This window comes from Papaver somniferum, unplaced genomic scaffold (genome assembly GCF_003573695.1).
Source record: "Papaver somniferum cultivar HN1 unplaced genomic scaffold, ASM357369v1 unplaced-scaffold_99, whole genome shotgun sequence".
Lineage (NCBI taxonomy): Eukaryota > Viridiplantae > Streptophyta > Magnoliopsida > Ranunculales > Papaveraceae > Papaver > Papaver somniferum.
This window is the reverse complement of record NW_020653081.1, coordinates 9588897-9660985: the sequence shown is the minus strand read 5'-3', so window position 1 is coordinate 9660985 and position 72089 is coordinate 9588897.

The following is a 72089-nucleotide window of genomic DNA, read 5'->3' as shown; positions in this document are numbered from 1 at the left end:
GTTTTGATCACTAACATTGACAAACATGCTTGAGATAGCAACGCATGCGAGTTCGACCGAGAAATGCTCTAACAGTAGCTGTTTCTTTTTTGTTTTGTGCGACTGAAGCCATGTCTCACCGAGTAACATTCCTGCGTTGATAAATTCATATTTTTGATTGAACGAATAAAATCTCCCGGAAGAACCCTAAAACCCCTTTTGTGAAGAACCAATTCTTTCATCCCCATAACAATCCAGCGGAAAGAGAGCCAGAATACGATAATACTAATAGGCGTGTTATCTTCTTCTTGTTTAGCCACTTTCATAGAAACACCTCTCATGTTTTTGGCAACAGTAACTCAAAACGTGGGAAAACAGTAGCAACAATTAAGGATTTGACCAACCTTTTATTGTATTTTGCCTTGCAAATTATCCAGTGCTTCTGTGGCATGTCGCCTGGGTGCGTAGAAATGTAAGCTGCCACAAGATGGATAACACGTCATGAGAGAAATAGATAAAAACTATCAGGTGAAAGTCGTGGCTAGAGATTCTTGCAGGAAAGTGTGCGCCGTTGCTTGATGATCTTGTTTCTTGCATTATTCTTTTCTTCAGTATTTTTTTTTTAATAAGATATATTTGTGGGGGTTTGATTTTTATAGTTCTCAATCGACGGGTAATGACTCTGTGAGAGTTTGGGTTCACTTGGTATTTTTCCTTTAAGATGGTTCAGGAAAACCTTTTTAAGGAAAGATGTTCTTTAATTGAAATTTAGAACTCTAATCATGAATGAAAGCAGTGCAATAATTTTTAGAGAAGTTACAAACATTGCATGAAAGGGGAAATTGCTGAAGGAAATACTGAAAGGAGAACGCTGGAGGAGAAGGTAGCACAACGTCTTAGGTATTGAAGGGCTTGAGCCATCGCGAGTGAATCGTCACACCTTCCAATTTGTCGGTATTGATGAGTTTGCAGTAACCACCCAAGATAACATCTGCCATCATATATGGCTCGTCTTCCTTTTCTTTGGGTGAATCAGGTTGAGCGGCTATCTTCATTGTTACATCTCCAACTTGAAACGAGGTCGTCTTGACTACCATATCTCCAATTTGAAACGGGTTTGGGCGTTGTGCAACCACTTGATTTTTGAGCTCGTCATCTTTGACTGCGGAAACTTTTAAATTTTTGACAAAGCATTTGAAAGGCCCGGCGTCCCATTCACATCTCTTAATGACGCCCGGGTTGATAACTGGACCGAGTCCCCATGCCTGGTTGAGAGGAGAAGTGGCTGGGTGTAGAAAGGGTTGTTTAACCAGACTTACTTGTGTTCGGAATTTGCGGATGAACGCCGACGAGATTTCTCCAGATAATTGAGTTGCATTGGTAGTTGTTGATACAGCAACATGTAATCTTCAAAGTTGGACGGTTTGTTGGAAATTCTTTCGGTATCGACATCGGCAAAGGGGACACTCCTAATTTCGCCTCGTTGCCGTGTACCCATGAGCGCCCCAGAATCATGTCGTAATTTGAGAGTTCTTTGACAATGTGAAATTTTCCACGTGTTAGAGCGTCCCCCATCTTAATTTTGAGGTTGATGTATCCATATGCGTCTATTGCTTCTCCTTCCAAGTTTTGGAACATGATTAGGGAACGGGTAGCCTCCTGCTTCGAAATTCCTGCAGCTCTCAGAGTTTTGATGGTAACGATGTTGAAGTTAAAGGCCGCGTCGATCAACGTGTTTTCAAGCTCGGCATCCCTCAGATAAACCATGGTCAGCAGTCCCCAGTTGTATTTTCCAGCACCGCTTCCCGAGAGAGTTTGGGGTTCTGGCGTGGTTTCTTAATAGGAAAAAGTCTCTTGCCCGACACAACTCGGTTAAGGGTCGTAAATATATCTTGACGCCGCGCCTTGGAGAAATAGAGAATCTCATATACATTTTCCATGATGGATTCCACGGTTTTATGAACAGAATCCCCAGAGAGCATGCATTTCCTGACTGGAAGAGGATCTTTGTGAACTCCCTCATTGCCCAGTTGAAGTTCATCGTCCTCCACCTTTTCTTTGAAAATACGCTTTAACCTATTGCAGTCACTGGTCGTGTGATGGAAAAGCCTGTGGTAGAGGCAATACTTAGGATTTGCCATTTCCTCTTCAGTTGGTAGGCGCCTGATAGGAGGCAGCTTGATGGCATCATCTCGGATCCATTCTTCCAAGAGTTCAATTACCTCTTCGATTAGGAACGGTAAATCTAAGGCCTTTTCTTCGGCATCTTGATGCTGCGCAAGATCCTTAGCTGCGGTCCTTCGTGGTGGAGTCGCCTGATGTGCTGGCATTGTGCGCTTGGGTTGCTGTTCTGCCGCTGGAGCCTTCCTTTTTCCTCTTTCACTTACCATGCTAACAGAGGGGCCAGTTTTATATTGCTTGTTGATGAGGCGTCTGTTTCCTCGAGTTTCGCGTGCGTCTTCAACCTTAGCTAATCTGGTTCTTTCCAACAATGCTGCCGCTGTTGTGGCCGACCGTTTAGCAGCCTCATGAAGTTCGAAGAACGTCTGGAATCGCAGATTCTCCAGTAAGGCACGGTAGATGGGAACCATACCATTGATGCAAGAATCCACTAATTGATGTTCGGTCACATTTGGGTTGTGACAATCCAGCGCTTGAATCATGAATATTTTAACATAATCATTTGGATGTTCATTGTTCCGTTGAAACATCCTTCCTAAATCTGAGAAGGTAATTTTCTCAGACACAAAGAAGTACTTCTTGTAGAAAGCCGTAACCATGTCACCCCAGTTGGATATGATGTTTGGTGCAATGTTGTTGTACCAGGTGTATGCTCTCCCAGTAAGTGACTTCGAAAACTCCCTCAAACGAAGAACATGGTTGTATTCGTGCTCGCCCAAGGATTTCAAAAATCGAGAGACATGTTCACGCTCATTACCGGTGCCGTCATACAACGAGAATTGAGGAGAATAGTATCCTCTCGGAAGAAGAATTCTTTGTACTTCAGGAGGATACGGGCGTTGATACTGATTTGTCCGCATAATCGCTTTTGTATCGGTTTCGAAGAAGTCGTCCCAAATCTTCTCGTGTGACAAAATTGGATGGTTGATTCCTCTCCGCTGGATCTCTTGAACGAGTCTCTTTATCTACAAAGGTGCGTCCTGCTGAGTTATCGGCGCCAGGAGTATTGAAGGTGTTCCTCATTGGCTCTGGTTGGCGCGATGCCTATGGTATCCGCTCCGTTAGTGTCTTGAGGAAAATAAGCACCTCTTTCTATGTCGAAGCCACGTCCGTCTGAGATATAGAGAGAACTTTCTGCCTTTCCATCAAATTAGCAATGGTAATATGGGGTCGGTTTCCTCTGGATCCCCCAGTTTCTCGTCCTGATGGAGGAGTAGCAACGGCTCCGGTGACGGTTGGAGGTGTCACACTTGAATAAATGTTGGGGGTGGCGGCAGCGGCTCTGTCTCTAGAGAGTGGAGGTGTAACATCTGAAGGAACATTCTCCACGCCGCTGGTGTTGACAGGTAATGTATTAATGCCACTGGAAGGAACGTTAATACCGAGAGTGATTTCGGCGCTAGTTTTTTCAGGGCTTGTTTCCGATCCGAACCTAAGTTTTACCATCTTGAGATCGGAATTGAAAAATGAAATCAAAAATTAGAAATTGATATTGCAACCGAGAGATTAATTTCCCACTGTGGTCGCAAATTGTTTGTGGGTGAAAACTGTTTCTGCCAATTTTGGTAATTTTGGGTGTATGGATGAGAAACGAATTTAAACTCCAAACAATGTACTGCACGGGAGTACTTTTAATTCGAGAGATCAATAAGTACAATCCTGGCCTAAACCAAGAAATGGCAGTTCCAGGCTTGCTTCGGTCACAAAGTGAAGGAGAAGGGTTGGTCTTAGAGAGGGAAGCGAAGAAAATGTTGAGACCAAGTTGTGATTGTTTATGACTTGTATCTGAAAGTAGAACTGGCTAGCAGAATGTAAAGCTACCAGGTGATTTCTAGATACTGTATTGTTACCGACCAAAACTTGTTGTTTGGTGAAAATAGGTGAAGCCTATTTATACAAGCCATATTGAAGCGTACCCTGGTCTCGTAGGAAATGGAAACGATTGAGTGGTGAAGAATAGGGTAACGTATAACTGTCAGAAGTTATCCTTCCATGATGAAGGAAGTGAATTCGAGTAACTGTCAGACATTACGCTTCCATGATGAAGGAAATGAATTGTTTACACCCTTACTTTTGCCACCACTAATTGTCCCACTTCATGACACTTTCTTGTAAGGGGCGTATTGCACGCCGCACGCTGTAAACCGCCAAACCAATACCCTAATGAGCATCCCTCAGTTTATGACATGTTTGATGTCTCGAGTGTTTTCGTGGAAAACATGTAGTACTTTGCTACGTGTGGTAAGTCAAATTCAAGAGACTTACCGCAGGAAAATAGCATGTAAGGCTATTAGGATCGTTTTGTCTAGTCGCCTAAAAACTTGTCACAAGTTTTTCAGTTCAGTGGCGAACTTCGGTGGCTGAGACAGCATCTCATGAAGGAGGGTAGTCGTTGATTATGGCTACCTTGTATTGGCGCTTGATAATGGCGCAGTGGTAATGTGGTGTGGTTGGCATGGCTCGTGCATGCCAGTGGCACGTTAATGCAAGTGGAACCTGGCGTAGCCATGGCCACTAGATTTAGGAAGTTGGTGGCCTGAATCTTGCCACAAGTTTGTCAGTTCGGTGGCGAACTTCGGTGGCTGAGATCGCATCTCATGAAGGAAGGTAGCCGTTGATTATGGCTACCTTGTATTGGCGCCTGATAATGGCGCAGTGACAATGTGGCGTGGCTGGCATGGCTCGTGCATGTTAGTGGCACGTTAATGCAAGTGGCGCCTGGTGTATCCATGGCCACTAGATTTAGGCGGATGGTCGCCTGAAATTTGCCACAAGTCTGTCAGTTCGGTGGCGAACTTGAATGGCTATGATTTCATCTCATGAGGAAGGATGGCCATTGATTATGGCCGCATCTTGTTGTATAGCGGAGTGGCGCCATTGGCATAGTGGAGCCTAGTGGGGCCATGGTATAGCGGCATGCTAGAGGCATGCCGGTGGCATAACGACATGTCGGTGGCGTAGCCGTGGCATAGCGGCATGCTAGTAGCTGTGGCATAGCGGCATGCCGATGGCGTAGCCGTGGCATAAAGACATTCTAGTAGCCGTGGAATACCGGTGGCGTAGCTGTGGCATAGCGGAATGCTAGTATCCGTCGCATATCGGCATGCTAGTAGCCGTGGCATAGCGGCATGACGGTGGCGTTGTAGCATGGCCAAAGCTAAAATTTGGCTCCGTGGCTAAAGTTAAGGCTTGGCGGCATGGCCAAGGCTAGGGTTTGGCGCCGTGGCCAATACTAAGGTTTGGCGCCGTGGTGTTGGACCCACATGTGGCGTGGAGACATTGGCCATGTTGCCACATAATTCCCAATACTCTGGGAAACGTTATTTGGCCTTGGTTGGCGTAGCAACTTTGCCCAAATTAGGTTTTGGCATGTCGAAGCCCTAATTAGTGTGTGCGACATGCGGCCGCGGCATGACGATACTTTTGTGCAAATGGCGCCATAGCTATGCCAAAGGAGTTATGGTGAGGCCATGGTGTGGAAACGCCCACGGGAGTAGGGATTGCCGTGGGTGGCTATTAATGGAAGGTTTCCACGAAGTGGTATATTGGCATGTTACCGCGGTAGAGTGACATGTTGGCATGCCGATCCATATGTTATCGTGGCAGGGCACGTTTGGCTTGCCAGTTGGTATGGTGACGCGGTAGGGTGCGTTTGGCCTTTAATGTAAAGCGATTTGATTGGCCAAGAAAAGGGGTCTTCCAAACATAAGGCGCGGCTACACTTCTGGCGAGAGTGTGGCAGATTTTGAGCGACCTGATTGGTCGATGGGAAGTGGGACCGGCAAGTATGGACCCAGCCATAACTTATGTGTGTATGCTAATTTGAGGCGACACGATTGGTCGAGGGAATAAGGCCGGTTTAGGAAGGGGCGTGGCCAATGGAAAGTGGCGCCAAGTTGGCCTAAGGCATGGCCACGCCTCCCTTTGCTGCTGCGGCTCCCTGTTTTTTTATTCTGGGCAAAGGTTTTGCACCTCCTAGTCCATGGCGGATTAATTTCCTAGGTTTAATTTTGACAAGCAAGGTCTGGTATATTGTGCAAGGCGCAAAAGTAATTGATTGAATTATATGTGTTGACACGGAGTTCTTTAAGTTCATTGCCAGAGAGCAGTATGATTTCTGATTGAATGCCTTATGCAAAGACCTTATATTTGATATTTGGAAATTCGTGCTACTCTGCTGTGAGTGAACACAAATTGTCATTCCATATCAACATTAAGGGTTCAGCCAGGGAACATTGCATAAAAAGCATTCAAAGGAACTTATATTAAGTGAACATAGGCGAGGCGCCGAAATTTACAGAGCATCTAGGATGGTTGCTACATTTGCCAGTCTGGATAAATTTCATGTAAATATATTGAACGGATCAATGAATATGCTAGCGGAGAGGTTAACACTCATGGCTCCGTTTCCTTGCAGAGTGACGTCACATCATATGCAAGGTTTTACAATTTTAACCCTAAGCTAAAAAACCACCATCAACAACAACGTCAAGACATATTTGCATCCCTCAACCGTGTTGTATCAGGCAAGCGGCTGTTTCCATCCAGGGTATCCGCTCCCAAACCCCAACCTCTCCGGGAAAGCACGATTGATAGATGCAACTGGGGACTCCTAGCCACTGCTCACTTGAAGGACGTTGAGTTTGACAGCATGCTGATTGACGCGGCCTCCGACTTCAACATTTTAACCGTCAAGACTCTGAGAGTTGCAAGGGAAAATCAAACAGAAGAAGCGTATTATTTTCCATGAGGAGAAAAAACGACTTTCCGACCAGCACTATTTGTGTGTCGTCTTCCCATCTGTCAAATCATATTATTTGAGGGTGAAAACAGTTTCTGATGATTTTGGAAATTTCGAGTGTGTGGGTGAGAAACGAGTCTAAACCCTAAACAATGTACTGCAAGGGAGTACTTTGATTCGAGAGATCAATATTTACAAATCCGGCCTAAACCAAGAAGTGGTCGTTCCAGGTTTGCTTCGGTCACAAAGTAAAGGAGAAGGGTTGGTCTAGGGAGGGAAGCGAAGAGAGTGTTGAGACCAGAATAGTTGATTCGGGAAGAGTAATTGTTTGACAACTTGTATCACAAAATGGAAATCTAACAGATGGGAAAGCTAACAAGTGATTTCTGAGTGTTGTATTCTCCTGACCAAAACCTTGTCTTTGGATGAAATAGGTGAGACCTATTTATACAAGTTGCAACAAAACGTACCATGGTCTCGTAAGAAGTGGAAACGGTTGAGTAAATGGAAGAAAATGGTAACGGGTAACGCCTGGAATTGATGTTTTCATAATGAAGGAAACGTTTCACTATTACTTTTTGTATTTACTAACCGCCTCACCCTTATGACACTTTCCTGTAACGGGCGTAGTGTACGCCGCACGCTATAAACCACCAGACCAATACCCTGATGAGCATCCCCCAGTTTGTGTCATGTTTTGATTCTCGAGTGTTTTCGTGGAAAACTTGTAGCATGTTGCTACGTGTGGAGTGGATAAAGGATTTGGAGTTTGTAGACAAGTTGGTGTCGTGACCAAAGAATAGGCATCGTAACCAGGTTGGTGCCTTGACCAGAGAGTTCGCATCGCAACCAAGACATTGCCATGAGTCGTTTGGTAGCAGGTTTGTACGGATGAGATATGCATCTCAGGAGGAAGGGGCCGTAGATTGTTGCAACCCTTCGTTTGGAAACCAGCGGCATGGTTGCAGCGCTTGCATGCTCTTGGCACGGCCAAATTAGGGTTTTGAGGTCGTGGCCAAGAATTGACACCGCGGCCAAGAGATTGCCACAAATCGTTTGGTGGAAAGTTTGTATGGATGAGATTCGTATCTCAGGAGGAAGGGTAGACGTTAATTGTTGCAACCCTTAGTTTGCAGCAAGTGGCATGGTTTAGGCGTGGCCGAGCTAGGATTTTGGCGTAGTTTAGGCGCGTCCAAAATTAGGGCTTGGCTTTGGGCCAAAAGTTGCCATGTGTTCGGTGGTAAGCTTGTACGCCTGAGATTTGGATCTCAGGAGGAAGGGTGGCCGTTGATTGTTGCAACCCTTCTTTTGCAACCTGTGGCATGGATTAGGCGCCGCCGAGCTAGGATTTTGGCGTAGTTTAGGCGTGGCCAAAACTAGGGTTTTGGCATAGTTTAGGTGCGTCCAAAATTAGGGCTTGGCATTGGGACAAAAGTTGCCATGCGTTCAGTGGCAAGCTTGTACGGCTGAGATTTGCATCTCAAAAGGAAGGGTGGCCGTTGATTGTTGCAACCCTTCTTTTGGCAGTCAGCGGTATGTGGTAGGGCCGACATGGCTTTGGCATATTTTAGGCGCCGCCAAAATTAGGGTTTTGGAAAAACCGTGATGTTTGGCCTTGGGCCATAAGTTTTCATGCATTAGGTGGCGAACTTGGACGGCTGAGATATGCATCTCAGATGGAAGGGTAGCCGTTGATTGTTGAAACCCTTCGTTTGGCAGCCAGCGGCATGTGGCAGGGCCGACATGGCTTTGGCATATTTTAGGCGAGGCCAAAATTAGGGTTTTGGCAAAACCGTGATGTTTGGCCTTGGGAAGGAAGTTGCCATGCGTTAGATGGCGAACTTGGACGGCTGAGATCTGCATCTCAGATGGAAGGGTAGCCGTTGATTGTTGCAACCCTTCATTTGGCAGCCATCGGCATGTGGTAGGGCCGGCATGGCTTTGGCATATTTTAGGCGCGGCCAAAATTAGGGTTTTGGAAAAACCGTGATGTTTGGCCTTGGGTAAGAAGTTGTCATGCGTTAGGTGTCGAACTTGGATGGCTGAGATCTGCATCTCAGATGAAAGGGTAGCCGTTGATTGTTGCAACCCTTCATTTGGCAGCCAGCAGCATGTGGTAGGGCAGGCATGGCTTTGGCATATTTTAGGCGCGACCAAAATTAGGGTTTTGGCAAAAAACGTGATGTTTAGCCTTGGCCGGAAGTTTCCATGCGTTAGGTGGCGAACTTGGACAGTTGAGATCTGTATCTCATATGGAAGGGTAGTCGTTGATTGTTGCAACCCTTCGTTTGGCAGCCATCGTCATGTGGTAGGGCCGGCATGGCTTTGGCATATTTTATGCACGGCCAAAATTAGGGTTTTGGCAAAAACCGTTATGTTTGGCCTTGGGCCGGAAGTTTCCATGCGTTGGGTGGCGAACTTCGACGCCTGAAAACTGCATCTCAGATGGAAGGGTGACCGTTGATTGTTGCAACTCTTCGTTTGGCAGCCAGCGGCATGTGGTAGGGCCGGCATGGCTTTGGCATATTTCAGGCGCGGCCAAAATTAGGGTTTTGGCAAAAATGTGATGTTTGGACTTGGGCCGGAAGTTGCCATGCATTAGGTGGCGAACTTGGATGGCTGAGATCTATATCTCAGATGGAAGGGTAGTCGTTGATTGTTGCAACCCTTTGTTTGGTAGCCAACGACATGTGGTAGGCCGGCATGGCTTTGGCATATTTTAGGCGCGGCCAAAATTAGGGTTTTGGCAAAAACCGTGATGTTTGGCCTTGGGCCGGAATTCTCCATGCGTTGGGTGGCGAACTTGGACGGCTGAAATCTGCATCTCAGATGGAAGGGTAGCCGTTGATTGTTGCAACCCTTCGTTTGGCATCTAGCGGAATGTGGTAGGGCCGGCATGGCTTTGGCATATTTTAGGCGCGACCAGAATTAGGGTATTGACAAAACCCGTGATGTTTGGCCTTGGGCCGGAAGTTTCCATGCGTTAGGTGGCGAACTTGGTCGGCTGAGATCTGCATCTCATATGGAAGGGTAGTCGTTGATTGCTGCAACCCTTTGTTTGGAAGCCAGCGACATGTGGTAGGGCCGGGATAGCTTTGGCACGGAGATGTGGCCGGCATGGTATGCCATTGGCACTGTGGTGCGGCTGGCATGGTTGCCATTCCTTGGCGCGTAGATGTGGCTGGCATGGTATGCCATTGGCATCATGGTGCGTCTGGCATGGTTGGCATGCCCTTGGCGCGGAGATGTGGCTGTCATGGTTGGCATGCCTTGGCGCGTAGATGTGGATGGCATGGTATGCCATTAGCACTGTGGTGCGGCTGGCATGGTGGGCATTCCTTGGCGCGGAGATGTGTCTGGCATGGTATGCCATTGGTATGGTGGGCATGCCTTGGCGCGGAGATGTGGCTGGCATGGTATGCCATTGGCATCGTGGTGCGGCTGGCATGGTTGGCATGCCTTGGTGCGGAGATGTGGCTGGAATGGTATGCCATTGGCACTGTGGTGCCGCTGGAATGGTTGGCATGCCTTGGCGCGGAGATGTGGCTGGCATGGTATGCCTTTGACACAGTGGTGCGGCTCGCATGGTTGGCATGCCTTAGCGCGAAGATGTGGCTGGCATGGCATGCCTTTGGCACAGTGACGTAGGAATTAGGGTTTGACATGTCGAAACCCAAATTAGCATAAAAAAGGTACCCAGGTAAATTTCTCACAGACGTATTGAAGGGATCAATAAATGCGCTTAGTGGAGACATTATTACTCAAGTTATGTTTCTTTTCAGAGTGTGTCACTGTTTGACTAAGGTTTTACGATTTTAACCCTAAGCTAAAAACCACCATCAACATTAAGTCCCCTTCTTAGCTCAGAACAGGGGCATTGTTGTGCGGTAAGCATAAGATGGTGACAGACAAGGACAGAATCGAAACGTCAAGTCATGAAAGATGGTCAGGAAGATCCGTCTAACCTTTTTCTGGAAGTAAGGAGAATCCGTGATTCTGGTATTTGGCGGCTTTGCATAAATTATGCTCGTGGTGCTGCGGGTTAGGTCGCGGAGTGGTAGAGGCGATAGCTGGTTGAGATGCAGACTGTTGGCATCGGCCTGGAATGGTTGTGCGTCATCTGGGCTAGGCTTGAGAACGCAGAACGGAGACGTTAGCGTATATTTGGCGCGAAGTGGCTAGCTGGGATTGGAATGGAGCCGTTAGCATTGGATTGGCTTGGAACGGAGCCGTTAGCATTGGTCGGCTTGCAACGGAGCCGCTAGTATTGGTGCGGCTTGGAATGGAGCCGCTAGCATAGACTTGGCGTGAAATGGAGCCGCTAGCATTGGTTGGCTTGGAATGTAGCCGTTAGCATTGGTCAGCTTGGGATGCGGAGCTATCGGTGCAATCGGCTATGGGCGGAGAAGTTGCGATGGAAGGGTGCAAGTTGCTGGCGCTAGAAAGACGTAAGCTGTTGGTGCTGGAAAAGGATGCAAGTTGTCGGCGCTGGAAGGACGCAAGCTGTTAGCGCTGGAAAAGATGCAAGATGCTGGCGCTGGAAGGACGCAAGCTGTTAGCGCTGGAAGAGATGCAAGCTACCGGCGCTTGAACTTCGGCCACCAAACGGTGGTGATAGCGCTGGAACTTCGGCTACCAAACGGTGGTGACGGCGGCTAGCAAATTTGTCTAAATTAGGGTTTGGTATGCTGAAACCCTAATTAGCGCCCTTTATTAGAATCGTTGTATAATTCTCGTACGTACTCGGATTTCGACGGTCTGACCCTCCATTTTAATCGGAAAATAATTTCTTATCTTCCAGCGTGGGAATATTTAGGTTTTGAACTCGTTTAGGAAGTAAAAACGACCCGACAGTGAAACTCAGGAAGAATCCAAGAGGGGTGTTGCGGGCCCGAAGTAGCATAGTGGCGCCCAGTTATCTATTATCGTTCATCTAGCAAGAAGGAAACTTTATTCTGTGCAAATTATAAAAACTCAATCCGCATGAAAAGAGGTATTGACCCTCTTCTGTTTTCTATTGCTCATCCGGATCCGTGCTTTCTTCTGCAGTGTCTCTCCAGTAGATTCCAAAATTTTACCAAATTCAATTGCATTCTTGGGACGGATGGATGTGGTTGCGTTGTCGGTCCATCCTTGATAATAGGTTGTTCCGTGCATGGACCTTCTGATCGCGATGATAATATGTTGTGGATGCTTGTATGGTCGAATTCTTCCGGAGCCACTGGAGGAAATAGATGAGTTGGGAGATGTTTCGTTGCCGATGTGCTGCTATCAAGTCTTCAAGGACTTGTTTCCAAGCGACATCCTTCGAACCATCTTCCGAATCTTGGACTGTCGTGTGTAATGGGATGTGGTGAGCAGTCCCTAGTTATACTTCTGTCATATCCGATGGCTTGGTCGAATATGTGAATGTAGCTTTGTGGCGTGCTTTTGGAGTCTTCGATGCACATGTACGGCTTCATGTTGAGAAATTACCGTGGCTCGTAAAACTTCGACAGTGATGATGTTGAAATCAAAAATAACTTGGTTGAGGGGAGTGAAAGCGTCCCATGCTGGTAGCCCCCATGTGTAGCCTTCTTTCATTGCATATCCTTGAATTCCTGTCCACGGTATTTGATACAAGCTTATTATACTCTTCTTGATGTGACGCTGGGATGCCCAGAATGTCACATGGACGAAATATTCTGGATAGAGAAGAGGTAGAAATGAGAGAGTTATGTTGTTTATCGTGGCTCTCTCTGTTTCTTCAAGAAAATATTTCAGCCGCATCTCCGTATCTCATGAGTCTTTGACGGTCATCGGGATGGACTGCGATGAGCAGTCCCCAGTCGCACTTTTCTTTAGTTTCTGAAGTTGTTTCCTCTGAGCAGGATTGGGATCCACCGCGGCCTCGTAAATTGTTGCAGGTGTCATCTAGACAGATAGGTGATGATATTCTGACGCTACACCCTTGCAAAGTAAATGACCTCGTCGTGACTATGACCTTTTGGTTGACCGTATCTTCTGAGCTTTGATAGTGAAGGGATTTCGTGTAGATCTTCAGTCCCCAAGTGTGGTTTACATGTTTCCACCTTTGTACTGATTGTTGCTATGGTGAAGCTATGGCTGGTATTTACAAACAAGCGACAACAGTTCTTGACAGCAGATGTGATCAGAAGAGACTACATTGTCCTGGGAACAAAGTAGGTTGGCTGGAATTATATGGGCGTCCCTGGAAGTAAAGGGATTGGTTGGATGCGTAAGCGATCAAACTTTCCATAACCACGAGCTTTGGAGGGATGGATCAAAAGGTGGCCACGACTACGAAAATTGGCTGGATGCTATCATGATCCTTGACAGGGGGAGTGGCGGCCACGAGCACGATCCTTGGCAGGAAGGAGGCGCTGAAGCAGCTTCGGCTCTTGGAGAGGACGTTGAAACTTATAGAGAAAAACGCTGAAGCTTCGGCTTCGGATCCTGGAGAGAACGTTGAAGCGGAGTCGCCGCTGGAGGACGTTGAAGTGGAACGAGAGAGAACGTTGAAGCGTAGCCATTGCTGGATGACGTTGACGCGTGGCCGCTGCTGGAGTACGTTGGAGTGGAGCCGCTGCTTGAGGACGTTGAAACGGAGCAACTTCTGGAGAGAACGTTGAAGCGGCTCCTTATCTTCGATTGACGACATGTGCAATGTGACTGGCCACACCGTATCCGAGGATGTAATTTCAAGCCGGAAGTTCCATCGTGACATGTGCGCAGACTACAAGTTCAACGCTCCCTAGTTTGTTGAGGGTTTTACCAAGATCCAAAAGTTGCAGGACGAGGAAATCGAAGGCCCTTCCGCGGGTGATCAAACAACAGGAGACGGAAATTGAAAGGTTGTCCAAAAAGTTGAAGCTGAAACGGGCGGCTCTCCAAAGCACCAAGGAGGCTTTCTCTAAGAAGAGCAAGCCATTGCTGAATGTCTTCCCTTGAATGTACTTCTGTCTTCTGAACTTCTTTTGCTTAGTTTTTTTTTTTTTGAAAGGCAAACAAAACGCATAGTTTATGGTTTAGTTTTCTGAATTTTTGGGTTGATAGATAATTGTTGCCTATGAGGTTTTTGGATTATTCTTTGGGATGAATTATTTTAGAATAATGTTGTTTTGATTATGACTGTAAGTAGCACAGAAATTCCAGGAGAGTCATGGAACCGTGAATGTTGTATGACAGTGGAAAGTATAGGATGAAATTTGGGAATAACATGGTGTTTGGTTTCAATGCGGAAACCTAAAGTAGTCGGTTATGTATTTTGCCTGACAAGACTTACTTGCTTTTAGGGTCCCCGCCAACAAAATGGATCCCAGGGCATAAGTCCGCGTTTTATTGGCGATGTCGTGTTGCTCGCGAGAAGTCCCCAGTCATTCCCCGTCGTGTGATAATTGATGACTGAGCCGTTTGGTGACGGAGCCTTTGATCCTCGAGCGGATCGTTTGATTCTACCATCTTAGAAGTCCCAGGTCACTCCTTGTCGTGTGATAACTGGTAACTGGGACGCCTGGTACCTGAGTCGTTGATCCCTGAGCGGATCGTTTGCTTCTAACACCTTGATATCTGGGTTGAAGAATGAAATCGATAATTGGAAATTAATATCGTAACCGAGAGATTAATCTTCCACTGTGGTCGCCAATTATTTGAGGGTGAAAACAGTTTCTGCTGATTTTGGTAATTTCGAGTGTGTGGGTGAGAAACGAGTCTAAACCCTAAAAAATGTACTGCAAGGGAGTACTTTGATTCGAGAGATCAATCTGTAGAAATATGGCCTAACCAAGAAATGGTCGTTCCAGACTTGCTTCGGTCACAAAGTGAAGGATAAGGGTTGGTCTAGGGAGGGAAGCGATGAGAGTGAGACCAGAATAGTTGATTCGGGAAGAGTAGTTGTTTGACGACTTGTATCAGAAAGTGGAAAGCTATCAGATGGGAAAGCTAACAAGTGATTTCTGAGTGTTGTATTCTCCTGACCAAAACCTTGTCTTTGGTGGAAATAGGTGAGACCTATTTATACAAGTCGCAACGAAACGTACCCTGGTCTCGTAAGAAGTGGAAACGGTTGAGTAAATGGAAGAAAATGGTAACGGGTAACGCCTGGAATTGATGTTTCCATAATGAAGGAAACGTTTCACCATTACCTATTGTATTTACTAACCACCTCACCCTTATGACACTTTACTGTAACGGGCGTAAGAAGTGGCTTTGAATATTTATGATATAGTAATCAACGGCGCTGGAATATTTATGATATAGTAATCGTAAGAAGTGTTGTTTCGTCAGCGTAGTAATCAGCGCTGGAAGTGGCGTAGTAATCAACGGCCCTGGTCTCGTAAGAAGTGGGTTTGAAAAGGACAGACGCCTGGCAGTCTTGAAACAACACTTCAGTTTTATCGTTCTTTTCTGGACGCCTTCTGTGGGTCGCAGATTCACTGATTTTATTCTTTTCACTCTTTTAATCAACTTTTTGGCTATAAACATGTATTTTGAGCAAGTGATTAATATGAGGATCTAAATCCTAACACTGGTATGACGGAGGAAGCCCTATTTCACGCATGTGGTAATTCTAATAATTCTTTTATGACTATTTGCATTGATTTTTAATCGATTTATGATTTTTATTGAATGGGTGTGATTTCGTTTGATGGTGTATGCTTGGTCTATGTATTTTTTAATACATCATGCTTTTGATTTACAATCATTACTTTTCAAAAATCTACTTTTTGGCAAAGAATAAGAGTCCATATTTTTAATATTTGATCTATAATTGATTGGAATTATTATTTGAATCATATGAATGGAATTTGGTGGAATCCTGAGTCTCAGTGTCTCTCGATATTCGTGACAACCTTGTGAATATATTTTTAGTATTTTTATTCTTATTTCTTACAACAAACCTTTACACAATCCGAGTTGAACGAACTTTACTACCACTTTCAAAACTACATCAATTTTTAGCGCCGCCAACGCGGATTTGTATTAGGTTTTAGGTTTTAGATTTATTTTATTTCTTTTAGAATTTTTGTTCTCTTTTACGCCTTTGGTATTTTTCGATTCTTTTCAGATTTGGAGCGAAGCTACAAGGGAAGAAAAAGTGTTATAAAAGGAAAGCATCGCCAAAGAAGGAAAGAAAAGAGGAATCCGAAAGGAATGAAGAAGAAGATTTTGTATATAGTTATTTTGTTTTATTTTTAGAAAATGTAAATAGGGTATTATTTTTGTAATTTTTCTTTTCCTTTTTGAACATTTTTATTTTTGGACTTTTTGGACATTATTTTTAAACCCTACGGAAGGGTTAAGATTAAATATAAACTGTTTGCAGAGAAGGACGACAGTTACGATACTGTCTCGGCCCCTCGGGTTCGTACACTGACATCGGAGTCGGTGGCCTGAGTCGACTTCAACGGTTCATCGCCCGTATGGTACGGGAGGTAAGACTCTATCCACCCACGAATCCCCTGTCAGTGGGTTTTATTTTGTGTGACAACTCACACCCCTACAATAGAATGTCGAACTGGTATCACAATAGCCAATACAACGAATATCCGACTGAGTTTCAAGATGGACGTTACAATTTTACCATAGTGTGAATAGTGATTGGGAACATCAACCTTTTCAAGGTTACGGCTCATACCATGGTGAGCCCAATTACTATACACACACACACCGGTCATACGAGCAAGAAAATAAGGATTAGTATAGTACTAGTTCCTCGTCTTTGGACAATATAATGAATATGTTGAAAACTAGTCCCTATTATGATCCTTCTGAACCTGTTCTTCCTCTAGAAGAGTCTCTCAAACAATTAACTGAGAATACAAATAGGTTTGTGTTAGAAATGAATAAACAAAATGCACCTTCTATACACGATACCATAAGGAACTCATGTGAGTCGACTCAGAAAATGTTGTTAGAGGACCAGAACAGAACTGCTCAAGATAGTCTTAATTTCCAATATAGTGTTTCCAATAGTACCCTTGAAAATGAGGATAGTTATTTGCATAATCAAGATGTCGAGGTTAGAATTGGTAACACTACTTTTTTAGATGAGGTTCAACCATTTTCATGCTATTATGATGATTATGACGAGGATAGTGTTGAGGAAGAATTTGAAATATGTAGGCATAGTGATCAGGAATTTGTTACTCAAAATGAACTTTATGATGATAGTGTTATTTCTGGTTCAGATCCCGATAATTTTAATGATTATTCACCTATTCAAAAGGACGGGGATTTGACTAGAGATACCCTCGTTTTAGACGATGTAGTATTTCCTTTTGATTACGAAGCCGATAATGGTTTGGAGGAACGAGTTTTTTCTGAGAATATTGTTTTAGAGTATAGCGATTTAGAAACATTAGTCTTAGACAAAGAAAGTGAACTCGTAGAGATGAGTGAGGATGAACCATACTTAGAAGAATCAATTGACCATTTTCAGGAATCTAATGACCTTGAAATTAGGGACGTTGTGACTAGTCTTTCTAGAGACACTGAAAACTCTAAGTTTGGGGGTGATTATCATTCTCCATGTGCTTTAACTATTAGAAAGGTCTCTCACTTGGGACTTGACATATGTGCCTCAACCATTTTACAAGATTATCTTCATACACGTTTTCCTGAACCTAGTGATGTCCATAAGGAAGTTCAGTTGTTAGAAACCCATCCTCTGGTTGATATGGTTTACCCAGGCTATGATATCCAGATTGACTTTGTTTTCCCACCAAATATTTTTCAACCAATTGTGGGAACGTATAAATTTCAGATGTGTCAATTATTTAGTTTTGAGACTAAACCTAATTACTTTAAGAGATTAGGGTCGATACATTTGCTTAAGATTGACCACCAGTTTTATCATGGTCGATTGTGTGAGTCAAAACTGATTGACTTTAAGGATCCTCAATTATTCAGGTTATTATTATGTGCTTTTAAATTTTTACTTGAGTTTCTTCAGAATCTAATACCTGAACCGGATCTTAGCTTTGAGGAATTCCAACCCATGAAAATATTTTATTTGGACCCAGTTATAGAACCTGAACCTGAACCACAGCTAGATGTAGTTGTCTTAAACAGGAAACTAGACAAGGGTGCGCTTTATTTGTTAATTTTCTTGGCAGGTTGCAGATTCCTTTTATTTGTGATAGCTCTATTTGGTTTTGATGACCCACAGAAATTTCGGCTATTACTTTATGATTTTATGAGGTGACTAATCCTTTCTTAGTCTGGCTGAAGACTTTAAACTTAGCACTTCTTGGGAGGTAACCCAACATTCATGCGACACGGTAATATCTTTCCTTATCTCTTTTGCTTCAAATGGTAACAGTTTCTCCTTGTTCATGCTTTTAATTTCATCTTTAGAACATTGAGGACAATGTTAGATTTAAGTTTGGGGGTATGGGAGAAACTTTTTAGTTGCAGTATGAATAAATAAACTCCAGAACCTAGAAATTTATGCCTATTGAGGATTGCACTAACTAATCTAAGTGGATGGAAGCATTTTGGTTGTAGGAGTTGAGGAACCAATCTGATTAGATGAAAACATCTAAAGAGTTTATTCATAAAAGCACAGAGCTCAGGTGTTAGAAATAACATGATAGTTTCACCATATCTCGTTGAGTCCTTTTCACTTCTATTTTTATTTTATTTTGTTTTTAAACTATGTTTCTCTAAGTGATAGGTGGGCCCCACGATTCAAGTTGTTACCAATGCTAGGGTGAATTAGAGTGATTGAGATACCATGAAAGAAAAAAAAAGTTGAAAAAGAAAAAAAAAAAAAAGATGAAAAAAAAAATGGTAGTTACCAAAAAGTTGAAAAAAATAAAAAAATTGAGACCAGACCATTTGACCAAAAGGAATAAATTCAATAAAGTCGACCACTGGTACCCTTGTATATGCCAGTTGTGTTGACCTAGAGTTAGGTTATCGACCACTGGTTCCCTTGTATATGCCAGTGTGTTGATATTAGTCAGACTAGTACCTCAATCCATTAAGATAGGTTCATTTTGGCGGAGGCCTTCAGACAGATATGGGAAAAGCCGTTCACTTAATAAACATCAAAACCATCTATGTTTTTCTATATATCCATCTTCTTAATCTTTCCATGTGATTAGTTTGACTCCGAATATCATGTCCATAGTGCAACTATCTGAGTAGAGATCTGTCACTTATATATGAATTTTAGTATGCTTGAGTGCAAACTCGTGTACATCAATTGGAATTTCGCATCAGGGTACTTCCTCTTGTAGTCAATAAGTATGCCAACCAAGGAGATTCTTTAGTGCCTTCCAAGGTTCGTTGTAGATATCTAGGGTCTGGAGTATTAAGGTTTTGTGGGTATATCTCTAGTAAGCCCTCCCGAGACTATAACTCGGCCACTAGGGACACCTAGGGGTTTAAAGGCTTATTGCATACGCTAAATGCAATCGACGATGCCTGCGACAGTGGGTTAGGATTTTATTTTCTATTTAATTTGCTCGAGGACTAGCAAATAATAAGTTTGGGGGTATTTGATAGGCACATTTTTGTGTCTTATATAATCTCAATTGTATATAGTATTAGTGCTCGATTTTATATTTATTATGGCTTTTTATGTCCCTGTAGGTATTTTGGAGAAATAAGCTTTTGCGGCGAAATTGGCTCGAAAAGCGGTTTTTGTGCTCGTGGGAGAAAATTACTATACAGACTCTCATTTTGGATAAGGGGTAACCTAATTACTAAGGGGTGACCTATTTCCAGGCAGCTGCTAAAGGGAGAACAACACAGGATAGGGGGACACCCACCTTCTTCACGTTTCAAATTAGAAATATTGGCGGGAAAAGTGACTTCACGTCTGCAGATTAGAAATATTGGCGGGTATTGACAAAACCCGTGATGTTTGGCCTTGGGACGGAAGTTTCCATGCATTAGGTGGCGAACTTGGACGGCTGAGATCTGCATCTCAGATGGAAGGGTAGTTGTTGATTGTTGCAACCCTTCGTTTGGCTGCCAGTGGCATGTGGTAGTGTCGGGATAGCTTTGGCGCGAAGATGTGGCTTTCATGGTATGTCATTGGCACTGTGGTGCGGCTGGCATGGTGGGCATTCCTTGGCGCGGATATGTGACTGGCATGGCATGCCATTGGCACTGTGGTGCGGCTGACATGGTTTTCATTCCTTGGCGCGTGGATGTGGCTGGCATGGTATGTCATTGGCACTGTGGTGCGGCTGGCATGGTGGGCATGCCTTGACGCGGAGATGTGTCTGGCATGGTATGCGATTGGCATGGTAGGCATGCCTTGGCGCGGAGATGTGGCTGGCATGGTATGCCATTGGCACCGTGGTGCGGCTGGCATGGTTGGCATGCCTTGGCGCGGAGATGTGGCTGGCATGGTATGCCATTGGCACTGTGGTGCCGCTGGAATGGTTGGCATGCCTTGGCGCGGAGATGTGGCTGGCATGGTATGCCTTTGGCACAGTGGTGCGGCTCGCATGGTTGGCATGCCTTGGAGCGAAGATGTGGCTGGCATGGCATTCCTTTGGCACAGTGACGTGGGAATTAGGGTTTGGCATGTCGAAACCCTAATTAGCATAAAAAAAGGTACCCAAGTAAATTTCTCACAGACGTATTGAAGGGATCAATAAATGCGCTTAGTGGAGACATTATTACTCAAGTTATGTTTCTTTTCAGAGTGTGTCACTGTTTGACTAAGGTTTTACGATTTTAACCCTAAGCTAAAGACCACCATCAACATTAAGTCCCCTTCTTAGCTCAGAACATGGGCATTGTTGCGCGGTAAGCATAAGATGGTGACAGACAAGGACAGAATCGAAACGTCAAGTCATGAAAGATGGTCAGGAAGATCCGTCTAACCTTTTTCTGGAAGTAAGGAGAATCCGTGATTCTGGTATTTGGCGGCTTTGCATAAATTGTGCTCGTGGTGCTGCGGGTTAGGTCGCGGAGTGGTAGAGGCGATAGCTGGTTGAGATGCAGACTGTTGGCATCGGCCTGGAATGGTTGTGCGTCATCTGGGCTAGGCTTGAGAACGCAGAACGGAGCCGTTAGCGTATATTTGGCGCGAAGTGGCTAGCTGGGCTTGGAATGAGACGTTAGCATTGGATTGGCTTGGAACGGAGCCGTTAGCATTGGTCGGATTGCAACGGAGCCGCTAGCATAGACTTGGCGTGAAATGGAGCCGTTAGCATTGGTTGGCTTGGAATGTAGCCGTTAGCATTGGTCAGCTTGGGATGCGGAGCTATCGGTGCAATCGGCTATGGGCGGAGAAGTTGCGCTGGAAGGGTGCAAGTTGCTGGCGCTAGAAAGACGTAAGCTGTTGGCGCTGGAAAAGGGTGCAAGTTGTCGGCGTTGGAAGGACGCAAGCTGTTAGCGCTGGAAAAGATGCAAGATGTCGGCGCTGGAAGGACGCAAGCTGTTAGCGATGGAAGAGATGCAAGCTACCGGCGCTTGAACTTCGGCCACCAAATGGTGGTGATAGCGCTGGAACTTCGGCTACCAAACGGTGGTGACAGCGGCTAGCAACTTTGTCTAAATTAGGGTTTGGTATGCTGAAACCCTAATTAGCGCCCTTTATTAGAATCGTTGTATAATTCTCGTACGTAATCGGATTTCGACGGTCTGACCCTCCATTTTAATCGGAAAATAATTTCTTATCTTCCAGCGCGGGAATATTTAGGTTTTGAGCTCGTTTAGGAAGTAAAAACGACCCGACAGTGAAACTCAGGAAGAATCCAAGAGGGGTGTTGCGGGCCCGAAGTAGCATAGTGGCGCCCTGTTATCTATTATCGTTCATATAGCAAGAAGGAAACTTTATTCTGTGCAAATTATAAAAACTCCATCCGCATGAAAAGAGGTATTGATCCTCTTCTGTTTTCTATTGCTCATCCGTATCCGTGCTTTCTTCTGCAGTGTCTCTCCAGTGGATTCCAAAATTTTACCAAATTCCATTGCATTCTTGGGACGGATGGATGTGGTTGCGTTGTCGGTCCATCCTTGATTTTAGGTTGTTCCGTGCCTGGACCTTCTGATCGCGATGATAATATGTTGTGGATGCTTGTATGGTCGAATTCTTCCGGAGCCACTGGAGGAAATAGATGAGTTGGGAGATGTTTCGTTGCCGATGTGCTGCTATCAAGTCTTCAAGGACTTGTTTCCAAGCGACATCCTTCGAACCATCTTCCGAATCTTGGACTGTCGTGTGTAATGGGATGTGGTGAGCAGTCCCTAGTTATACTTCTGTCAGATCCGATGGCTTGGCCGAATATGTGAATGTACCTTTGCGGCGTGCTTTTGGAGTCTTCGATGCACATGTACGGCTTCATGTTGAGAAATTACCGTGGCTCGTAAAACTTCGACAGTGATGATGTTGAAATCAAAAATAACTTGGTTGAGGGGAGTGAAAGCGTCCCATGCTGGTAGCCCCCATGTGTAGCCTTCTTTCATTGCATAGCCTTGAATTCCTGTCCACGGTATTTGATACAAGCTTATTATACTCTTCTGGATGTGACGCTGGGATGCCCAGAATGTCACATGGACGAAATATTCTGGATAGAGAAGAGGTAGAAATGAGAGAGTTATGTTGTTTATCGTGGCTCTCTCTGTTTCTTCAAGAAAATATTTCAGCCGCATCTCCGTATCTCATGAGTCTTTGACGGTCATCGGGATGGACTGCGATGAGCAATCCCCAGTCGCACTTTTCTTTAGTTTCTGAAGTTGTTTCCTCTGAGCAGGCTTGGGATCCACCGCGGCCTCGTAAATTGTTGCAGGTGTCTTCTAGACAGAGAGGTGATGATATTCTGACGCTACACCCTTGCAAAGTAAATGACCTCGTCGTGACTATGACCTTTTGGTTGACCGTATCTTCTGAGCTTTGATAGTGAAGGGATTTCGTGTAGATCTTCAGTCCCCAAGTGTGGTTTACATGTTTCCACCTTTGTAGTGATTGTTGCTATGGTGAAGCTATGGCTGGTATTTACAAATGAGCGACAACAGTTCTTGACAGCAGATGTGATCAGAAGAGACTACATTGTCGTGGGAAAAAAGTAGGTTGGCTGGAATTATATGGGCGTCCCTGGAAGTAAAGGGATTGGTTGGATGTGTAAGCGATCAAACTTTCCATAACCACGAGCTTTGGCGGGATGGATCAAAAGGTGGCCACGACTACGAAAATTGGCTGGATGCTATCATGATCCTTGACAGGGGGAGTGGCGGCCACGAGCATGATCCTTGGCAGGAAGGAGGCGCTGAAGCGGCTTCGGCTCTTGGAGAGGACGTTGAAACTTATGGAGAAAAATGCTGAAGCTTCGGCTTCGGATCCTGGAGAGAACGTTGAAGCGGAGTCGCCGCTGGAGGACATTGAAGTGGAACGAGAGAGAACGTTGAAGCGTAGCCATTCCTGGATGACGTTGACGCGTGGCCGCTGCTGGAGTACGTTGAAGCGGAGCCGCTGCTTGAGGACGTTGAAACGGAGCAACTTCTGGAGAGAACGTTGAAGCGGCTCCTTATCTTCGATTGACGACATGTGCAATGTGACTGGCCACACCGTATCCAAGGATGTAATTTCAAGCCGGAAGTTCCATCGTGACATGTGCGCAGACTACAAGTTCAATGCTCCCTAGTTTGTTAAGGGTTTTACCAAGATCCAAAAGTTGCAGGACGAGGAAATCGAAGGCCCTTCCGCGGGTGATCAAACAACAGGAAACGGAAATTGAAAGGTTGTCCAAAAAGTTGAAGCTGAAACGGGCGGCTCTCCAAAGCACCAAGGAGGCTTTCTCTAAGAAGAGCAAGCCATTGCTGAATGTCTTCCCTTGAATGTACTTCTGTCTTCTGAACTTCTTTTGCTTAGTTTTTTTTTTTTTTTTTTGAAAGGCAAACAAAACGCATAGTTTATGGTTTAGTTTTCTGAATTTTTGGGTTGATAGATAATTGTTTCCTATGAGGTTTTTGGATTATTCTTTGGGATGAATTATTTTAGAATAATGCTGTTTTGATTATGAATGTAAGTAGCACAGAAATTCCAGGAGAGTCATGGAACCGTGAATGTTGTATGACAGTGGAAAGTATAGGATGAAATTTGGGAATAACATGGTGTTTGGTTTCAATGCGGAAACCTAAAGTAGTCGGTTATGTATTTTGCCTGACAAGACTTACTTGCTTTTAGGGTCCCCGCCAACAAAATGGATCCCAGGGCATAAGTCCGCGTTTTATTGGCGATGTCGTGTTGCTCGCGAGAAGTCCCTAGTCATTCCCCGTCGTGTGATAATTGATAACTGAGCCGTTTGGTGACGGAGCCTTTGATCCTCGAGCGGATCGTTTGATTCTACCATCTTAGAAGTCCCAGGTCACTCCTTGTCGTGTGATAACTGGTAACTGGGACGCCTGGTACCTGAGTCGTTGATCCCTGAGCGGATCGTTTGCTTCTAACACCTTGATATCTGGGTTGAAGAATGAAATCGATAATTGGAAATTAATATCGTAACCGAGAGATTAATCTTCCACTGTGGTCGCCAATTATTTGAGGGTGAAAACAGTTTCTGCTGATTTTGGTAATTTCGAGTGTGTGGGTGAGAAACGAGTCTAAACCCTAAAAAATGTACTGCAAGGGAGTACTTTGATTCGAGAGATCAATCTGTAGAAATATGGCCTAACCAAGAAATGGTCGTTCCAGACTTGCTTCGGTCACAAAGTGAAGGATAAGGGTTGGTCTAGGGAGGGAAGCGATGAGAGTGAGACCAGAATAGTTGATTCGGGAAGAGTAGTTGTTTGACGACTTGTATCAGAAAGTGGAAAGCTATCAGATGGGAAAGCTAACAAGTGATTTCTGAGTGTTGTATTCTCCTGACCAAAACCTTGTCTTTGGTGGAAATAGGTGAGACCTATTTATACAAGTCGCAACGAAACGTACCCTGGTCTCGTAAGAAGTGGAAACGGTTGAGTAAATGGAAGAAAATGGTAACGGGTAACGCCTGGAATTGATGTTTCCATAATGAAGGAAACGTTTCATCATTACCTCTTGTATTTACTAACCACCTCACCCTTATGACACTTTCCTGTAACGGGCGTAGTAATCAACGACGCTAATTACTATATCATAAATATTTAAAGCCACTTCCATAAAACTGAAGTGTTGTTTCAAGACTGGAATATTTATGATATAGTAATCAACGGCGCTGGAATATTTATGATATAGTAATCGTCGTCCTTCCCTGCACACAGTTTATATAAAAATTTATTTTTATTTTAATAATAATACCCTTCCGTAGGATTAAAAAAACAAAGTCCAATTGTTTAAAGTCCAAAGTCCAAAATAAATTAAAAAAAAATACAGTTTTCCTCACACACTCTAAAAAAATTAAAAATTAAAAATTAAAAATTAAAAATTAAAAATTAAATCCTAAAATTGTCCTTTTTTTTCTTCTCTTTTCGCTTTTCGCTTTAAGATTTTTCCTCTCCAAGTCCTTAGTTTTCACTTTGAACCTGCAAAATAAAGACAAAAAGAAACGTAAAAAGGAACAAACAATTCTAAAAAAAATAATAAACTTAAAAAAAATAAATCAATCTATATACAAGTCCGCATCGGCGGCGCCATTTTGTTGTAGTTTTGAAAGTGGTGGTAAAAGTTCGTTGCTCGTACTTGTAAAGATAATGGATTTTTAGATTGAAAAATATACAAAAATATTAACAATGGGTGCGAGAGGTAACCAAGACACTAGATTCCACTATTACGCAAAATTGATTGATAAATATTTCAAAACACTATTCTATTCTTAAGTCCTCTTTTATCTTTAATTCACTATCAATCATACAAATTCTCAAATTTTATTTGTAAACTTTAAGCATAGATTATCAAGAGATTTAACCAAGTATAACCTATCAAACTGAATAAAAAATAATTAAGACAATCATTCAAATAATTTGAAACTCTGCAAAAGCAGCGATTAGGTGAATTATATAATTAAATGAAATAGTTACCCATTTATGTTGCGTGAATAGCTTCCTCCATTTCCCTGGTTACGAGGGAATTAGTCGCTCATCATATTGGAAAACCTCTCAAAGAATTTCATTGATGCTCAAAAGTGTTTTACAATGAAGAGAAAGATAAGTAAATAGTATAAAAAAGGATTCTGCGACCCACAGAAGGCGTCCAGAATCAACGACACAGATATAGTGCTGTTGGTACAACGACTCAGTCGCGGAAAGGAGTGGAAAAGTGTTGCAATAAAGCGACAGTTTTTAACGACTTTCCTTCCTCGTCCAATGTTCTTCGTGTTCTTCAGTTCCAGCAGCAGCAGGAACTTCTTCACAGCGTCTGGTTCTTTGATTTTTACGTCTCTAACTCTCTCCCAACTCTCGACAGCCTCTTCCCAATGACCGATACTTGTATTTATAGTGTTTTGGAGCAAGAAATCCGACCATTGATTGCGTATATTTTCTCTTTAATTCGATTATTTTTTGCTGCCCAAAAATGAGAATACTTACCATTTATAGAATTTCCACACGTTAACTCGCTCCCAAAACGCTCCAAATTAGTTTCTTCATGCCTCAGAAGCTTTCCCGCACCTCCACATCACTCCATGCACAGCAGAAACACACTTGAGCTCGCTTACAGTGCGTGTTGCTCTGTTTTGGTTTGGTGAATCGAACCAGGATTTTTAGCCAAAATTGACCGATTCTGTCACCCATACTGTGTTCCTCAACCTATATCACATCTCTATACCAAAATTCAGCCATTGAATCGACCTACCACTACTTCATTTCTTCGATCGAAAATTCTCCTGTGCTGTGAACATTTTCCCCGCCAAAATCGATATTCAAATGAAGAAGAGGGGTGTCCCCCTATCCTGTCTTGGTGTCCCCTTAGTAATTTGGGCTGAAATAGTAATTCTTGGGTTGAAATAGTAATTTTTCTGGTTTCCTCCGGGACATTTCTGGGACGTTTCCGGGACATTTCTGGGGTGCCTTTAGTACTTTTCTCCGGGGTGTAAATCATCACTTTTTGAGCAACTCTTTCCATACAAGGGTATTTTCTCCAAAAACACCTAAACAAACATAAAAACACCATAATGAGAACAAATGGGTACTAATAAAATACATAAAAGAGATCAAAATAGACGCATAAATGCGTCTATCAAATACCCCAAACTTATTATTTGCTAGTCCCCGAGCAAATTTTATTCTTGAAAAGAGACCGAGTTAATCTCGGGTGGGTTTATCAGAGGTGTACCCACAAAAACCAATACTCCAGACCCTAGCTATGTACGAAAAATCTTGGAAAGCACTAAAGAACCTCCTTGGTTGGCATACTTATTAATTACAGGAGGAAGTACCCTGACGCGAAATTCCAATTGTTGTATACGAGTTTGCACTCAAGCATACTAAAATTCATATAAGTGACAGAGCTCTACTAAGATATTTTCACGATGGACATCATACTCGGAGTCAGACTAATCACATGAAAAGATTAAGAAGATGGAAAAAGAAAAATGTAGATGGTTGAAAAGCAAACGGTGTTTCCCATATCTGTCTGAAGGCCTCTGCCAAGATGAACCTAACCTAAATGACTGAGATACCGGTCTGACTAATATTAACACACTGGCATATACAAGGGAACCAGTGGTCAATAACTTAAATCTATATCAACAAACTGGCAAATACAAGGGAACCAGCAGTTGACTACACATAACAATAACCATTTTTTTTTTAACTTAACGGCATGAATAGATCTTTTTGATCCAAGCGCATGCTTCTTGTCAGCAGATTACATGATAGTTCCCACGGGTCCTGCATTCCACGCTTGCTTAGGCGACGGAAACAGGGAGAACACACGCATATTCCTATCCAAGTGTTAATACTTATTCCGATTGGTCTAACTGGTCCGGTCTAATTTTTTTTTTTTTTTTTTGAAAAGGTAACTCAGTCACTCTATTTCACCCTAGCAAAGGTAACAACTTGAATCGTGTGCCCCACCAAATCACTTGAAATAAAAGAAAAATAAAAATAGAAAGTGACAAGGACTCGACGAAATATGGCGAAACTATCATGTTATTTCTAACACCTGAGCTCTGTGCTTTTATGAATAGACTCTATAGATGTTTCCATCTAGTCAGATTGGTTCCTCAGCTCCTAAAACAAAAATGTTTCCATCCACTTATATTGGTTAGTGCTATCCTTAATATGCGTAAATTTCTAGGCTCTGGAGTTTATTTATTGCAACTTAAAACTAACAAAAAGTTTCTTCCCCACCCCCAAACTTAAATCTAACATTGTCCTCAATGTTCTAAAGATAAAATTAAAAGCATGAACAAGGAGAAACTATTACCACTTGAAGAAAAAGAGTTAAGGAAAGATATTACCATGTTGCATGAGATTGGGTTACCTCCCAAGAAGTGCTAAGTTTAAAGTCTTCAGCCAGACTTAGAAAAGGATTGGTCAACTCGAACCATAAAGTAACAGTCGAAATAACTGAGGGTCTTCAAAACCAAAAAGAGCTGACCATAGGAAACTGCAGTGAACCAAGAAAATGGACAAGAAAAGTATGCCCTTACCTAGTTTCCTGAAAATTATCGCTAATTGCAGTTCAGGTGCGTTTCTTCATAGGTTGGATCCAAATTATTAGGTCCTAGAGTCTGGAAAAACTCAAATAAGAACTTGGAATCACAAAGTAATAACCTAAATAATTGCGGATCCTTTAAGTCAATCAGATATGACTTACAAAATTGACCACAATGAGAATAGTGGTCATTCTTAAGCAAATGTGTCGATTCTAATTTCCTAAGGCATTTAGGTTTAGTCTCACAACTTAATATTCGACACATTTGGAATATAAACGTTCCCACAGTTGGAAGAAAACTATTTGGTGGGAAAACAAAGTCAATCTGGGGATCATAGCCTGGGCAAACCACATCAACCATAGGATGGGTTTCTAACGACTGAACTTCTTCCTGGATATCATTAGGTTCGGGAAAACGAATATGAAGGTAATCTTGTAAAATTGTCGAGGCAGAGATATCAAGTCCTAAGTGAAGGGACTTTCTGAGAGTTAAAGGTAAGGCACTATGAAGGTGATAATCACCCCCCAAACTTAGAGTTTTTAGTGTCTCTAGATAGACTAGTAACAATCTCCCTAATTTCTGGATCATTAGATTCTTGAAAATGGTCAATTGATTCTTCTAATTTATTATCAGGTAGTGCATCTTTACTCATCTCTACGGGTCTATCTTCTTCTTCTTCCAAGACTATTGTTTCTAAGTCGCTAGACTCTAAAACAGTAATTTCGAAATGAACCTGTTCCTCTAAACCACTATCGGCTACGTAATCAAAAGGAAAAACTACATCATCTAAAACGGTGGTATCCCTAATCAAATCCTCGTCCTTTTGAATAGGTGAATAATCATAAAAATTATTTGGATTTGAACTAGAAATAATATAATCATTATAAAGCTCAATTGGATTAATAGATTCCTGATCACTATGCCTACATATTTCAGATTCTTCATTACTACTATCCTCATCATCATAATAGTACAAAGATGATTGAACCTTATCTAAATAAGTAGTGTCTTTTATTCTAACCTCGTCCTCTAGATTGGGAAAATATTCACTATTGATATCAAGGGTAGAATTGGAAACACTATTTTGGAAATTTAGATTATTTCGAGCAGCATTAGCTAACTGTTCATTTTCTGCCTCTAAACGTGCTTGAATTTCACTGAGCGTAACACTTATATGTTCACAAGTCTCATTGAATATCTTAGACCGTTTTGTACTCTCTTCTCTTGAACTAACTGCACGTTCATACTCTCTTCGAATTTGTTGGTAGGTTTCTTCTAGAGATTGAACAGGTTTAGAAATGTCATAATCAGGACTAGTTTTTAAGTACTTTTCCAAAAACGCATGACTAGTACTATAATATTCATGATTTTCTTGCTCGTAAGACCAATTCGTGTGTGGATAGTAATTGGGCTCACTATGATATGAACCATACCTTGAAAAGGTTGGCGTTCCCAACTACTATTCCCACCATGGTCATAAAACTGATGATGTCCATATTCAAATTCAGGTCGATACTCATTGTATTGGCTTCTATCATACCAGTTCGACATTCTTAATTGCAAGGAAATTCTACACAACCACAAACAAGGCCGACTCGACTCCACCAAAACAAACCTAAAGATTTCTAGCAAAAAAAAAGCATGATGGCTCCACTTAGATTGTTTCTAGACCATCTTCTATATTTCGAAAGGGAATTCGTTGCAATTTGAGCAAACCCCTCTGGAATCAATCTGAGTCAAAGTAAGTTGAATTGAGGCGAGGGAAGCTCAGTGGAGCTTTGATACCCAAGGCCTCACCGCTATCACAAGGTGGCGCAGTCACGCATTCAACTCACAGAAACCATCATGAACTTTGGAGCGTGCTTAAAGAGCAACCAATATTTTTCGAACGAGTTTCCTATTAAGCTCGTTACCCTATCGGTCTCGTTCTATTCCAAATTTTAAGCTTGGGTTCGCGTTAGGTTTCGTTTTCCTAAGGCGGGCAAGAAGGGAGCGGTGATGAAATCCGAACCCTTATCTTGTTTAGGCCAGGCCTTTCCCTTTACTAGGAAAATAAAGACAGTCCGGTTCGTCCTCAAACAATTATCACCTTAAGGAAGACAATAACCCGCTTGCAGGAGATTCGCGGGTGTTTCGATTGGACTTACCTCCCGTACCAGACGGGCGATGAACCGTTGTCGTCGACTCGGGCCACGACTCCTATGCCGTGTGCGAACCCGAGGGGCCGAGACGATATAGTAATCGTCGTCCTTCCCTGCACACAGTTTATATAATAATTTATTTTTATTTTAATAATAGTACCCTTCCGTAGGGTTAAAAAAACAAAGTTCAATTGTTTAAAGTCCAAAGTCCAAAATAAATAAAAAAAATAAATATAGTTTTCCTCACACACTCTAAAAAAATTACAAATTAAAAATTAAATCCTAAAATTGTCCTTTTTTTTCTTCTCTTTTCGCTTTTCGCTTTAAGATTTTTCCTCTCCAAGTCCTTAGTTTTCACTTTGAACCTGCAAAATAAAGACAAAAAGAAACGTAAAAAGGAACAAACAATTCTAAAAAAAATAATAAACCTAAAAAAAATAAATCAATCTATATACAAGTCCGCGTCGGCGGCGCCATTTTGTTGTAGTTTTGAAAGTGGTAATAAAAGTTCGTTGCTCGGACTGGTAAAGATAATGGACTTTTAGATTTAAAAATATACAAAAATATTAACAATGGGTGCGAGAGGTAACAAAGACACTAGATTCCACTATTACCCAAAATTGATTGATAAATATTTCAAAACTCTATTATATTCTTAAGTCCTCTTTTATCTTTAATTCACTATCAATCATACAAATTCTCAAATTTTATTTGTAAACTTTAAGCATATATTATCAAGAGATTTAACCAAGTATAACCTATCAAACTGAATAAAAAATAATTAAGACAATCATTCAAATAATTTAAAACTCTGCAAAAGCAGCGATTAGGTGAATTATATAATTAAATGAAATAGTTACCCATTTATGTTGCGTGAATAGCTTCCTTCATTGCCCTGGTTACGAGGGAATTAGTCGCTCATCATATTGGAAAACCTCTCAAAGAATTTCATTGATGCTCAAAAGTGTTTTACAATGAAGAGAAAGATAAGTAAATAGTATAAAACATGATTCTGCGACCCACAGAAGGCGTCCAGAATCAACGACACAGATATAGTGCTGTTGGTACAACGACTCAGTCGCGGAAAGGAGTGGAAAAGTGTCGCAATAAAGCGACAGTTTTTAACGACTTTCCTGCCTCGTCCAATGTTCTTCGTGTTCTTCAGTTCCAGCAGCAGCAGGAACTTCTTCACAGCGTCTGGTTCTTTGATTTTTACGTTTCTAACTCTCTCCCAACTCTCGACAGCCTCTTCCCAATGACCGATACTTGTATTTATAGTGTTTTGGAGCAAGAAATCCGACCATTGATTGCGTATATTTTCTCTTTAATTCGATTATTTTTTGCTGCCCAAAAATGAGAATACTTACCATTTATAGAATTTCCACACGTTAACTCGCTCCCAAAACGCTCCAAATTAGTTTCTTCATGCCTCAGAAGCTTTCCCGCACCTCCACATCACTCCATGCACAACAGAAACACACTTGAGCTCGCTTACAGTGCGTGTTGCTCTGTTTTGGTTTGGTGAATCGAACCAGGAATTTTAGCCAAAATTGACCGATTCCGTCACCCATACTGTGTTCCTCAACCTATATCACATCTCTATACCAAAATTCAACCATTGAATCGACCTACCACTACTTCATTTCTTCGATCGAAAATTCTCCTGTGCTGTGAACATTTTCCCCGCCAAAATCGATATTCAAATGAAGAAGAGGGGTGTCCCCCTATCCTGTCTTGGTGTCCCCTTAGTAATTTGGGCTGAAATAGTAATTCTTGGGTTGAAATAGTAATTTTTCTGGTTTCCTCCGGGACATTTCTGGGACGTTTCCGGGACATTTCTGGGGCGCCTTTAGTACTTTTCTCCGGGGTGTAAATCATCACTTTTTGAGCAACTCTTTCCATACAAGGGTATTTTCTCCAAAAACACCTAAACAAACATAAAAACACCATAATGAGAACAAATGGGTACTAATAAAATACATAAAAGAGATCAAAATAGACACATAAATGCGTCTATCAATGGCTTTGGCTTATTTTAGGCGCGGCCAAAATTAGGGTTTTGGCAAAAACCGTGATGTTTGGCATTGGAACGGAAGTTGCCATGCGTTCAGTGGCGAACTTGGACGGTTGAGATCTGCATATCAGATGGAATGGTCATCGTTGATTGTTGCAACCCTTCGTTTGGCAGCCATTTAGGGTCGGCATGGCTTTGGCATATTTTAGGCGCGACCATAATTAGGGTTTTGGTAAAACCGTGATGTTTGGCCTTGGGACGGAAGTTTCCATGCGTTAGGTGGAGAACTTGGACGGCTGAGATCTGCATCTCAGATGGAAGGGTAGCCGTTGATTGTTGCAACCCTTCGTTTGGTAGCCCGCAGCATGTGGTAGGGCCGGCATGGCTTTGGCATATTTTAGGCGCGACCAAAATTAGGGTTTTGGCAAAAACCGTCATGTTTGTCCTGGGGACAGAAGTTTCCATGCATTAGGTGGCGAACTTGGATGGTTGAGATCCACATATCAGATGGAAAGGTAGTCGTTGATTGTTGCAACCCTTCGTTTGGCAGCCAGCGGCATGTGGTAGAGCCGACATGGCTTTGGCGCAGAGAGATGTGGCTGACATGGTATGCCATTGACACGGTGGTGCGGCTGGCATGGTTGGCATGACTTGGTGCGGAGATGTGGCTAGCATGGCATGCCATTGGCACCGTGGTGCGGCTGGCATGATTGGCATTCCTTGGCGCGGAGATGTGGCTGGCATGGTATTCCATTGGCACTGTGGTGCGGCTGGCATGGTGGGCATGACTTGGCGCGGAGATGTGGCTGTCATGGCATGCCAATGGCACTGTGGTGTGGCTGGAATGGTGGGCATGCCTTGGCGCGGAGATATGGCTGGCATGTTTGGCATGCCTTGGCGCATAGATGTGGCTGGCATGGTATGTCATTGGAACCGTGGTGCGGCTGGCTTGGTTGGCATGCCTTGGCGCGGAGATGTGTCTGGCATGGTATGCTATTGGCACTGTGGTGCGGCTGGCATGGTGGGCATGCCTTGGAGCGGAGATGTGGCTGGCATGGTATGCTATTGGCACCGTGGTGCGGCTGGCATGGTTGGCATCCCTTGGCGCAGAAATGTGGATGGCATGGTATGACATTGGCACTGTGGTGCGGCTGGCATGGTAGGCATGCCTTGGCTCGGAGATGTGGCTAGCATGGTATGCCATTGGCATCGTGGTGTGGCTGGCATGGTTGGCATGCCTTGGCGCGGAGATGTGTCTGCCATGGCATGCCTTTGGCACAGTGACGTGGGAATTAGGGTTTGGCATGTCGAAACCCTAATTAGCATAAAAAAAGGTACCCTGGTAAATTTCTCACAGACGTATTGAAGGGCTCAATAAATGCGCTTAGTGGAGACATTATTACTCAAGTTCTGTTTCTTTTCAGAGTGACGTCACTGTTTGACTAAGGTTTTACGATTTTAACCCTAAGCTAAAAACCACCATCAGCACGTATCAACTCGTTTTTCGAAGTCAAGGGTTAATGACGCCCTCACTGGAGTTCTCTCCAAAATCCGGTTCGACATTCTCTTCAGGAGCCGATTCAACGTTCGCTCCAGGAGCCGCTTCAACATTCGCTCCAGGAGCCGCTTCAACGTTCGCTCCAGGGCCGCTTTAACGTTCGCTCTAGATTCTGCTTCAACGTTCACTCCATAAGCCGCTTCGCTTCAACGTTCGCTCCAGAAGCCGCTTCAATGTCCTCTCCAGAAACCAAAGCCGCTTCAACGCCTCAGCAAGCCACAGACCAACCGCATCAGGTCTGCCACATCACCTACTCAGAATCTGCATGAAGCTGCACATCAACAACCACATCGCTGACAAATTCATATTCGATGTTTATTTTCAATTTCCTATGGAAGGGGTGCATGGGCTTCCAGAAGTTTGGATACAGTACAGGTTTATAAAGTGCGACTCCCTCTCATTGATTAACAAATGACGGATCCAAAATATTGCCACTTTCATCAATTCGTCAACCACCTTACCATCAAATGCAATGGAAGTACGTCTTTCAGGAGAAATTAAGCTCAGGATAATTACACCTGGGGACTGCCAGCACGATATTCCTTCATGTCCCTCAACCAGGTTATTTCTGATATTAGCATCATCACTGTCAAAGCTTTACGATCCGCAGTAAGTTCTCAACATGAAGCGGTACACATGCATCAAAGATCCCAAAAGAAGACCCATAGATACTCATGGATGTATCACCCCTGAGCAAAGCCAGATACGACGCCCCTGAGCTGCAGGATTGATATCAAGGGACTCGCCTGATGATCAACAGTAAAACAGAACTACAGCTCCTATGAATATTCCGAAATCCTTCAACAAACAAGAAAATTCGCATTGACTGTTGCATGAAGCACAACTGCATAAGAAGAATCACGTGAATCATACTTGGGGGATTGAAGACTTGCAAAAAATCTCCTCACCGTCAAAAATATCTCCAGCTCATAGAAGATAGACAACTAGAGCCCGCGAATTTTAATGAGGATTACTTGCCCTCCAAAAGTACGCCGCAGAGATATATATTCACATATGTGGCCACGCCATCGGATCTATTCTAATGACCAGACAAAAGTGTAACTGGGGACTGCTCATCGCATCCCATTCCATACAACAGTCCAAGATTCAGAAGATGGTTCAAATAATGTCACTTCGAATGAAGTCCTTGAAGACTTGATAGCAGCACGTCAGTGACGGAACGCTTCTCAGCTCGTCTACTTCACCCAACGTCTACGGAAAATATTGGCCGTACAAGCATCCACAACATATTATCATCGCAATCAGAAGGGCAAGAATAAGCATGTAAGATAAAGAGCCGGAATAAATACAATTTCATTCCGGTCAATGCTCAGGAGTCTAAAGAACATTTTAATTGCGGCTCAGCAGTTCAGGCACCAAATAACTTAAAGTCAAGGACGGATCAACAACGCAGTTACACTCTCCAAGATTAGCCCTGACATGATCATTGCTGAGCATATATTTCATCAATCCATCCCAAGAGTGCAATGGAGTTTGATAAATTTTGAAATCCACTAGAGAGGTTAGGTACTCATTCTTCTGGAGTCAGAATCTTATTACACATTATGGAGAAGATCGATGGTACTGTTGGGTGGATACATGCGCAAAATAGAAAAGAGCACCTACCTTGAGTTCTCCTGGCTCTCCTTGTTGCTGATTATAACTATTTGAGATTGATATTTTGTCGTTGACGCTCGCTCTACCGCCGCTAACAAAGAAAGTCATTCACACCGAGCTAAATGTCCAAGTTTGATCAACTACTCATGGATATTACACTCACAGCTAAAATACGAAGACAAGATGAACTTACCTTTCCCCTGACGATTGGCACGCTTATGATCGATCTACTGACAGTGACGAATAGGAGCCGACCGCTGCAGAAGAAAGCACGGATCCGGACGAGCAACAAAAACAGAAGAGGGTCGATACCCCCTTTTCATACGAACGGAGTTTCTAGAGTTTGAAAAGAAGAATGATTCCTTCTTGCTCCATAAACGGAAATAGATGGATGGGTGCACCGCACTCATTCCCCATAGTTGAGCTAGAAACATGCTATTACGAAAGCCACTGGCCGCGCGATCCCGTTGTTGAAGGTTGATTTGGATTTCCCTAGTTATATTCAACATGCTTCGTCTTTTCAATTTTATTTTTCGTTTGTCACCATCTACTGCTTACCCAGCAAAAATGTCACTGTTACGTGCTAAGCAGGGGACTTAATGTTGATGGTGTGTAAAAGTCTGTCTACCTGACCCAGCATCAGAAGTAGTAGACCTTGATATATCTATATTCCGCAGGGAATTTGTAGAATATATCAGAATCTGATGAGTGCCTATGTCTCTTTTCATATTATATTGAAACTCAAGATCCTAGATGAATTGTTCGCTAGTATAGATCCTAATGAGTATTTAAGATCCTAGATGCATTACTCACTAATGCCGGAGACTGCAGATTATTTATCCTATGCTATGTTCCCCAGCCGAACTCTTAATATTGATACGAAATGACAATTAGTGTTCACTCGCAGCTGAGTGGCATGAATTTCTCAAAGTATCAAGATTAAGGTATGCATAAAAGTACTCAGTCAGAAGACGCGCTAATTGCTCTCTGAAAATAAAGAATTTTGTGTCGACGCACAAAACTTATCAAATTTTTTCAATTTTGTGATAGCTCACAAGATTCCAATTTTGGCCTAATTAATTTGCAAAAATTAGGTTTTTTGCGCTCTGTGCAATATCACGAACCGTATTGGTCGAGACCAAACCTAGGTAAGCTAGGAAATTAATCTTCCATGGACTAGTAGGAGCAAAGTCCTACCAAAAATCATAAAACGAGAAGTAAAAGAGGAGCCACGGCAAGTAGGAACATGCAACAAGGAGGCATGGCCGCTCCACTTGGACAACCAATTCGCCTCAACAGGCACTGCCTGTGGCCGCCCGGCCACGCTCCATGTTGCTGCTTTTCGGCCCCCTTTCCCGTCGACCAATTAGATCGCTTTAAACCCGCCATAGGCACTTATAAATAAAGTTGGAAGTTGGTTGGTTGATGCACCTAATTCCTTAAGGAATATAATCTAGACTTCCCATGTCAGTCTCAAAAACCGATCACGGCCGTACGATTTAGCCACTCGATTTATCAAACCTAGCCGCCTCTTAACATGGTCGGACAAGCGCCACCGTGTACACCGGCGGGCCTGCTAATGCCCAGGCCGATCGACATCCTTCCAACTTGAAAGTGGAGCCACTAAACGTTTACCAAAATAGTTGTCCGCGCGAGTTACAAAACCGTAATTTTTATTAAGCGGCATTACATCAGGGCCGCAAAATGATCTCGAATTGACCGGCCTAGATTCGACCTTCATCAACGTGCAAGGAGCAAACACGTTCCCCAGCGGCCTAGATATTGTACTGGCTGATCGAATAACTCCCAACACGGTGCCAACACCAAAAACGTTGGCCCTAAAATAGGTTGTCCACACGGTTTTTAAAACCTAAATTAAATCAACGACAGCCATTAACTGCCGCAAATCATCTCGGCCGCCCAACTTCTCCAGATGAATTGGCCGGCCTAACTCCTATTTTTTGTCGCCTACGATATGTGGCCATGATCGACGTCCACTCCCCTTCCATAATCCACGATTGGCCAAGCCATGGCCTCCAATACGGCTCCCAAACGATCTTCCAAAAGGGGCTGGTCGCGTTGCTTACATGAATTATAAGGCAGCCATTAACTGCCGGCCGAATGTACCGTCCTAGATTAAATCTCAGATGACCAATGAGATGTCACCATAGTCCAGCCATCACTCTCTTATAAGGACCGACCGGCCTACCCTTGGCGTATATAAATGGCTCCCAGCAGCTTCCTGAAAATGGCCGGTCATGCTCTTTTTAAGACACTGGGTTCTGCGACCAACCAAGACAGGATTTATACAACGATGCTTTACATGTATCGATTATTTTGAGCTGCTTGCTTAAAAGCGATGTTTTACATGCATCGAATACATACGATATTGTATGGGTATCGGCTTCACAAATAATTTAGTTACTTAACCTAATAGCGCCACATGATATTATTTGGAAAGTCTCATGACTTGAATCGTCACACATGACTACCCGCCACCTAGCTTGTGCGTGATTGGTCAGATAACTAGGTCTTGCACACAAGACCCACTCATCGACCTGCTGCATATTTTCCACGAAAATACTCGAGAAATCAAACATGTCACAAACTGGAGTATGCTCACTGAGGTATTGGTCTGGAGGTTTACAGCGTGCGACGTGCAACGCGCCCATTACGAGAAAATGTAAGGAAAGGACGGACGGTTAATAAGCAGTAAGAGAGTAGTGGGTGTAAGGCTGAAAAGTCCTCCCTCATGATGGAAACGTGATGGTCACCACTTTTTACACAACTTCACTTCTCCACTACTTAACTGTCTCCACTTCCTACGAGATCAGGGGTGCTCAATCATGTATAAATAGGATTTAGACCTATTTCAACCATAAACAAGTGTTATCAACACAAGTATCCAGAAAACACCAAGAACTGATAGTTCACATTCTACAAGCCTAGTTCCATATTCTGATACAAGTCATAAAATAACCACACCTCATAATTCAACATTCTGATCTCAACACCTTCTTCGCTTCCCTCCCTAAGATCAACCCCTCTCCTTCACTTTGTTACCGAAGCAAGACTGGAACGTCCATTTCTTGGTTTAGGCCAGGATTTTACAGATTGATCTCTCGAATCTAAAGTACCCCCGTGCAGTGCATTTGTTTAGGGTTTAGATTTGTTTCTCGGCGGCACACCCAAATTTACCAAAACCAGCAGAATCAGTTTTTACCCCAAAACACCTTGTCTTTTAAAAAATACACCACAAAATTTTTCTTAGGCAATCTGTATGGACAAACTCAACAAAACTACGAGAGTTAAAATCAATCAAGGAATAATGTTTAAAGTTATATATCTCTTTCTCTCGTAATTAGAAATTTTATAGAACCAAGTCTTTGAACCTAATTATAAATAGATAACTTGGACGGTATCAAAAGACTAATATCCAAGAATCAATCAAGTCGTATCCAAAAAAACAAGGTCGGTTGTATCTACTGTGATTGATTAACGCACAACCGGTGATATTTCAATTATTAAGATAAACAATATAATACGGAAAAAGAAATAACACATACACCAGAAGTTTTGTTAACGGGGAAACCACAAATGTAGAAAAACCCTGGGACCTAGTCCAGATTGAACACCAAACTGTATTAAGACGCTACAGACACTAGCCTACTGGTAGGCCTCGAAAAGGTCCTAAAAATTATCCCCGGCCAAAAACTTGGTGGGCCCGGAGATATGTATAAAAATGAAGCGCAATAAAAACGGGGGCCTACAGTAATACCGCAAGTGCACGGTCGTCAGTTGTAGCTCGTGCAAGTACGGGTCGATCCACAGAGACTGGGTGTGTTTTGTAGTTTCTAACTATTTTGGGTTTCTAAATTGCTAATGGGCTTTGAGTACCAAAGGGTCTTGAATATCAATGGGCTTTGAATACCCTTTGGAACTGTTGGGATTGGAATACCCTTTGAGTAAATTGGGCTTAATGGGTTTGTTGTACTGATGAAGTGCTTTAGGCCTTGGGCCTTTGAATGATTTTGGAATGAACTGTGAACTAGGCTTTGGCCTTAAACTTAGGCTTGGGCTCAGTGGACTACAGATGGACTGAACTGAGCCTTGGGCTTTTGTTTTGGTCTTCAGATGAGCTCAAGTTGTGCTCTGGGCTTTTGGGCTCAATGGGATTGAGCTAAAAGTGGACTGTGGCTGGACTTGAGGATCTGTGGCTTAGTGAACTGTGGGCTTGGGGAGGAAGCAGCAACAGCAGCAGTAGCAGGGCAGCTGCAAGGGAAGTGGAGTGGCAGCAGCAGCTGCAGAAGCTCAGATGCAGGAGGCAGCAACAGGGAAAAACTGGCAGCACCAGGTAGCAGTACTGCACAGCAGTGAGTGCAATGCAGTAGTGCAAAAAGGCAGCTGCACAAGCACTGAGTAGCAAGGTAGGGAAACAACAAGATAACAGCAAGCAAAGATGACAATGAAGAAAAATTACAGGACAATGACTAAACAGGCAGAGAACAATGCAAAATAGCAAAGGGAAAGAATACAGCAACTGCAAGCATAAAACAGTGCAAGATGAACCAAGGCCTAAGGCCAAGGGCAGGGATGTGGAGAATCTGAAAGTGAGCAAAACTAAGGCAAGAATACAGGCATACTAAAAGAATGGGAAGAGAATTAGCTTGCTATGAGCACTAATTTCTCCCAATGCTCAATCAACAGTGCAACCTAAGCATACACAAGGAATGGCAAGATAATCAGCTTGCTATGAGCACTGATTTCTTCCATTGCACAATCAAATCAAAGCTTCAAATGTATCTAGCCTAGCATTCCATCAAACTAACAGTGCACAAACTTAACACTAAACTAGACATGGCACTAACAGTGACAAAGCAATGAGGATAACTATCAACAGGAACATCACACATTAACAGTGAACAACACTAACAGGAATTGAAAACAAGAAATTAAAACATACACATTTAACATATGCAGTGAAATTGAGCAGAACATATTAAAGAAAAAAACATTAACATTAACAGGACATGAGAGTCCTGGATGCAGGCTAATCCAAGCATACTTTTACAACACACCCATAGTTCCTATTTATAGTCCACAACACAATTAGGGTTCTACCCATTTTCCCAAAATAACAGTAGGCTAGGGTTTGTGATTACTCACCCAATTTGACACAACCACTCCATTTTGATGTCGACCCATGCTTCTATTTGTTCTCCTGTATCACCTCCATGCATCAATTGCTTCTCTAGCACACGTTAATCCATCAACCCATAACCTAGGGTTTAGGTTAGGTAATAAGTTGATGGGATAAAGGGCTAGAATGATGGGGGAAGCTTTCAATCACGTGTAGGATGATGACGGAGGTGGTATGGTGGTGTCAGGGAGTGGTGGCGATGATGGTGGTGCGGCAGGTGAACATGGTGTTTGGTGGAGTTGCAGACGAGGTCGAGAGAAAGAAGAAGAAAGAAGAGAAGAATGGGTCGAGTTTAGGGTATAGGTATAGGTTGCTAGAGTGTTGAGCGAATCCATCGAGTCTTGATGTTCTGTGACTCTGAGCTGCGAGATGCGAAGATGGTAGGTAGATCGGATGGTGATGCGGAGGCAAGCGAGGAGCGACCGTCGGATGAAGGGATACAACGAAAATAACGGTGCTAGATTAGGTTAGGTGCTGTAGTGTAAGGCGGAGATATCAAACTTTGATGAACAGCAAGGGAGCAACCGTTGGATTTAACTACCATCTAATCTGAAGGCTTGGAATTTCAGCGCTGTGGTGCTCGGCAGAGACTTCAGATTTTGATGCTCTATGAAGGAGCGACCGTCGGATGCTTCTGAGAACTGATCTGATGGCTGAGAACGGAGGAGTTTTTGTGTGTAGAAAATGAGGTTGTGCGCACCATTCTTCGCGGTTTCCTTGCGTGATTTCTCCCGGCTTTTCACTACTTTTCTGCTCTTTTTGCTCCGCGACTCATCCGAACTTTATTTATTACCTAAAAATGCAAAATTAATTAATAAAAATATTTATTCTTGAAAACAATGAAAATACAGAATATGGGATAAAATGTAGAATTAATGCATAAAAGATGAGTTAAATGCCAACAAAAAGGGATAGATATATACAATATTTGGCACTCATCAAATACCCCCAAACCTGAATTTTACTTGTCCTCAAGTAAAACAAAACTAAGGAAATCCTAACTATACCACTGTCGCTGGTCTCTCGAATGCATTTAGCGTGTGCACTAAGCCTTTTAAACCACTAAGTGTCCCTAGTGGACGAGTTGAAGTCTCGTGAAGGTTTACCAGAGGTGTGCCTACAAAACCTAAGGACAAAATATAAGCTCATATTCCATCAAATGTGACATGTGCAAAACAGTTTAAGCTCACAGCAAAATGGAGATGTCAATCTAGCTATCGAAGGCACAATCCTAGCACTGATAACAAAAAAAGACATGTGATAAGAGTGTAAAGTGTATCTACACATGTGTAAAGAAAGATCTGAAGTCATGACTACTAATCACCAAGAGATAGTTTCTCAGGCTAAGAACTGAGGTCGAAATCTAGCTAGCTGTCCGGACTTTACGAGAATTGTGAATGAGTTGGAGGTATTTCACAATTACTCGCGTTGTACATCAATGGCATACACCCTCCTTGCTTATTACAAAGAAACAACAAAATTACTATTTACATGACTCTTATTTACATTGACTACTCTCTTTTATTTTTGGAACAAGAGATGATGGAATTGATAAATACTTGATTTTTTTTTGTATTTTTCTGATATTTTTTTTTTTTTTTTTTTTTTTTTTTTTTTTTTTTTTGAGAGAGAGAAGGAAACACTTTTGATACATAACAAAAGAAACAAAAAATTACATGACACTTTGCAAGAGGTAGCCCTTTTTGATGCACCCAGTTAAATTCGATGGTTGTTTTCTTAATGTAACCTCCACCTTCTATCCCAACCAACCAAAGAACAAGCTAGTCAAGTTTCGTTCAGTATTCTAAAGTGATTGGCAATCGTAACTTCCTATCAAACACCTTGAAGATCGAGGCCATACATGTATTGGTAGATCGTGCGCGTGCAAATTTCTTATCACTATGTGAATTGTGCTAGAATCAGGGTGCCTAAATATCTAGACTAAGACTCCTAATAAAAATACATATTTGCACAAGAGTCAACATTTCAAGGTAAATGAGCTCCATTTTTATGATTTTTCTAATTTTTTAATTTTTTTAGAATTTTGATTTTTCAATTTTTTTTGGAATTTTTCAATTTTTTTCAAAAAGAAGAAGGAGTTCGTTTTCAGTTATAGCATATTATCGTGGTATCTACTCTATACCCCCAAACCTAAACTAAACATTGTCCTCAATGTTTCAAAATATGGAAAGAATCAAAATGCAACATATGGAAAGGGACATGCTGAGTAGAGTAAAAGGAGAGAGAATACCCGATTTCGGCGAAAGCAGAATTAAAACTCCGTTATCCAAGGCAAAACTCCAACATATTCGGAGTCACAATGGATGAGCACAAAATATATACAAAAGGAATTTTAACTAACACATTATCTACAAGAAAATTTGGTTTTTTAATGGGATTGGACTTTTTGGAAAAAAATTGGTTTTGTTGGGAAAAAGACAAATTTTGGTTTGGATGGGAAAACGAAAAAGAAAATTTGGTTTAAAAATGGGAGCAAAGTAGAAATTTGGTTTTAAAAATTGGGAGCAAAAATTTTTTTTTTTTTTTTTTTTTTTTTTAAGAAAAAGAAAATAAAATTTGGTTTTTGAATTGGGAGCACGCTCACTGTTGTCCTCTAATGGAATGGAAGGAAGGCTGCAGCCCATGAAACACTAAGTTTTAATTTTGAAAGTTTAATTTGGCCCAGTTGGTTAAGGCCCGACGTTTGTTTTAAAACTTTGGTTTCGAGGTCCACTCTTGAGTGGAAACAAGCTCACAATCGGTTACAAGCTCAGCTGGGTTTAAACCCAGAGTCCAAAATACAAGTCCAATGAAAGAATTTAAACAAGCCCACAATTAAAAAAAAAAACAAGCCCACAATTAAATTATTACAAACCCAACAGAAAATAAGAGAAGCCCAAAAATTGGCTTTAATATTACATGCCCACAAATAAAAAAATTGGAAGCCCACAATTCGGGTTCTCTTAAATGGGTTACCTTTTAAGCACAGCCCAGCTGCTCTGATATTGTTGCAAAAACCCAGTTGGGCTTTGGTTCTTTTCCTTGGTGGCGTCCCAGCAGAGGAAAAACAGGTTCAGAACAGCAGGTCCAACAGCAAATGAAGTGAAGCAGATGCAGATGCAAATGCTATGCAGTGAAATGCAAAATAGCTAAGAAAAACACACGAAAAACACAGCACCAATCCCCGGCAGCGGCGCCAAAAACTTGGCAGTCCCCGGCAGCGGCGCCAAAAACTTGGTAGGCCTCGAAAAGGTCCTAAAAATTATCCCCGGCCAAAAACTTGGTGGGCCCGGAGATATGTATAAAAATGAAGCGCAATAAAAACGGGGGCCTACAGTAATACCGCAAGTGCACGGTCGTCAGTTGTATCTCGTGCAAGTACGGGTCGATCCACAGAGACTGGGTGTGTTTTGTAGTTTCTAACTATTTTGGGTTTCTAAATTGCTAATGGGCTTTGAGTACCAAAGGGTCTTGAATATCAATGGGCTTTGAATACCCTTTGGAACTGTTGGGATTGGAATACCCTTTGAGTAAATTGGGCTTAATGGGTTTGTTGTACTGATGAAGTGCTTTAGGCCTTGGGCCTTTGAATGATTTTGGAATGAACTGTGAACTAGGCTTTGGCCTTAAACTTAGGCTTGGGCTCAGTGGACTACAGATGGACTGAACTGAGCCTTGGTCTTTTGTTTTGGTCTTCAGATGAGCTCAAGTTGTGCTCTGGGCTTTTGGGCTCAATGGGATTGAGCTAAAAGTGGACTGTGGCTGGACTTGAGGATCTGTGGCTTAGTGAACTGTGGGCTTGGGGAGGAAGCAGCAACAGCAGCAGTAGCAGGGCAGCTGCAAGGGAAGTGGAGTGGCAGCAGCAGCTGCAGAAGCTCAGATGCAGGAGGCAGCAACAGGGAAAAACTGGCAGCACCAGGTAGCAGTACTGCACAGCAGTGAGTGCAATGCAGTAGTGCAAAAAGGCAGCTGCACAAGCACTGAGTAGCAAGGTAGGGAAACAACAAGATAACAGCAAGCAAAGATGACAATGAAGAAAAATTACAGGACAATGACTAAACAGGCAGAGAACAATGCAAAATAGCAAAGGGAAAGAATACAGCAACTGCAAGCATAAAACAGTGCAAGATGAACCAAGGCCTAAGGCCAAGGGCAGGGATGTGGAGAATCTGAAAGTGAGCAAAACTAAGGCAAGAATACAGGCATACTAAAAGAATGGGAAGAGAATTAGCTTGCTATGAGCACTAATTTCTCCCAATGCTCAATCAACAGTGCAACCTAAGCATACACAAGGAATGGCAAGATAATCAGCTTGCTATGAGCACTGATTTCTTCCATTGCACAATCAAATCAAAGCTTCAAATGTATCTAGCCTAGCATTCCATCAAACTAACAGTGCACAAACTTAACACTAAACTAGACATGGCACTAACAGTGACAAAGCAATGAGGATAACTATCAACAGGAACATCACACATTAACAGTGAACAACACTAACAGGAATTGAAAACAAGAAATTAAAACATACACATTTAACATATGCAGTGAAATTGAGCAGAACATATTAAAGAAAAAAACATTAACATTAACAGGACATGAGAGTCCTGGATGCAGGCTAATCCAAGCATACTTTTACAACACACCCATAGTTCCTATTTATAGTCCACAACACAATTAGGGTTCTACCCATTTTCCCAAAATAACAGTAGGCTAGGGTTTGTGATTACTCACCCAATTTGACACAACCACTCCATTTTGATGTCGACCCATGCTTCTATTTGTTCTCCTGTATCACCTCCATGCATCAATTGCTTCTCTAGCACACGTTAATCCATCAACCCATAACCTAGGGTTTAGGTTAGGTAATAAGTTGATGGGATAAAGGGCTAGAATGATGGGGGAAGCTTTCAATCACGTGTAGGATGATGACGGAGGTGGTATGGTGGTGTCAGGGAGTGGTGGCGATGATGGTGGTGCGGCAGGTGAACATGGTGTTTGGTGGAGTTGCAGACGAGGTCGAGAGAAAGAAGAAGAAAGAAGAGAAGAATGGGTCGAGTTTAGGGTATAGGTATAGGTTGCTAGAGTGTTGAGCGAATCCATCGAGTCTTGATGTTCTGTGACTCTGAGCTGCGAGATGCGAAGATGGTAGGTAGATCGGATGGTGATGCGGAGGCAAGCGAGGAGCGACCGTCGGATGAAGGGATACAACGAAAATAACGGTGCTAGATTAGGTTAGGTGCTGTAGTGTAAGGCGGAGATATCAAACTTTGATGAACAGCAAGGGAGCAACCGTTGGATTTAACTACCATCTAATCTGAAGGCTTGGAATTTCAGCGCTGTGGTGCTCGGCAGAGACTTCAGATTTTGATGCTCTATGAAGGAGCGACCGTCGGATGCTTCTGAGAACTGATCTGATGGCTGAGAACGGAGGCGTTTTTGTGTGTAGAAAATGAGGTTGTGCGCACCATTCTTCGCGGTTTCCTTGCGTGATTTCTCCCGGCTTTTCACTACTTTTCTGCTCTTTTTGCTCCGCGACTCATCCGAACTTTATTTATTACCTAAAAATGCAAAATTAATTAATAAAAATATTTATTCTTGAAAACAATGAAAATACAGAATATGGGATAAAATGTAGAATTAATGCATAAAAGATGAGTTAAATGCCAACAAAAAGGGATAGATATATACAATATTTGGCACTCATCACCTACTACCAATTAACTTCGTATTAGAATGTTGTTAATCCCTAATCCAGTCTCCCACTGATTATGGTATAGTCATGCTCCTTACTCTTATTGAATCCCAGAAGGAATCCGCACAATTGATTTCCTTAGGTGACGTCACACCAACTAAGAGTTGCTTCAACTCAATTGAAGATTTTAAACCAATCTGCCTCCCATATGTTAAGCCTATATGTGATTTCCTTTACAATAAAAAAAATTGATCAAAGGTGATGGAAATCGATAGCAATAGACAGAGACTAGCTAATCTCAAAATCCGGACTTATGCAACCCGAAGTGCAGCCTAGATTATTATTCATCTCACAAATATAAAACTTGTGAAATCAATAAAGTTTGAGATGAAGAAAACTTTGATGATTTTTATCTTTCTTGATCAAGTTAGCAGCTCAACAATCGATCAAGATTAGGATACTCGAGTTATCAAGAAAAGATAACTAGACCTGGCTTCACGAATCCCTATGAATTCTTTGTAGTCACTAAACCCTAAAAGAGTTAGGAAGAGGACGACTCTAGTTACAACTAGGACACACCAAAAAGTAGTGTCGGGATTCAAAGATCCCAGTTGCTTGAAGTTCTCCTTTTATAGACATTCAAAGCATAAGTTGATTTAGGTTTAAGCTAACATAGCTTTGGAACAAAGCAAACAATATCCACTGTTAGATGAATCTTTGAATCTGATTCACATAAACAAGATATACACTCTGGTTAGGTGAAACCGTAACCGAACCGCGTATAAAGATTATGTTCAATGTGGTTAGCCGAAACTAGCTGATTTGAACTTATAAGTTTAATATTCATTTTCATGAACACTTAAGACATTAACCTTGAGTCACAATCATGTGATCAAATAACTCTAGTGTTTTTAGAGAATTGATCAAATGCTAATTATCTCGTAGAAATAATTTTATCGCACTTGAAAATAATCGACATGGTTAGTAGGTGTACAAAGTACAAATACCATAGTCATTCGTGAGTCAGGACAGTCACAGTACGTACGTGTACCGGTTTGTAAACTATTAAGCTAAACACATCCCGGAATCCACATAACCATTTAGGTATGCGTAACGGTATGGATACCTTAATATGATGACCGGTTCCGGAGTCCACATAACTATTTTGTTACGTGTACCGATACGGATACACAACCGATTTCCGGAACACATAACTTTTCTGGTAAGTGTACCGTATGGACACCAAACCGGTTCCGTGACCACAGTTCCTTTTCGGTTTGCATACAGGTATGCGTACCAATCCGATTCACGAGTTAAATAGATTTCTTACAGGATGTGCATAAGTATATGCATACCAAGAATCTGCAAGTCGACATATAGATACTCGGCTTAGTGTATGAGTACATGTAATACGGGTTTAGATTTATAACAGTTTTCCCAGTTTGTAAGATTGATAACACTTTCTTGTATCTGAATCCATGATAATTCTATATTTCTCTCTAAATCGATTCCAAACGTTCCTGAATAACATCAATGACACATATCACTGTTCCAGGCTATCTTTGAATGATAAAACTTGAATCATGATATCTTGATTCCGAATAATAAATTGTCCATAACTGAAATTCATCAAGTATGAACAAATGTTCATTAAGCTTAGTCATTATATTTCGAGAACTACTTACCAAGATAAAATTGACTCAAAATTCTTGTATATGCATGATAGTCTAAATAGTTACGTGAAAACGTCTCAAGGATAAAAAAGTGAATATAACTTGAGAAATAGGTGGTTCAGTCTTCACTTACCTTTTTTAATGAATTTCTCCAAAATCTTCGGTTGATCTTCGTCTCCAAAATGTAGAATGCAATAATGACTGTCGTGATCCGATATTTCTCAACTACATTTCTATCCTAGTCCGAGACTTAACTAATTGTAGACTAGAAATCAAGATATAGTTTTGACAACTAAATTTGACAACAAGCTTGAGATAACAACAATTGTGAGTTTTACCAAGCAATGCTCTAACAATTGGTTCATGCATTTATACAAACATTTTGTGTGGTTGTTGTTGGTGATGATGGAATGAATTTAGTTTGATTATTTAACCCTAAACACACCTCCTTCCCTGAAGAATTTTATTCAACCATATAACTGCATCCATTTAATATTCATGATACGCTAGACCTAACATGGACTGAGAAATAATCATTTATACACACTAGAAGTTTTGTTAACGAGGAAACCGTAAATGCATAAAAACCCCGGGACCTACTCCAGATTGAACACACACTATATTAAGCCGCTACAGATACTAGCCTACTACAAACTAACTTCGGTCTGGACTGTAGTTGAACCCCAATCAATCTCACACTAATCTAAGGTACATTGCGCTCCTTACTTATATGATACAAGCAGGATACTACGCACTTGATTCCCTTAGCTGATCTCACCCAAAACTAAGAGTTGCTACGACCCAAAGTCGAAGACTTTAATAAAAAAATCTGTATCACACAGCAAAGTCTACTGTAATAGATAAATCTGTCTCCCACAGAAATACCTACGAGTTTTGTTTCCTCTTTTGATAAATCAAGGTGGACAGGAACCAATTCATAAACCAGACTTATATTCTCGAAGAACAACTCAGTATTATCAATCACCTCACAATAATCTTAAGAGACGCGGCGCAAGAAGATATTGTGGAATCACAAACGATGAGACGAAGATGTTTGTGATTACTTTTATATCTCGCCTATCGGAGATATCAATCTCAAGCCAATCGTTATGATTGTACTCAATACGATAGAAACAGCAAGATCAGATCACACAACTACAATAAAGTAGTATCGGTCTGACTTCACAATCCCAATTAAGTCTTCAAGTCGTTAACCTACAGGGTCTCGGCAGAAGCCTAAGGTTAAAGGAGAATCGACTCTAGCTAATACAACTAGTATCACACAGGAGGTGTGGGGATTAGGTTTCCCAGTTGCTAGAGTTCTCCCTTATATATTCTTTCAAATAAGGGTTTGCAATCAATGTTAGCTTAGTAACAAAGCATTAAATATTCACCATTAGATGAAAACCTGATTAGATTCAAGCTAATATCTTTCAACCGTTAGATCGAAAACTTAGCTTGTTACAAATAGACGAAATGCAAGATTGTAGGTTTTTGTAACCGTACCCAAATATGTACATTTGTTGGTTCAACAATAGTTAACCAAATGGTTAGCCATGTGATCACTTTCATATCAACCATATTCTTCTTTACCATAACTAGTTCAAATGACTCAAATGAACTAGTTCGAGAGTTGTTCAATTTCTTAGATCTTATAGAAGTATACAAGACACAATCGAAGCAAAAACGATTTGATTCACTCGAATCGATTCATGAACTTTATAGCCACGGTTTGCAAACTTGCATTCCTTAGTTTATATAAGTATAAGTTCACGAATAATTGTTTTTAGAAATAACCAACCTAAGTACGCGAACTCCAGCTGATTTTCTCGGGAAGAGAACCTCCGACAGTTCGCGGACTGGGTTCGTGGAATCTGTTTCAGTTTTCCTGATCAGCAAAGTACGCATACTTTGGTTCAAGGAATAAGGACTTATACATATATGTGTTACCACACAATGCTTATATCCAACATTTTTTTATATATTCTAAACTCTCATTTCAATAATTGAAACATTCTTGGAGGACGTTATATAGTAGTTATTCACAAATCATTTTTCGTCAAAGCCATTTTCAAGTGATTGAAACTTAACATGACTTTCGTCACTAGGTAAAGATGAACTTGGCCACAGCGAAATCTTACCAACACATATTTCGAAAAATAGAAAGCGAGATAAACTCGGCTCGAAATGGAAAATCTGTATAATCAAAGTCTATATAGCAAAACTACTTTTGTCTCAAGATAGGAGATAGAGTATATAGACTTTTGAGTGATAGATAAGTTCAAGTCTCCACATACCTTTTAGTCGATGAAGTTCCACCAGATCCTTGAGTAGTTATTAGTCTTTTATGATAATCGCCATGGAGTTCTTGAGCTCAACTACACTTTTAATTCCTAGTCCGAGACTTAGCTATAATAGACTAGAAATCAAGACTTATAGTTTTGATCACTAATATTGACAAACATGCTTGAGATAGCAACGCATGCGAGTTCGACCGAGCATTGCTCTAACAATCTCCCCTTTTGTCAATTTTAGTGACAAAACTATCAATACATATGGAATACAAAAATAGATAAATAAACTTTTGTAGCTCCTCTTCCACATGCATGATTTTCTTGGTTCTTCAACATTACTCGAAATCTTCGTCACTTCCAAGTACTCCAATGATTCCAAAGGCTATAAGTTTAGCATCATCTTTGTTGAAAATCCGTATCTATAACAATGAGAAAACTAGAATTCTCAATTATTGTTATACAGTGTCATAGTATTATTATACAGCATCAAAGTTCAATTGTATCATAACTTCCACAACAATACTATGGTGATAAGTATCACTCCCCCTTAGTCAATACTCCATCTCACATGGAAACCACTCCCCCTTATATAATGATCCGAAAACCATGTGTATTTGTAATGTGAACTACACATTAATTCTCCCCCTTTTTGTCAATAAAATTGGCAAAGGTACGACAACGGGATCCTAACGAAATTTCCAATGAGACATTTTTGACCAAAATAAAGCACATATAAACTTATTTAGATGCAATCATATAGACGAGGCTAAATGCTTTCATCAAGGAGTTTATAAATATACAGGATAACTCCTATAATATTCCACAGCCGCACTCCCCACAAAGAATTGGCAATTAAGCACAATTTCAATTAAGAACTCTCCCCCATAATATGTCGTTCCTGAAAGAACAACAAGAGCGACCTTAATTTCGCAAGAAAAGAAGGATTTATTTGGACATAACAAATCACATACGAATATGAATTTGAATCCAGAAATACTCAATTGAATTAACCACAAGAAAACCCATGATTAATTCAATCGGAATACACAACTAAATTACCACAAGAGTGTGATCAATTCAACTGTTCATGCTCAACATAAGAGAACTTACGGGGTCGCACAATATATACATAAATATGGATCAGGGAAGATCAATACTGTGGAATAGACAAGGATTCATTCTATATCACAATTTTCATAATGACATATAATGGACTTAATCCTTGTGAACAAAAGTTTTATCCTTTCTTCTATCAAACTAATGACATAAAAGGCTTTAACTTTTGTTTGTCAAAAGTTCATTCTATCTTCTATCAATACATTCATATCAACATAATAGAGATAACTTCTGAACAAGTATGGGACAATCATAGTTCACGGACGTAAACACCATATCCCATAATAATTTGCAATATATAAAACCATAAAGATTAATACTGCAAAAAATCATCTTTTCCCTTAGAAGGTAGAATCAATCTTTTTTCGCACAGGTTTAAACCAAGAGTGGTTATCAAAGGCGTATAAAAAGATTTTCTCAACAAAGAAGAACATACAAAGTCATTAAAGACCATGCATCATAATTCATATAAGATGATCGTGAACATTCAAGAATCTCATAGCAATGTGTACTACTGCATATTCTTGAACTTACTTCTTAGTGATTCACTAATATCGTTCTTGTAAAAGCTACAAATGAGCTTAGAATAAAATTACTCCAAGAATCCAAGTTCCCAAGTCCAACAGAAGTAGAACAAATGCGACGAAATGGAGCAAAACACTCAAAAACAAGATACGGGACAAGGACTAACCTCAACTCATCAAAATTTAGGATTCTCATCACCATTTTGAAGATAATTCAAAGAGAAAGAGAATGCAAAAATAATGAGTTCATTCCGAGTTCGGGCGAAGAAGTTACGACCAAAACAAATTTACAGAATATCGACGTCAAGTATGCATACGGGTTTGCAAACGAATTTTCGTATCCTGGAGCAATATGCAAACCGGTATGCGTACTTAAACCCCTAGATTTTGATTTTAGATGATGTTATGCAAATTGGTATGTGTACCATGAAGTCTAAACATCCCGAACTACTATTTTCAAACCTAAACATTTAAGAACCTTAAACACAGATCAAGTTAGGTAGAAATGAACAATAAGAAAGGTACATGGATCGTTATAAGTACTCTAAGAAAATGAAAACACAAATCTTGCTCAGGTTTATAGACATACCTTTTTAGAAGAATCCAGTCGAATTCTACAGCCTTACCGAACATAATTTGTGATCCCCGATTCTCGTGCTTCCCTCACCGTATACATAGCAGGGCATTCCTTGGTGAAGATGCACTTACAACGCAATCAAGTTGCGTTGGGGTGAACAATGTCTTGCTCACCACAAGTGACCTTTGGATTATCATGATAGAGATCGCTTTTAGAACCTTTCACATCCAATTCCATCTTTCCGAAAAACTCTTCTCCATAGTCATGAAATTTTCTGGAAGATCATTCCTTTTCACACTCAAAGCATCATTGGCTTTATTTGGTACCCAATTCTGAGTGCGTTTAGGAACAACCGGAACCTTCTTCTCATTACTCTCTTCAAGATTTCTCGGAAGAGAATTAGATTGACTATTCTTTTGCAAGTTAGTTTTTCTCCAATTGGGAGCATCGGATTTTGTCTTAGTCTTTACGAAGTTATCCTTTTGATAACCATTAGATTGTGAAAAGGATTTGTATGACGTTTATAGGCAAATCTAGGTATATCACAGCACTGATTCCTTTGCCTAAAGGTTGGACAGTTATAACCTGTAATGTTAAGGGGATTAGTCTTAACATATGATCTTGGTTTCACAACTTCTTATGATGCCCAAACAAGAACATCACGGAAACGACATCTCCTTTCCAGGTGACCTTTATTTCCGCAATAGTGGCAAACATAAGGAATGTTCTTACCTCGATTTGTATGTGTTGTCTTTGGAGGTTGATATATATTGATATTTCAAACTTTAACTTCCGGTGAAGGTATTTCACTTTTGACATTAGTGGAAACCTTTTGTTGAAATGAATCACTAGCCTTGACAAATTTTACCTCTTTGCTAATACTTGGAGCATCTATTCCCTTATAGCCCAATCCTCGTGCATCATGATGATTTTTACTTGCTCCTAGCATAGTGGTTAACTTGCTTGAACTAGTATTGAACTTTTTAAAGTCATCTTCCAACATCTTGATTTTATCAAGAGCAGCATCAAAATCAGCCTCAAGACGTTTTTCTCGAGCGAGAAAAGTGTTTTCTCTGCCATCAAAACTAACTTGTTGAGAGTTAATCCTTGCTTCAGATTCTGCAAGTGTCTCCTCCAACAAATAGTACTTTTGATAAAGATTATCACATTCAAGTGACTTCATACGTAGGTTTTCCTCAGAATCCTTGAGGATCGATTCGTTAGAACGACTTGAAACATAAACACCTGCGTAACATCTTCTCAATTGCTTGTTTTTTCGACAGAGAGGAGTCAAAAGAGGTGTGACATGAGAAGTTGTCATCTTCTTCTTTTCCGACGTATTCAAAACCTTAACATACTCTGAGACTTCCTCATCAACCTTTCTATCAATATCTGTATCACCTTCATCAGAAAGTTCATCCAACTGTTTTTCTAGGAGTGTTTCCCAGTTATCAACAGTTTTTACATTAAGAGAATGCTTAGATATTGACATAGATGTGACAGTTCTCTCAGGTGAATTCAATATTTGAAAAACATCTGGTAATTTCTGACCTGGTACGTTATTAGAGATAGACTCGTCCATAATCAGATCGCTACAAACACAGATTTATGAGGTATTTAATGTGTTTGTCCGCTCTGATACCAATTGAAAAAGCGGGGGTACAACAACCACACCCAATATTTCGATTAGAAATCTGTACGGACTAACTCCAATATACTTTCAAGAGAATCAACTAGACTCAATCTTAATAAAGTATATCAAAGAGTTATATCTCTCGTTCTTGATTCAATTCTTACTCAAGCAAATATAAATCTGCGAGTCTAATTGAATACAAGAGAAATCACTTGAACGGTACCAAAGACCAATGTTCAAGGATCAATCAATTTCAATCAACAACCAAAGGTTGGATTTCCCAATTGATTGATTCAAACGCACAACCTGTGATATTTCAATTATATAACAAAATATAATGCGGAAAAGAAATAACACATACACCAAAAGTTTTGTTAACAAGGAAACCGCAAATGCAGAAAAACCCGGGACCCAGTCCAAATTGAACACACACTGTATTAAGCCGCTACAGACACTAGCCTACTACAAACTAACTTCAGTCTGGACTGTATTTGAACCCCAATCAATATCACATTGATCCAAGGTACATTTGCACTTCTTACGTCTATGATCCCAGCAGGATACTACGCACTTGATTCCCTTAGCTGATCTCACCCACAACTAAGAGTTGTTACGACCCAAAGTCGGAGACTTTAATAAGCAAATCTGTATCACACAGAAAAGTCTACGGTAATAGATAAATTTGTCTCCCACAGAAATACCTACGATTTTTGTTTATTCTTTTGATAAATCAAGGTGAACAGGAACCAATTGATAAAACAGATTTATATTCCCCGCAGAACAACTCAGTATTATCGACCACCTCACAATAATCTTAATCGACGCGGTGAAAGAAGATATTGTGGAATCACAAACGATGAGACGAAGATGTTTGTGATTACTTTTATATCTTGCCTATCGGAGATATCAATATCAATCCAATTGTTACAATTTTACTCAATACGATAGAAATATCAAGATCAGATCACACAACTACAAGAAAGTAGTATCGGTCTGGCTTCATAATCCCAATGAAGTCTTCAAGTCGTTAACCTACAGGGTCTCGGTAGAAACCTAAGGTTAAAGGAGAATAGACTCTAGCTAATACAACTAGTACCACACAGGAGGTGTGGGGATTAGGTTTCCCAGTTGCTAGAGTTCTCCCTTATATAGTCTTTCAAATCAGGGTTTGCAATCAATGTTAGCTTAGTAACAAAGCATTAAAAATTCACCATTAGATGAAAACCTAATTAGATTCAAGATAATATCTTTCAAACGTTAGATCGAAAACTTAACTTGTTACACACAAATGAAATGCACGATTTTAGGTTTTTGTAACCGTACCCAAACATGTACATTTGTTGGTTCAACAATATTTAACCAAATGGTTAGCCATATGATCACTTTCATATCAACCATATTATTCTTTACCATAACTAATTCAAATGACTCAAATGAACTAGTTAGAGAGTTGTTCAATTGCTTAGATCTTATAGAAGTATACAAGACACAATCGAAGCAAAAACGATTTGATTCATTCGAATAAATTCATGAAATTTATAGCCACGGTTTGCAAACTTGCATTCCTTAGTTTATATAAGTATAAGTTCACGAATAATCGTTTTTAGAAATAACCAACCTAAGTACGCGGACTAGGTACGCGGACTTAAGTACCCGGAATAAGTTTGTAAAATGTTTACATACTCCAGCATCTTTTCTCGGAAGAGAACCTCCAAAAGTTCGCGGACTGGGTACGTGGACTGGGTTCGTTGACTCTGTTCCGGTTTGCCTGATCAGCAAAGTACGCATACTTTGTTCAAGGAATAAGGACTTATACATATATGTGTTACCACAGAATTATTATATCCAACGTTGGTTATATATTCTAAACTCTCATTTCAATCATTAAAACATTCTTAGAGGACGTTATATAGTTGTTATTCACAAACCATTTTTCGTCAAAGCCATTTTCAAGTGATTGAAACTTAACATGACTTTCGTCAGTAGGTAAAGATTAACTTGGCCAATGCGAAAGCTTACCATTACATATTTCGAGAAATCGATAAGCGAGATAAACTCGGCCCGAAATAACAAATGTGTATAATCAGAGTCTATATAGCAAAACGACTTTTGTCTCAAGATAGGAGATAGAGTAGATAGACTTTTGAGTGATAGATAAGTTCAATTCTCCACATACCTTTTAGTCGATGAAGTTCCACGAGTTCCTTGAGTAGTTTTTCGTCTTGTATGATGATCGCCATGGAGTTCTTGAGCTCAACTACACTTTCTATCCTAGTCCGAGACTTATCTATAATAGACTAGAAATCAAGATTTATAGTTTTTGATCACTAACATTAACAAACATGCTTAAGATAGCAACGCATGCTAGTTCGACCGAACAGTGCTCTAACAAGTACGCTTTCACGACTTCCTTCTACAAAAACACAAACGCAAACTTACTTTGTTAGTGTTCTTTAATTAGAAGATAGAACAACTTAGATTATGTAAAAAATAAAAATCTAAAAATACTTACAATTTATTGTATCGACAAGCTTAAATGGATAATGTTAAATATCCATACTTGTAAGCTTATATAATCAACTATCATGTTTTGGATAAGTTGTTATTGTATCTGTTGCAGAGATCTTCTATTTGTATTTTTGTAATAATGTAATGCACAAGACCTGGTTGAATCCTACCTTGAGGAAAGGGAGCGCTAAAATTGTAATCGTTAAACATTTATGGAAACTTGGTCTGAGTTCGGTTACTTTAAGATACTCCTGTTAGGAAATAAAAAAATATGCCGACAGTTGTGGCATAATATCATATTATCTTTATTCTGTTTCGATTTTCTTTTTATTTGTTTATATATTTTTAATGATCTTTCTATCTTTCCTTAGGTCTGGAAATAGAATCTGTAAGCCTTTATAAAGGCTAAGTTCTTTTATGTATTGGGCATTATTTCATGAATTAAATAAAACCACTTCCAGTTGTGAAGTTTATCGAAGTGTTTGTTCAATTCGTTTCCGGTATTAACATCCTACACTATTTGGTATTCATAATTCGGGTATCGATCCTTCAAGCATGGTTCATGGGAGAGGTCGTGGTTGAAAAGACGAGGGTACCCAAATATACCTCAATCTAAAACTTTTCCACCTATAAGTCCTTTCTCCGAAAGTGATTGTCTATGGACTGAGTCGAGACAATACAACTAATCGGTTCGCACTTCGTGTGATCGTCTATGTATACGAGATCCAGACAATACGAAAACAAGATAACTTGTGTGATTGACTGTGAATTCAATATCGAGACAATACAACAACAAAGTATGTTTACTTGATAAAAGGTTCAGACTTAACCAAACACAATAGGATTGCTATCAAGTAAATAAGAATTAACGTTTGTGTATTTTACTTCTAATCATAATGAAACAATTATAATTGCGGAAATGGAAAAGTAAAAAAACACAGCAAGATTTTGTTAACGAGGAAACCGCAAATGCAGAAAAACCCTGGGACCTTGTCCAGATTTGAATACTCTCAGGATTAAGCCGATATACAAAATATAAACCAACTTCGTATAGTTGAGACCAAGCAACTAAACATATAGTTCACCTAGTTCCGTCTGTATCCCTGCGCCTCCAATTTGCAATAACTCACGCACTTGGAACAATTCCTTTGGTTCGTATTCCAAACGGTAACGGAACAACAAATATGTTCGGTAACAACTCTTTTCAATCAACGTGATATGAGTTTGACAAAAGGCTCTTCCATTTATCCCAATAAACTCCTTTGCCAGGTCCTTAGATTTATCCAATAACAACTACCAAAGTAATTGTCAAGATTTTGCAATCAATACTTTGGATCACAAAGAATTATATTGATTCGATCTACTCAACTAATCAATCAAATCTATCACAAGGATAAAACCGATTATAGTTGGATCCTTTTCCAGCTGAAACAAGTTTTATGCACACCAAAGATTATGAACCCCAAACAAGATATCTTCAATGTCTTCTTTGTCTTCAAATCTTCTTAGATCTTCAATAAACACCTGCACACAATCAACTTGAATCTCTTGTGATCAATCACTGATGCGTGTCGTAACCACAACAATTAATTAATATTTTTCCACCTAATTAAAAAGTAATATAGTGTAGTCAAATTCGTTCCCACGAGGAGCAAGAGATTTTTAGTTGTAAAATTGTCACAAAAAGGGATTTTGGTTTTGAAGTGCAAAAAGAAAAGTAAACAAAGTGATCAAAATTTTAAGTTGAAATCAATAAGAGAAATTAGATCAAGGAATAGTTTTTCATTGAAAAACAATGATTCAAGTTATGTTCTTTTCCACCTTTTTATTAGTCACAGATTATCACCAACCATAGGATAGCAGGTTCGCTTAGCTAACCCCAAAATTCTTTGTTTCATTGAGTAACAGGTCCGCTTAGTTATCAGATTCTATTTAAAAGAACCACCTTGAGGTTCGCTTACAAGATGTAATTCCCCGAACGCATTAAGATTTATGAATTTAGGTTTAGTACTAGTAGTTAAACTCGGTTCGCTTGGTCCACTTTATAGCGTTTTTTTCACACACAATTGCTCCACAGAATCCCTCTGCAAGGTCTCGTGTTTTCTACTTGTGTAAAGTGCTCGATAACGATTATGTATTCCCTAACTTCTACTAGCTTTAGGTTGATTTAAAAAATCAATTCAGCGTGAAATCTAAATAAACTATCAAACAACCATGAATGCATAAACATTCCTATTAATAGAAACAAACGATAATCATGTGAAAAACTTCAATGTAGATTTTAAAACAAAAACTCAAATCATGTTAAGAACTAGGAATTCATCCTCAATCAATAAGAAAATTAGCTACTCACAGTTTGGAGTTCACACAATAATAATAATAATAATAATTAAAGAAGAAAGAAGAACTTACTGAAAAGATGTTGGTTGCTCCTTCCTCCAATCCTTGTGCACTTTAACTCCTTCTCCAAAGTAGATGTGTCTAAAAAGTTGTAGAGAACTCCTTTATTTATAGGCTTCAATGCTCTCCAATCCTTGTAGGAAAAGAATCCCTTTCTCATAATAACACCACTTTCCCAATTTGAGACTAATTCCATTTTCAAGTCCAATTCTCCAAATCTTCCAAGTTTCCATCCAACTTCCAAATATAACTATCCAAACCAATGAGAAGAATCCGCACAAAAAGCTATAATTTTGACCGCCTGAAAAGTTCACGGGATCATCGGAATTCTATCGGAAAAGTCACCGCTGGCAAACTGAGATTCTCCCCCGGATAAGGAATATTCCGTCACGACGCCGTTACTCTTAACTGTCAAGCTAACGGTCGTCGTCAGTCATCACGTCAAGGTCTGAGAGTTAGCTGATCTGAATCCGTCTTGCTGGTCTTACTCACGAGTTGACTTGCCTGAATGGAAAACTGGCCGATTTTCGACTGTTTTTAGAGCATCTCTCAGGCCAATTTCTTCTCCATGTAAATACCTAACATACATCTACTCAATTCAAGCAACATTTCATTCATTCCCTGCAACAGAGCTTTCATCTACTACTCAGTTCTTCCACCCATCTCAGCTCGATTAAAATCAATAGCTCCATCTGGATCTTAAACTAGCTTCACGGCAATGGTATGGCATTCTTCTTTCAACCACAAACAACAGCTCTTCTTGTCCATATACACAACCTCAGACCATTTTATCAACATCATCAATATCTCTTCTTGACTCACTGCAGCTCAGTCCCATTTTTCATTAGAAACCAATTCAACAGCATCATTAACACAACTCTTGTTTTACAGCTCAAACACGCATCAACCCATGAGAATCCTCCCTGTTCTGCCAAACCCATCTCCCAAATTCAGTCACGACAGCAACATCACTTTCTTCTATCTTGCAGTTTCTTGAATCAATACTCGGAACCTTCAATCCATCTCCGGCAATAAAAACCTTGTTTCATCTTCCTCTTCTGGTGGCACTAACACCAATTTCTTCTTCTAATTTTAAAATCGAGCTCAAAGCCAATCTAGTTATTCTTGGTTTCACAGAAACAACATCTTCTTTATCTTAATTTCAACTCCACGGCAAACCCTAGCCTCAATTTCTTCTCTCAATTTCAACAGCAGCATCCGCTGATCTTCTCTGAATTTAAGATGTGCCTCCATTTTCCATTTCTCAACTTCAGTAGCAAATGATTGAGAAAGAAGAGTGTTTCTCGATTTAGGGTTAAGTAATAATCATTGGGGTGGATCTGGGTACTGTTATGGGCCGGCCAATGACATCCCCAGCTAGCTTAAACACTTCAGTTGGTTTCCCTTTATCCTTTAGCTTGACTGTAATTAGTACTCCTCAAAATAGAGTCTCCCCTTAACCTTGAATGGGCTCCAGATAGTATTTGCATTAATAATGACCATTCTGTCCTTTTGGCTGAAATTGGGTGATTTCTTCTTCTTTTTCTTCGTGCGACTCCAGAGTACCTAATAACTCAAAAACAAACGTAAAGTACATAATTTACAAGAAAACATAGCAGAGAAAGCATAAACAATATATGGGAAATAAGGTGTATTCTACACCTATCAAATTCCCCCACACTTAGACTTTGCTAGTCCTCGAGCAAATCAAACTAAAACTTACAACTTCAAAGCATTCCAGCGTCCCAAGCATCCAAAGAGCTATGAGGACATAGAGTTTCTGCATGCTAGTAATAAGAAGTTAGATATACTAAAGAACATATTCTCATTCTTAAATGTTGAGTGAGAAATAACCACACCATAATGACAGAACGCGTGTTTGAAAGCGATCAATGAGCATTTCGCCTCGACTTCTGCCTCACCAAAAAGGGTTTTATGAAATTGCACTCAAAAGACGTACTTTTATGGTTCTCACATGTGTGCAGGTAGAAATGAAGAGAGAAATCCTGCAACACGTTGAATGGTGGGAAAGACAACTTCCGAAATAAAAAAAATAATAAATAAATAAAAACCCACATCTTTTAACATTTTGAAAAGCCATTTTTCTGACGATCTCTAAGAAAGGAAATCAACCATTATTATCGAGGATGAGATTACTTACTCACCTTCACATCCGATTGCCAATGATGATAACACCACTCTCACAACATCCAATAGAAACGTCTTCCGCTCCTCGTCTTTATCTTCTTAGTCTTCGTCTTCGGCTTTAACTATTGATGATAAACTCTCGAACTTTGTAGATCCTTGACAATTTGTTACCTTTTTCCTTAAAATCCTTGTCATTTGAAACTTCTTTACAAATTTTCCTTCCCCACGGCTTATTAAATAAATAAGAACCAAAAATTTCTCTTGTCCTCATCATTTTTTTTTTCTTTTTTTTCTTCTTTTTTTCATTTTTTTTTTGATGATAAGAGAAATAAAATACAAAACAAAGTGAAAATAAAACAAACCGTGGCCGTGGGAAAAGTACTTTACCGCTTGATTCTTCACAACTTGTATCGTCTCGAAACCATAAGCTTCAATAATTCCCAATTTTTTCTTTTATTTGCTCTTGTAAATAAGTCTTCTACTTGGATATAAAATTCCGCTCCTTATATGTAAGTCTTCAACATATATAAAAATCTTCTCTTTGTATGTTGCTTTACTTGGATTTGAAATTTGCTCTTTTTCTTGTTCCGTTGCTTGTAAACCTTGAACGTTTTCAACTTTCCTTGTAGATTTTGATGTCGCTCCCTTGTTGATGATGGTGGTGTTTCTATGGACCCGTTGTTGTCGAGAGAGAGAATGGTGCTAACTACAAATCAAACTTCAAGAATGAGCTTTCATCTATAGACGTCACCCTCATGATTAAGGGTGCACACGGTACGGTTCGGCTCGGTTCTTGGCGAGACCGAGTACCTGGTACCTCCCTAGTCTCGGTTCCAAAATTTTGGACCGGTACTTGTACCTTGTACCTCGGTTCAGGTACCATTCGGGACACGTACGTTACCAGGTACGGTTCCGGTACCAATCGGGACTAAGGTGAATGCACAACAATAGAAAGTTACAGTACTGCAGACACAGATTAGCTAAACATAATGGCTAATTTTGTTGTCAGCATAATACATTTGTTTGCAACGCAACCATAACATGAATGCGAGTATAGTCTGTTTAGATATGATATAACTGAAACAATCTCTGTACTTATTTTCTTGGTAGAGTATGATGAACTAATAAAACCAAGAAACAATAAACTTAGTTAAGCACAAACATCAGGATTCGTGACGAGCTAGGTAATCTTCAATCCTTGATAGTTATCCATACATCCTACTGCAGTCCAGCACTAAAAATACTCTTATTTTAAAACAACATCTCCTTTTGGACCGGTGAACACAACTTTTCATCTTACAGATACATCCTACTCCATCTACCTTCAAATTATCCGAAAGTATTCACTTATTTAATTCGGAGGAAATAAAGTCATGCTTAGTAATTTTTGCCTTAAAGAAGCAGGTGGTATTGTTTGCAAGAATCAAAACAAAGGAATACCAGGGTTGGTCTGGTGTTTAATTGAATGTGCACAAGTCACCGTGTCAAGTTAGGACACGCTGGTTCTTTTTTCCTTTGTATCTTCATTACAGCTGACCTGGCGAGTAAATTGAATATGTACAGTCGGTCCGGGACGGTACATGACCAGGGCAGGACCGTGTACCTGTACCTGCTTAGCCCCGGTTCCTATTTTCGGACCGGTATTGTACCCCCTTTCTCGGTTCGGTACAAAAACAGGTACGGTTTTACCGGTTCGGCTCGGTTCCTGTGCATCCTTACTCATCATTGACAAAATTAGCACTCAAGAGATCAAAGAGTGGTGCTTCTATTGGTGGGAGGCTGGGTAGATCACCATTCTACCCGGAATTAACGTGCGGTGACACACACTCAAAAGAAAGCTCTTTAGTTATTTATAAAGAAATCTGGTCGGTGCCTCTCATGATATGAATAGGGTAGTCTCCACTAATGATTGATCAGCAACTCTAATAATGCATTTCTCCCTGCTCCTCATTTGCATCACCGACAATGATTAAATTCATTATTTAACACTTTAACAAACAAGAAATCCGAATGGAGTTCCCTAACACTTCCAAGTTCAGTTATGTCGGTCAGAATTCTCTATGTAAACATACCTAGAAGTATGCTAGTGACTCCAAAATCTCTACAAGTTGGAGGTTTCATGCAAAAAAAAATTTAAATAAATGCTTAACCACTCCCCACACTTAAACCTTACATCGTCCTCAATGTAATTGAATCCTCCTACCAAAGTCAAGGTGGAAATCCTAACATGATATGGAACAAGAAAAATAAATAAAAAAAATTAAAAAAAAAAGGATAAGAAATACAAAACCTATGGGTTTCCTCCCATTTAGCGCTTGTTTTAAAGTCGACGGCCCGACTTAGCTCTTGCTTCATATTACTCCTCCGGAGGGAGCACATCTCGAAGTCCAATCACATCCACATGATCCGTTGGAAAGTTTTCATAATATGGCTTCAACCTATGGCCGTTGAATTTTAAAGGTTTTCCTGTTTTGTCGCTAACAATTTCAACTGCACCATAATCATAAATATTAGTAACAACAAATGGTCCCACCTAACGGGACTTAAGCTTACCCGGAAATAAACGTAAACGAGTATTAAATAAAAGAATTCTTTTCCCCACAACAAAACTTTCCCGAAAAATCATCTTGTCATGAAAAAGCTTGGTATTTTCCTTGTAAATACGAGCACTCTCGTAAGCATCATTACGTATCTCCTCTAACTCATGTAGTTGTAAATTTCTTTGCTTCCCTGCTTCATCATACTCCATGTTGCATTTATTTATCGCCCAATAAGCCTTATATTCAAGTTCAACCAGAAGATGACAAGCTTTGCCAAAAACCAACCAATATGGCGACATACCAATCGGTGTCTTGTAAGCCGTTATATACGCCCAAAGTGCATCATTGAGCTTAAAGCTCCAATATTTCCTTGTTGTATTCACCGTTTTCTCAAGAATTGACTTGATCACACGGTTTAAAATTTCCGCTTGTCCACTATTTTGTGGATGGTAAGGCGTACCAATCTTGTGTGTTATGTTGTACTTCTTGAGGAGAGCGTGGAAAGACTTCCTGAAATGTGATCCTCCATCGCTTATCACCACTATTGGTACGCCGTGCCTAGTGAATATGTTTTCTCTTACAAAATCACAAATAACTTGAGAATCATTAGTTTTGGTGGCTCTAGCTTCCACCCATTTCGAAACATGATCCACAGCAAGAAGTATATAAAATTTTCCATTCGAATTGACAAAAGGGCCCATAAAATCGATACCCCACACATCAAAAATCTCAACGGCGATAATTGGTGTGAGTGGCATTTGATTTCGAGCACCTGGATTGCCCGTTCGTTGACATCTATCACACGATTTACAAAAAAACATATGAATCTTCAAACAAGGTGGGCCAATAAAAGCCACTCTCGAGAACTTTGAGAGTGGTACGTTTGGAACCAAAATGGCCACCACAAGCAAGAGTATGACAAAATGAGAGAATAGATTGAAATTCGGAGTTAGGTACGCACCTTCGCATTATTTGATCAATGCCATATTTCCACAAGTATGGTTCATCCCACATATATTGCTTGCCTATCTTCTTAAGTTTCATCTTTTGGAAGGTGGACATTGCACTACGTACCTTTCTTGTCACCAAGTAATTCACTATATCCGTATACCAAGGTGTTGATTCTTCCAAGGAGAAAAGTTGTTCGTCCAGAAAGCGGTCTTGTAATGGAAGTTCTTCTTGAGACATAACAAGTCTACTAAGATGATCCGCAACGGTATTCTCCACACCTCTCTTGTCTCGAATTTCTATGTCGAACTCTTGTAGCAATAGGATCCACCGGATTAGTCTTGGCTTAGCTTGTTTCTTCTTTATTAAGTGTTTTAGTGCGGCATGATCGGAATACACAATAACCTTTGTGCCCACCAAGTATGATCGAAATTTTTATAATGCAAAATCTATAGCCAATAACTCTTTCTCCATGGTAGAATAGTTGATTTGTGCATCATTTAGGGTCCTAGATGCATAATAGATAAGATAGGACAACTTGTCCACTCTTTGACCCAAAACGGCTCCAACCGCATAATCACTAGTATCACACATTAATTCAAATTGAAGGTTCCAATCCGGTGATTTGATAATTGGCGCACTTGTCAACATTACCTTCAATTTGTCAAAGGCATCCTTGCATTCCGTGTTGAAGTCAAAAGGTACCTCCTTTTGTAGTAACTTGCACATCGGCATGGAGATTTTGGATAAATCCTTGATAAACCGCCTACAAAACCTGCATGGCCAAGAAATGAACGGATTTCCCTCACCAAAGTGGGATACTGTAAGTTCCTTCTTAAATCTATCTTTGACTTGTCCACTTCGAGCCCTCGAGAGGACACGATGTGACCAAGTACTATGCCATGGTTTACCATAAAGTGACATTTCTCCCAATTAAGGACAAGGTTTGTGTCTATGCATCGTTTAAGAACTAGTTCAAGGTTGTCTAAACAACTTTCAAAAGAATTGCCATAAACACTGAAATCATCCATAAATACCTCGATGATGCGCTCCACATAGTCCGAGAATATACTTACCATGCATCTTTGGAAAGTAGCCGGTGCATTGCAAAGTCCAAACGGCATTCGTCTATATGCAAACGTTCCGAACGGACAAGTAAAGGTGGTCTTCTCTTGATCCTCCGGTGCAATAACAATTTGGTTGTATCCCGAATAGCCGTCCAAGAAACAATAATGAGAATTCCCCGCTAACCGCTCCAACATTTGATCAATGAAAGGCAAAGGAAAGTGATCCTTTCGGTTTGCGGAATTAAGCTTTCTATAATCAATGCACACTCTCCAAACGGTTTGAACTCTTGTAAGAACAAGTTCATTGTCTTGATTTCGAACAACCGTAACACCGGACTTCTTTGGTACCACTTGTACCGGACTAACCCGCTTGCTATCGGAAATTGGGTAGATTACCCCCACACTTAGCGGAAATTGGGAGGATTAAGCCTACGTTGAGCATCATGTTCCGGCTTCACGTTCTCTTCCATTAGAATCCTATGCATGCACATGGATGGACTAATGCCTTTGATATCCGCAATTGTCCACCCAATGGCCGTTTTGTGCTCTTTCAAGACTCTAAGCAAACAATCTTCTTGTACCGGTGTAAGGTTCTTTGAAATAATCACCGGAAGCTCATCTCCATCTCCCAAGAACGAATATTTCAAATGGTCCGGAAGTGGCTTCAACTCTAGTTTAGGCGCCTTCAAAATAGATGGTACAAGTATTTCATCATTCACGGGTAAAGAAATATATGAAACATTACCCTTTTTAGCTTCTTGCAATGTCTCCAAGGCACCACACATCTCCACCAATTTCTTAGAGATTTCAACATCCAAGTTAGACAAGCCTTGGACGTCCAATTCAATGCTCTTCTGCAACACCACATCAAGTTCGTCCTCTTGACTCAATTCCACCATTTGTTGCGCTAATGAACTAACCACATCAATGGAATAAACGGAATGCACATCACTTGGGTAGTGCATGGATTCAAATATGTTAAAGTGTATTATCTCCTTGTCGAATTACATAGTGAGTATACCCTTGTCAACGTCAATCTTCGTCTTTGCGGTCTTCATAAATGGCCTCCCAAGAAGTAAAGAAGTAGATGACCGGATATCATTGTTTTCCATATCCACCACGAAGAAATCAACCGAAAAATTAGCTCATTCACTTGCACTAGCACGTTTTCTACAAGTCCCTTTGGATATATGTTAGACTTGTTTGCTAATTGGATAATAACTCTTGTCTCTTTCAAAGGTCCAAGATTCAAGGAGTCATATATAACGGCCGACATGACACTAATGGAAGCTCCCAAGTCGAGTAAAGCATGTTCAAACCTTTTCGTGAAACCACCGGGATCCTTGCACTTTGTAAGCATCTTCTTCAATAGCATAGCCGACGCACTCTCGCCAACTTTAGTAATTTCGTTATCAAGCAACCTATCCTTCTTTGTGCATAATTCCTTCATGAGATTAGCATACTTTGGCATTTTCTTGATGGCCTCGATGAATGGGATGTTGATTTCGATCTTCTTGAAGATATCCATGAGTGCCTTGTCTTGAGCTTCTTTCTTGGATTTAGCAAAACGACTAGGAAAAGGAGGTGGAGTAGTGAAAGTAGGAACCGGTTCCTTGGATTGGTCGGTTGGTGTTGAATTCTCCTTTGGTGCGACTTCCTCCTTGTCTTTGACTACCTCTTCACTAACTTCTTCATGATGACTTGGACTCTCCACTTGTCTCCCACTTCTTAAAGTAACTGCATTAAAATTCTCTCTTGGGTTCACAAATGGTTGTGAATGAAACTTTGTGGATGCTTGAGCTTTCATTAAGTTCATATCGGTCGCAAATTGTCCCATTTGAGTTTGTAAATCCTTGATTGCTGAACCGGTCTTTTTTTCCAAAGCCTTGATTGTCGAATCAGTCTTTTGTTGGTTTTGTTGTAACATAAAAGTGAGACCTTGCATGCTTTGGATTATCACATTGAACTTGTCATCATTCTAAGAATCTTGCTCCTTCATTTGTTGTGGTTGGAATTGTTGTTGAGGTTGAAAGCGTGATTGTTGGAATCCACCTTGTTGCACATATGGATTAGGATCTGCCACTTGCTTGTTTGCATAACTAAAGTTGGGATGATCCTTCCAACCGGGATTGTAATTATTTGAGTATGTATCTTACCTTGACCTTTGATTTGGAAACAAAGCATTTACTTGTTCGGTCTCATCATCCGGAATAATTACTGCGGCCATTTGTTGCATTACCCTTTCCATGCTCCCCATCCTTTGTTCAAGGTATGGTGATGAATCACTAACTTCATGCACTCGCCTAACCATTGGTTCTTTTCTTGTGTAGAATTGTTGCGAGTTTGCATCCCTAATTTCAATCAACTCTCTAGCTTGGGTCAATGTCTTGTTCATTAGTGCACCACTACCCGCGACGTCAAGAAGAGATCTATCACTTGGGTGGAGAGCTTCGTAAAAGTATTGGAGTATCATAACTTCATTGAATTGATGGTGTGGCAGCTTGCCACTAATCTCTTGTATCGCTCCCAACATTCAACAATGACTCTCCCACATTTTGCTTCATCCCACAAATCTCCTTGCGAATTTGAGTAGCTTTTGATGCAGGGAAATATCTCTCGAGGAAAACTTTCTTCATATCATTCCATGTTGTGATACTTCCGGAAGGCAAATAATATAACCATTCCTTAGCATTGCCCTCCAAAGAGAACGGAAAAGCTTTCAACATTACTCCATCCACATTAGTCTCCGGTGGAAGCATGGCCATGACTATGGTATAAAAGTCCATAAGATGTTTGTTTGGATCTTCATTCACCATGCCATGAAAATTTGGTAAATCTCTAATCAACCCCGGCTTGATCTCGAAGGTTGAGTTAGTTTGGACACACCATTGTTGTGTATCGAGCTTGTGACAAGCTAGGTCCTTGAGTGTACGATCACCCATTGCTTCTTCTTCTATGTACGAATCTGCGAACTTACAAGATGTAGAACGAGGAAGCGGAGTGTTAACCGCACGAATGAAGTCCTTTAGTTGAGTGCCGGATCGAAGACGTATTGGACTCGGTCTACCCTCTTTAAGCTTTCACCAAAGACCTGAAACAAGATTCTCAAAAACTAAGTTAGATACGATATAGAATCTAACAAAGCAAAAATAAAGCAAAAAGAAAAATAAAAACAACTAAAATCGTCTGCTGCTCCCCGGAAGCGGCGCCAAAATTTGATGCGTGTCGTAACCACAAAAAATTAATTAATATTTTTCCACCTAATTAACTAGTGATATAGTGTATTCAAGTTCGTTCCCACGAGGAGCAAGAGATTTTTAGTTGTAAAATTGTCACAAAAAGGGGTTTTGGTTTTGAAGTGCAAAAAGAAAAGTAAACAAAGTAATCAAAAGTTTAAGTTGAAATCAATAAGAGAGATTAGATCAAGGAATCGTTCTTCGTTGCAAAACAATGATTCAAGTTATGTTCTTTTCCACCTTTTTATTAGTCACAGATTATCACCAACCGTAGGATAGCAGGTTCGCTTAGCTAGCCCCAAAATTCCTTGTTTCACTGAGTAACAGGTCCGCTTAGTTATCAGATTCTATTCAAAAGAACCACCTTGAGGTTCGCTTACAAGATGTAATTCCCAGAACGCATTAAAATTTAGCATTAGTACTAGTAGTTAAACTCGGTTCTCTTGGTCCACTTTCTAGCGTTGTTTTCACACACAATTGCTCCACAGAATCCCTCTGCAAGGTCTCGTGTTTTCTACTTGTGTAAAGTGTCGAGAACGATTACCTAACTTCTACTAGCTTTAGGTTGAGTTAACAAATCAATTCAGCGTGTACTCTAAATAATCTATCAAACAACCATGAATGTATAAAGATTCCTATTAGTAAAAACAAACGATAATCATGTGAAAAACTTCAAGGTAGATTTTAAAACAAAAACTCAAATCATGTTAAGAACTAGGAATTCATCCTCAATCAATAAGAAAATTATCTACTCATAGTTTGGAGTTCACACAATAATAATAATAATTAAAGAAGAAAGAAGAACTTACTGAAAATATGTTGGTTCCTCCTTCCTCCAATCCTTCTGCACTTTAACTCCTTCTCCAAAATAGATGTGTTTAAAAAGTTGTAGAGAACTCCTTTATTTATAGACTTCAATGCTCTCCAATCCTTGTAGGAAAAGAATCCCTTTCTCATAATAACACCACTTTCCCAATTTGAGCCTAATTCCAATTTCAAGTCTAATTCTCCAAATCTTCCAAGTTTCCATCCAACTTCCAAATCTAAGTATCCACACCCATGAGAAGAATCCACACAAAAATATATAATTTTAGCCGCCTGAAAAATTCACGGGATCACCGGAACTCTACCGGAAAAGTCACCTCCGGCAAACTGAGATTCTCCCGTGGATAGGGAATATTCCGTCACGGCGCCGTTATTCTTAACTTTCAAGCTAACGGTCGTCGTTAGTCATCAGGTTAAGGTCTGAGAGTCAGCCACTGAGTTAGCTGATCTGAATCCGTCTTACTGGTCTTACTCACGAATTGACTCGCCTGAATGGAAAACTGGCCGAGTTTCGACATATATAAAAATCTTTTTCTTTGTATGTTGCTTTACTTGGATTTGAAATTTGCTCTTTTTCTTGTTCCGTTGCTTGTAAACCTTGAACGTTTTCAACTTTCCTTGTAGATTTTGATGTCGCTCCCTTATTGACGATGATGGTGTTTCTATGGACCCGTTTTTGTCGAGAGATAGAATGGTGCTAACTGCAAATCAAACTTCAAGAATGAGGCTTTCATCTATAGACGTCACCCTCATGATTGACAAAATTATCACTCAAGAGATCAAAGAGTAGTACTTCTATTGGTGGGAGGTTGGGTATCTCACCATTCTACCCGGAATTAACGTACGGTGAACACACTCAAAAGAAAGCTTTTTTAGTCATCTACAAAGAATTTTTGGTCGGTGCCTCACATGATATAAATAGGGTAGTCTCCACTATTGATTTATCAGCAACTCTAATAATGCATTTCTCCATGCTCCTCGTTTGCATCACCGGCATGATTAAATCCATTATTTAACACTCTAACAGACAAGAAATCGGAACGTAGTTCCCTAACACTTCCAAGTTCAGTTATGTTGGTCAGAATTCTCTATGTAAACATACCTAGAAGTATGCTAGTGACTCTAAAATCTCTACAAGTTGGAGGTTTCATGCAATAACATCACCATGGTTGGTACATACAGGAGGGTGAGGTAAGGTATCCGCATCAATCTTCGACATAACATGAGTTCTTCTCTTAAGAACTGAAGCATATGATCAATTTCCTTCCTTTTGTTCGGAAGGACCAATTGATCTTCAGCTGGTTTTCTTTGTTCATTAGAACCAGGGTTTCCAGATTTTGGTTCATAAACTTGGCGAATTATAGACTTTGAACGTCCCCGATAATAATTTGGAGGTTGAATAAAACGTCCACGAGAGTGTTGTTGTTGCGTCTGATCATTAAGATCAGGAGGTTTTGATTGATTCGGTGTCATTTTACCAAGAACATAAACAAGTCATGAGCGGTTATACTAATCACACATATTGGTAATCCAAAGATTTGCAATGAATAACAAATACCAATAATCCTAGTTATTTCCCTTTCGATTCACAAAACAAATTTATGAATTTACTTCCTTTAAACGAATATAAAACATTATTTTCTAGGATGAAATCTTCACATTTACCCATACACATAATCACAATATCATTCATACGATTATGTCGATGTCTTATATACGAAGTTCAAAACATAAGCGTTATACTTCGTATTGTATTCCTTAATACTACGTCTAAGTAGAGTATAATTATTCATAGCTTCGCAGTTATGTTTTCAATATGCACGACTTGAAAGATATGTTAGGGAACGAAACAGTTCAAGTAAAATATCATTAACCTCAAGTGGAATGATGATTATTGTCGTTGTATCTCCTTGCTTCTTCACATCTTCAATTCTT